The sequence below is a fragment of the Microplitis mediator genome, chromosome 7 (genome assembly GCF_029852145.1).
Source record: "Microplitis mediator isolate UGA2020A chromosome 7, iyMicMedi2.1, whole genome shotgun sequence".
Classification (NCBI taxonomy): Eukaryota; Metazoa; Arthropoda; class Insecta; order Hymenoptera; family Braconidae; genus Microplitis; species Microplitis mediator.
In genome coordinates this window covers 25,660,692-25,726,803 of record NC_079975.1, presented here as the reverse complement: position 1 = coordinate 25,726,803, position 66,112 = coordinate 25,660,692, and the positions used below count along the sequence as shown (strand labels likewise).

The 66,112-nt window shown below is 29.2% G+C and overlaps 8 protein-coding genes and 1 non-coding gene across 12 annotated transcripts in view; 5 read left to right on the top strand and 4 right to left on the bottom strand.

Moving 5' to 3' along the window:
* Positions 1–1,127, bottom strand: part of LOC130671862 (tubulin alpha-1 chain-like) — a 3,499-nt gene extending 2,372 nt beyond the window's left edge. Inside the window, exons 1-2 of the mRNA XM_057475970.1 lie at positions 944–1,127; positions 520–742 (exon numbers count right to left, since the gene is read on the bottom strand). Coding sequence (XP_057331953.1) covers positions 520–742; positions 944–946 — 226 coding nt within the window. The 5' untranslated portion in view covers positions 947–1,127. The remainder of the gene's footprint in view (positions 1–519; positions 743–943) is intronic.
* Positions 1,128–5,674: 4,547 nt separating this feature from the next.
* LOC130671370 (solute carrier family 49 member 4 homolog) lies at positions 5,675–10,217 on the bottom strand. The gene is made up of 8 exons (XM_057475223.1): positions 9,969–10,217; positions 9,602–9,904; positions 8,840–8,930; positions 8,391–8,752; positions 7,786–7,912; positions 7,231–7,333; positions 5,949–6,318; positions 5,675–5,879 (listed from the first exon to the last, which is right to left on the bottom strand). Exons 1-8 carry the CDS (start codon positions 10,090–10,092, stop codon positions 5,752–5,754), a joined length of 1,608 nt encoding a protein of 535 aa, XP_057331206.1. The 5' UTR covers positions 10,093–10,217; the 3' UTR covers positions 5,675–5,751.
* Trnar-ucu (transfer RNA arginine (anticodon UCU)) lies at positions 7,594–7,666 on the bottom strand. The gene has a single exon. It is a non-coding gene; the product is annotated as a tRNA-Arg (tRNA).
* A 6,094-nt stretch (positions 10,218–16,311) lies between the features above and the next one.
* Positions 16,312–27,434, top strand: LOC130671874 (homeobox protein rough-like). Its single transcript, XM_057475984.1, has 3 exons — positions 16,312–17,130; positions 23,427–23,661; positions 25,502–27,434. The coding sequence occupies exons 1-3, from the start codon at positions 16,629–16,631 to the stop codon at positions 25,731–25,733; spliced, it is 969 nt and encodes a 322-aa protein (XP_057331967.1). The 5' UTR covers positions 16,312–16,628; the 3' UTR covers positions 25,734–27,434.
* Positions 27,435–32,370: 4,936 nt separating this feature from the next.
* On the bottom strand, positions 32,371–37,936 carry LOC130671242 (heterogeneous nuclear ribonucleoprotein A1, A2/B1 homolog). 4 transcript variants are annotated; one of them, XM_057475014.1, is made up of 6 exons: positions 37,745–37,936; positions 35,487–36,011; positions 35,083–35,358; positions 34,832–34,991; positions 34,308–34,477; positions 32,371–32,697 (listed from the first exon to the last, which is right to left on the bottom strand). In XM_057475014.1, the coding sequence occupies exons 1-5, from the start codon at positions 37,763–37,765 to the stop codon at positions 34,359–34,361; spliced, it is 1,101 nt and encodes a 366-aa protein (XP_057330997.1). In that variant the 5' UTR covers positions 37,766–37,936; the 3' UTR covers positions 32,371–32,697; positions 34,308–34,358. The 4 variants fall into 4 exon arrangements, with proteins under 4 accessions (XP_057330997.1, XP_057330996.1, XP_057330994.1 ...); XM_057475013.1 differs by having other exon boundaries at positions 34,763–34,978; positions 35,082–35,358; positions 37,745–37,934; XM_057475011.1 differs by having other exon boundaries at positions 34,763–34,991; positions 37,745–37,934.
* A 1,833-nt stretch (positions 37,937–39,769) lies between these two features.
* Positions 39,770–41,125, top strand: LOC130671998 (protein tolkin-like). The gene is made up of 4 exons (XM_057476178.1): positions 39,770–39,884; positions 39,973–40,203; positions 40,331–40,549; positions 40,635–41,125. Exons 1-4 carry the CDS (start codon positions 39,770–39,772, stop codon positions 41,123–41,125), a joined length of 1,056 nt encoding a protein of 351 aa, XP_057332161.1.
* A 457-nt stretch (positions 41,126–41,582) lies between these two features.
* On the top strand, positions 41,583–44,906 carry LOC130671997 (tolloid-like protein 2). Its single transcript, XM_057476177.1, has 6 exons — positions 41,583–41,626; positions 42,959–43,231; positions 43,490–43,668; positions 43,757–43,984; positions 44,112–44,330; positions 44,452–44,906. Exons 1-6 carry the CDS (start codon positions 41,583–41,585, stop codon positions 44,904–44,906), a joined length of 1,398 nt encoding a protein of 465 aa, XP_057332160.1.
* Positions 44,907–45,228: 322 nt separating this feature from the next.
* On the top strand, positions 45,229–47,349 carry LOC130671996 (dorsal-ventral patterning protein tolloid-like). The gene is made up of 2 exons (XM_057476176.1): positions 45,229–46,436; positions 47,106–47,349. Exons 1-2 carry the CDS (start codon positions 46,081–46,083, stop codon positions 47,347–47,349), a joined length of 600 nt encoding a protein of 199 aa, XP_057332159.1. The 5' UTR covers positions 45,229–46,080.
* Positions 47,350–47,594: 245 nt separating this feature from the next.
* On the top strand, positions 47,595–48,700 carry LOC130671762 (protein tolkin-like). Its single transcript, XM_057475835.1, has 3 exons — positions 47,595–47,763; positions 47,891–48,109; positions 48,194–48,700. Exons 1-3 carry the CDS (start codon positions 47,613–47,615, stop codon positions 48,682–48,684), a joined length of 861 nt encoding a protein of 286 aa, XP_057331818.1. The 5' UTR covers positions 47,595–47,612; the 3' UTR covers positions 48,685–48,700.
* The last annotated feature ends 17,412 nt before the right edge of the window (positions 48,701–66,112 follow it).

Genomic DNA, 66,112 nt, shown 5'->3' with positions numbered 1-66,112 from the left:
AGTTTGTGGCAATTTACGTAACAGTAAAATACTCTACCGTAAAATGCCGTAATTTTGCAGTAAATCTGCACATTTACGGTCAAAGACCGCAAGATTGCCACAGATTTACGGTAATTTTCGGCAAATTATGGTAACTTCCTGCAGTTTGTGGCATTTTTACCGTAACAGTAAAATACTTTACTATAAAATGCCGTAATTTTGCAGTAGATCTGCACGTTTACGGTCAAATGCCGCAAATTTACGGTAATTTTCGGTAAATTATAGTAACTTACCGCAGTTTGTGGCATTTTGACTGTAATAGTGAGATATTTTATGGAAAAATGCCGTAATTTTTCAGTAAATCTGTACTTTAACGGTCAAATACCGCAATGTTTCCGAAAATTTACGGCATATTGACCGCAACTTACCGTAATTTGCCGTAAAATATCGTATATTTACTGTAATTTTTTCTGAACACCGTAAATTACGATAATTTATCTTAATTCGGATTCGCCCGGGTCATGAGTGCAGATAACTTACCGACAACAGTAGGCTCCAAATCTACAAATACAGCTCTCGGTACATGTTTACCGGCCCCGGTTTCACTGAAAAATGTATTGAAACTGTCGTCACCGCCGCCCAACATTTTGTCTGAGGGCATTTGCCCATCCGGCTGAATTCCATGTTCTAGACAATAGAGCTCCCAGCAGGCGTTGCCGATCTGAACTCCGGCTTGGCCAACGTGGACTGAGATACACTCACGCTATAAATAAATTTATATATTTAAATTTTCTCCATTTTAAAAATTACATTCATAATTAAAATTTACTCAATCAAATAATTTGTAAAAAAAATGTCTAAATAAAGAATAAAAAAAAATATATGACGCACAAGTTAAAAATAATTTGAACCCACGTGGCAACTCAGTCTATAAAATACCGTAATATAAAAATAATTCACTTACCATTTTAAAATAATTGATAAAAAAATTCACTTAAACTTCACAGTCGATTATTTTATATATTTATATAAATATATATAAATATAGGTATACAATAAATGCCTCGATAATTAATATTTATAATGAGTTGTGACGGATACTGAGGATTCAAACGTTCTGGTACGTTCTGGCGCACGGGCTTCGCTCCCAATCTTTTATAGACTCGGTAATCCCACTCCTGCTTTTACTTTTTCCCATCTCTCTCATCTCCATGCCAACTACTTAATTCTACATACGATTTATCTCAACAATTAAATTTAAATAAAAATAAATTTATTTAAATTACAAAACTTAAGACGATAATAATTTTCTACTTTCCATGTTTTTAATTTTAAAATTAAAAAATTTTAAATAATTTATTTACTCAAAATATTTTGAATTAACCAGTGAACGAATTTAGAATTCTCGTACCTAGAGGAATACCTTTCAGTTTAATAAAATGAAATAAACATAGTCCTTGTTTCCGCTGCGTCGAGACAGCATCTAAAAATAGTTAAAAAGGCGTGTATATATATACATATATAGATATATATACATATATATGAGTAATAAAAAATATTATGTACATTATACGTCCAACGAACCTTCTTTTCCTCGGCAATAATTTAAATAATTTGAATGATAATTCAAAAAAATAATTTTCCCGCGAAAAGTTATTATTTAAAAATTACGGATGTTTAGTTTAAATTGTCAGTAAAATAGTTATTGGCTGTAATAAAAATATATATTTTTTAACGTTCGAATGCACAAACAGTTATTCTGACACGGTTCATGAAGAGGCCGATAACCTGGAGTGCCCGTGAAATTAAACCAAATAATTATTGTTAGATAATAAAAATTTTCTTGGCTGGCAATTTTAAGATGGAGGGGGAGTTATTTAAATAATATAGATTATTATTGTTGCTATTTATTATATATCTAATTACGAGTTGTCATTGAATAAGTGACGTCAGGCTGTTGGTGAGTACCATTTACGGCGATGAGGTCAGACTGGCGGAGCATGTTTTTTTTTTTTTGTTTTTTATTTTTCTTTTAAAAGCTTTAAAACCCACGCCGGATAAATAAGACACGAGTACTGGTACATATATGTTGTTATTATGATGAGTTAATTTTTTTTTAGTCATATAGTTATAGATGTATGTAGTGTATGTAGAAGTATGTAGGGATCTTTGTCTGAAAGTACAGACGTCTAATTAACTTTAAAGACTCAGGACAACAAGACAATTATGCTTTTTGTCATGTATATTATATATATTAGACTGACTAAAAAAAATGGCTACTGTTTTTTACGACTCGGAAGATACAAAATAAAGGGCCTGTCGAAATTAGGGCCCGAAATTTTGAGAGGCCGCTAATCAGAATTTTTTATTCCACTTTTCTAATGATACTGAAGTGAACAGACGTCTAATAATTTTTGAAGTTTTTTAAAAATGATAAAATATGAGAAAAAAAATATGAGAAAAATTGCACCTATAGATCTTTCAATTTTCTACATGTGCATTTTTTTCGTTTTTTTTTTTTTGCAATTGATGTGTGGAAAAAAAATTCAAATTGTCTGCTGACTACAGGATCATTTTTTATAAGGAAATTTTTTTGGAAATAACGCGGCTGTGAATCGATATATCGAAAAAGTCGATAAATGTTTTTTGTTGGGAATTAAATGCTCTACAAAAAAGGTCTCTTATTATTTTTTGATAAATTCATTTTTTCGAAAGTTATTGGAGATCAAAGTTGAGTTCGTAGTAAATTTTAGAATTATTTGACTTTTCCGCGGAAATTATTTGAATTTTCGCGGAAAAATTATAAATCATTAAATTTCCAATTTATTTTAAAATATATGCGTGTAAATTTTTTTTGAATTTAAGTTGTTTTGATAAAAAAAAATTGGAATTATTTTATTTAATTATGGGAATTTTATATATTTATTTATTTATTTTTATATAGTATCGATTACTATATATGTTTGTTATACTTACACTGGATTTCAATGACACTTTTACAAGTGAAAGTTTCATTTTTTTTTTTTTTTTTTTTTTTTTTTTATATAAATAATTTTTATATAAAAGGAATAAAATTTTTTTGTAATCACTTGCAATAATTATTTTATTAATTGATTATAATTAATTCCTAGTGATATAAAATAAATAATCAAACCTCTAATATTTTTTTTTAAATGCGTAATTAAATGTAAAGTTAAGTAACAAAATTTTTAAAAAATTTATCATTCGGTTCTTTTTAGAATTAATTAAAAAAAATTAATTGTCACTAAAAAAATAATTTCAAGGTTTTATGACCCAGAATTTTACTACGAACGAGTTTTTGATGATAATTAATCTCAATCAATTAGAAAAATTAGTAATTAAATTGAAAAAAAAAATGTCGGGCTCATAAATATATAAACTTTCATGTATTCAAATTATAACTATTATATGTATGATATATATTTATATTTAAATTTAAATAACATATTCAATAACAATCACGTCATCGGTCTGAAATAAAACAATAATTTATTCGAGATTAAAAAAAAAATTTAATTTAATTTTCAGTATTTAGCAAATAAATATAATCGATTAGTGATATCAGTAAATAATTTATTTACTGAACTACTTAAATTAAATAACAAGTCCATTGATATAAATATTTATCGAGGGTATTACGTGTTCGTAGAAGATAAGTTAATGAATAATGATATTTATGAATGACAAAAATGATATTTATTATTTTATTTAAAGTTGACGAGACTGTACTGTGTGCTCATGTACGAATCGAGAGTTTTAAAAGTTTCTTCAGCAGATATAAGATATATAACATAAGAATAAGAAGTTAGCCTTATATGGTTGGAGAAACCGTGACGTTATTCAGAATATAAGGAGAGTAGGCCGATGCCGTACGGTTTACATGTAGTAATGCACTTAAAGTCCTCGCCCACAGGGAATCACGATTCAATGACGCCTGCAAGTGTTTAAATAAATATTTATTTTATAAATTTATATTAATAATTTAATGATACTGCAGTTACCGGACGTCTAGTAATTTTAGGATTTTTTTTCTACTTGTTAAATACAAAAAAAAAAAAAAATCTAAAAAATGCATGTGTAGGAAATTCAAAAATCTATAGGTGCAATTTTTTTGAATATTTTTTTTTTTATAATTTATCATTTAAAAAAAAAATCAAAAATTACTGGACAAGAAATTCAGTATAATAGTGAGCCGATGTCTAATAATTTTTGGATTTTTTTTTCCTTATTAATTACAAAAAATAAAAAATCTAAAAAAATGCACATGTAGGAAATTAAAAAATCTATAGGTGCAATTTTTTTGAATATTTTTTTTTATAATTCATCGTTTTAAACAAAATCCAAAAGTCATCAGAAAAGAAATTCAGTATCATAGTAAGCCGAGGTCTAATAATATTTGGTTTTTTTTTTCTACTTATTAATTACAAAAAAAAAAAAAAATCGAAAAAAATGCATGTGTAGAAAATTCAAAAATCTATAGGTGCCAATTTTTTGAATATTTTTTTTTTTATAATTTATCATTTAAAAAAAAATCAAAAATTACTGGACAAGAAATTCAGTATAATAGTTAGCCGATGTCTAATAATTTTTGGGTTTTTTTCTCTACTTATTAAATACAAAAAAAAAAAAAATCTGAAAAAATGCACATGTAGGAAATTAAAAAATCTATAGGTGCAATTTTTTTGAATAATTTTTTTTTATAATTTATCATTTTAAAAACAATCCAAAAATTATTAGACAAGAAATTCAGTATAATAGTAAGCCGACGTCTGATAATTTTTGAATTTTTTTTTTTACTTATTGATTACAAAAAAAAAAAAAATCTGAAAAATGCACATGTAGGAAATTCAAAAATCTATAGGTGCAATTTTTTAAAATATTTTTTTTTTTTTTATAATTTATCATTTTAAAAAGAATCCAAAAATCACTAAACTAGAAATTCAGTATCATAGCAAGCGGACGTCTAAAAATTTTTGTATTTCTTTCAAAACGATAAATTATAAAAAAAAAAATATTTAGAAAAATTGCACATATAGATTTTTTAATTTTCTACATGTGCATTTTTTAAAATTTAAGTTTTCTTTGTAATTGATTTTATTTTAAGATATTTTTTGAAGCTATGGATAAAAAAAAATATTACATTTTATAAAGTATTATACATGTTATATTATATATTATTATAAATCTTAGAAAGAAGTCTGAAGAAGTCTGTGGTCATGCTTCGGTTATTTCGGAGCTGGAGCATGACGAAAGACAGATAAAATTCTCAAGTATTATCATCGTGTACCATTGAGAGTCATGTTTTTGAAAATAAAACTATCAACCTCACATATAAATCCTACAATTTTTTATTTTGATCCATTGAATTTCAAAATTAATTTTCCCACTTTTGAAATCTATGAAATTTCGAACCCCGTACTATAATCAGATCTACCTTTCAATTTTTTATTACTGACATCCATATAAATTTCGACCTAAAGAGCGCGAAATATAAAATTTCAAATTTCATTTTTTTTTGCAAACTAAAATAATTAAGTGACTAAAAAATTTTTCAAATTTTTCAAAAAAAAAATTCCTTTTTTTTTTTTTTCTAAAAACTGCATTTTTATGTTCCATGAGCTAGAGCCATCAGGCGGTTGAACTCTAAATTAAAATGGCCGATTTACTCTGACGGTAACCAAAAATTCTTTTATTATTTTATAAAATAAATTTATAAATTTGAATAAAAAAAAATATATATATATATATAATTTATGAATTATTTTGTGGAATCATTTGACTTTCACGTTTAGTGCGATTGTATTCTTCTTTGACGCATATAATAAAAATGGCTGATATAGAAATATTTGCAAATACTAGACAAGTTGACCATCGTCCCCCTAAAAAAATACAAAATTTATTTATTATCAGAATTATCAATAATAGTAGAGGTGACTTATAATTTTTACCCATGCCAGGAATACAATAAGACAAATAAAATATCATCCCAACAATATTTGATAAAAAAATCATGTAACCGCCGACAATGGCTTCGGAAATGGGGAAAGAAATTTCGGATGCCAGCTCCAGGTACAGGGCGGAAGTTGACCAGTTAGTAGCAATGCCAAGTATTACAGCAGCATATAATTTGTGTTTATGAAAGACGAGTACTTTGCAATCGAGTAGAATTATCCATAGAAACATCATCGATGAAATAATAAGCAATATTGATATCGCGGTTTTTAAATGGCCTTGAACAATGTCCATTATTCTCGATGTTACTAGACATAATATACTACTTAGGACCACTGTCCAAAATGCTAGTTTATCTGATTCTTCCTAGAAAATTTAATTATTAATTTTTTTTATGAGTGTTAATGTAATGATCCGGAAGTTAGCAGACAATTAACAATTTTTGAATTTTTTTTTTTTCAATAAATCAATTGCAAAAAAATAAAATAAAAATATGCACATGTAGAAAATTAAAAAAGCTACAGGTGCAATTTTTTAAATATTTTGTATTTTTTTAAATTTGTTGTTTTTTTTAAATTCAAAAATTATTAGACGTCGGCTAACTTCAGTATCATTTAATGTAGCAGGCATCAGATAAATTTAAAACTATAAATAAATAGAGTAAATAATTAAAAAAAAATATTTATAAAAAATGCACTTATTAATTTTGAAATTTTTTAAATGCGCATTTTTTAAAAATTTTATTTTATTAATTATTTACTCCATTTATTAATAATTAAAAATATGTCTGATATCTGCTGCATTCACATTTATAATGTAGCAGACAGACAAATTTATTACAATTAATAAAAAGAGTAAATAATTAAAAAAAAAATATTTACAAAAAATGCACTTAGTAATTTGAAAATTTTCAAAATGCGCATTTTTTTTAAATTTAATTTTATTAATTATTTACTCTATTAATTAATAATTTTAAATTTATCTGTCTGCTACATTTACACTCATATTTTTTTTTCAAAATTTTAGAATATGAAATTTTATCGTCACAATTTTTAATATTTTATGAATGTTATTACAAATATATAAATTACTTATAATTAGGGTGGAAATATTAAAAAAAAAAAAAAAATTATAGTGGTCATGGATTGATTTTTGAAAAATTTTAAACAATTATATTTAAAAAATTTTAATTTTGGTTTAAAAAAAAAAATAACACATATTTTGGGGAGACCATTAACTGTAAATATGAAAAATATATATATTGATATATTTATTTACTTGTGTAATTGTTCCAAAGGCCATTGTTATCATCGCTAGCCAAGGACTGGTCATACCCTGAGTTAATGCCGCAGAGAGACAAAGAAACCACATGTTCTTGTTTCTAATTAACAAAAAATGCGTTAATTATTTAATAAATAACGGTAATTATAACAATTAACTAATTAGTGACCTCAAGTGTAAAAAATAAAAATTTTGCCAGCTGTTAAAATCGGGCATAGATAAATGTATAACTGAATATAGATTTTTAAAATATGAATATTCGATATTAATTCGGTTTTGCGAACAGCAGTCGATGAAAGTATTAAATTAGTATTAATAATAAATGAGGAGTTAATTTAATTGTAATTAAAAAAAAGTCATCATCCCTTGTGGGGATCGAACCCACGACCTTTGGATTAGAAGTCCAACGCGCTATCCTCTGCGCCAAAGGGACATATTTTTGCCGGGCCGAATAGCTATACTTAAGCTTGAGCGTCATTTCAGTAAATAAAATCATCAATGACGTCATTAAAAAAAAATAAAACAGGTGTTTTATGGATATTTATAAATTACCTCGTGATTTTAATCAATGACTCGGATAATCCGAGAGTTGATACTTGAATATTCGTGTTTGATATTTGGGACTGTTTTGGAAAACATGCTAATATTCCAATTAATACCATGCATTGAATAACAAATTCTGAAAAAAATTTTAATAATTTAAGCTGACAGAGCTAAACCTTAAGGAAATTTTCATCTGCGAAAAGTGAAAATACTTCTTACAGATTGAAAATAAGAGTTTTTAAAATCTTATTTTATCTTCTATGCTCTGAAAAAATTTTATTAAGTCCTAAGAAGTCAAATTTTGAAAGTTTTCTGGAAAAATTATTAAGTAAAATTTTTGCAGAAAATTCCATGGCAACAAAAAGTTTTTCAAAGTCAGTCAGAAAAATTCACTAAAATTAAGTCTTAGTAATTTTTGTAGAAGAGTTGGAAAATTTGACTTAGAACTTTTCCAAATTTTTAGTGTTGATCTGTAAGAGTTATTTTCATTTTTTGCAAAGGAAAATTTCCACAAAGAAAACGACTTTTATTTTTTATAATTATAGAGAATTTTCCGCTTCGCATTTGAGGTGTGCAATTTTTTTTTTTAATTTTAAAATATTTAACGGACTAACCGATTCTCATTAACGACATTATCTGGTCTTGCAAATTTATCTGATAGACAGATATACCAGATAATCTTGAGCTGTTATTATTATCATCAGTAAAATTGAGACTCGGTCCTGTAATTTGGACAGTACGGAGACTCGGAATCGAACTTCGGCTGGACAGAGGCGAATTATTATTTTTACTGAGCCCAACAAGGGCCGGTCCGAGGATATAGGAAAGAGCCATCCCGATTTGACTGGATGCTGAGGAAATTCCGGTGGCGGTCGTGCGTTCTCCTGTTGGAAACCAGACGGCGGAAACTAGAGCTGTGGCTGGTCCGATAATGACTCCGGACAGTCCGTTTATTATCGCTGCCATGTGTGCGGTCCTATTTTAAGGATAATAGAAGTTATTTTTAATAAATATATGAGTTATATATTTATTGTGGATTTTTTAATTTAAGTATCGCACCTACGTGGTGAAGATTGATGTGCGGGTGGATATGCAACGTAAGGAAGTTGCGACTGTTGACAAGACGGCGGCTATTTTTAATGGAGTTGACAAATCTATTTTTTTTTAATTAATAAATTGATTAATTTAAATTTTTTATATAGTTAAAATATTTTTCTTATATATGATAGCTTGTAAAAATATATATCGACTCGGTTTTACAAATCACTTTGTATTGATATAAATAATAATTGTGATTTGGTATAGGGTTCAATAGTAAGTTGATTGACAAAATGGTGAGTAAATTACTAATTACTAACAGTCGTTATTATTCTGATAAATTGTGGGTAATTATACGAGACAGTGGCAATTGGAAATATTTAACACTTCGAGCAATGAATATAAATATGAAGGTGATGTCAATAATTTAATCAGATGTTGTAGAGATTGTAATATATATTTAAATATTTCCCAAAGAGTTTATTTTTGGCGTAATCTCATGGTAATAATTATCAATGAATAATCGCCGTGTATATTAAGAGTTTATGGTATTAATTATCAAACTTATTATCCGGGGAGAAAAGTATCACTATTGGAACTCACACAATTAACTATTATTACATTTAAATCGGACTGTCGTGTTGTTTATATAAACAACTCTAGGGCGAAATAAGAAGGAGTAATTTAAATAAAATAAATAAATATTTATTAGTAAATTTTTTCGGCGGGTTCTTGGGCCCTCTGAGCTCCCCGATATTTAAAACGTTTAAAATAAGTAAATAGTCACCTGTTTCATTGAGCAGCCAACAACAAGGCAGACAACAAGTCAAATAAGTAATGCAGCCCCAATTGGAAATAAGCGCGAGTGAATTTTTGTTCCAATTAGGAAACGCCTGGATAACAGATTTACCAATTGGTCCCCATGTGTTCCAAACGCAACACTGCGTGCTATTTAGGGCACAAAAAAGACCCAGTGCAGCCCAACGTCGCTTCAATGATTTGCTGTCATTTTTAATTAACAATTGTCTTCCTTCACTAGACTCGCCCAGTTCTCTTTCTATTTGCACACTGTATCTTATGTTCGACATCCCTTTTTTATTTATATTTTATAATTAATTATTTATTCATCTACTCAACAACATTATCATACTTACGCGGTCGTAATTTACGCTCTTTATTATCCTCCTTTTTTTTATTTTTTTTTTTACCCTTTGATTTTGACATTTCTAAAGTTTCTATCGATTTCTTCGATTCACTATCGATTTCATTAACCCCCATTTATATTATTATCACAAATAAGTTTATTAATATTAATTATCAGTTTCTAAAATATTTATTATTATTTAAGTCAATTGAAATATAAATATAAACAAATTTTATTGATCAACTCATTTAATAAAATACAAATTCATTATATATGAAGATAGTCATTTATTTATTTTTTTTTTTTCATATATTTTACCATCGACATTTTATAATTATTGGTTAATATACACATATCTATATATATAAAAGTTCGATTCGATAATAACATTTTCTTATTCTTTTAGTATTAATAATAATTATAAATTATGAATGTTTCCAATTGTGTGTTGCAAATCATCATATTTATCAATAAGATTAATATATGTACCAACTAAATACAACATGTTTTTATTTAAATTCTTGGGCGGCACCGTCACCATGACATCGAATAGAGATATTCCAAATAAAATTTTTCTATCAGAATTTTCTACTTCATGACAAATTATTGGACTTCCAAAAAAACTCTATCGACAACAAATAATAAAACAAATATATAAATATATATTTGTAATAAAATACACTGTAAAAAATCCAGAGTGAATTCGGAGTGAAATTAAATCCGAATTCACTCCGCATTCACTCCGACACTCGGAGTTCCGGAGTTTAAAAAAAAATCACTCCTCATGCGGAGTGAATTGGGAGTTTTTTTTTAGCGGAAGGATCTCGGAGTGACGCGGATTTTATTTCACTCCCAATTCACTCCGGTCCGGAGTTTTAATACTTAAATAAATTTATATTAAACTGCTAAACAATGTGTGTGTGTGTGTGTGTGTGTGTGTGTGTGTGTGTGTGTGTGCGTTCATGTGTGTGTTTGAGTGTGTGCAGGTGTTTGTGTGCATGTGTGCAAATTCGTGCGTGTGTGCAAATGTGTGCTTGTGTGCAAATGTGTGGGTGCGTGTGTGTGCGAGTGCGCGTGTGTGCCTAAATATGTATGTGCGTATGTGTGTGCATATCAGCTGATCAATAATGTAATACGCGAATTTTTACTTCGATTTTATTGAGTGGAGTTATATTTTATTAATAATATTTACAAAACTCCGCTCCGGAGTGAATTTCACTCCGGAGGGATTAAATTAATAAAAAATTATCTACTCCGCGAAAACTCCCCAGCGGAGTGAATTTCACTCCGAGAGGAGTGAATAATTAAAAATTCATTCACTCCGGATTTAATCCGCATTCACTCCGCGAATTTTTTACAGTGTAATCAGTTAAATTTCACACAAAATATAAAACTACTTACTAAACTGACAGTGTCATTAGTATCATCTCTCCGTGAAAATATAATTCCGTCGCCATCATTAAACATTTTTTCCATTTCATAATTTTGAAAAGTTATCAAATTCCTCTCACAAATATTTATATCATATGAAAGTTTATTATATCCTACAAAAAATTTATTAATATTTTTTTGTACTGGAAAAAGGGGAGACCGGGGCACAACCCCCATAATTTGGGTTGAAATCAAAATTTGAATTTAGTGTCATTAATTCGCACAATTAAATTTTTGAAAAATTTCAAGTAAAAATGATAAAATGTATGAATAATTACTTTGTGGACATGGTTCATATTGCCAACGAGTTATAAAACATCTAGACTTATCGATACGAGGGTAATTTCCAGTCATTTGTATATTGGGTAAAATTTTGTACTCAGAAGAGTAAGGAATCGGTTTTTTAAGAATCAAAAGAGCGAAATCGGTCTTATAAAAGACATCACTTTTTACTGAGAACGGCAGAATTATATTTGTTACGTTTTTTATAATGCAATGGCGAATAGAACCAGTGCAATTGGCTCTGACAATCAGATCCTCAGCTTTTCTTCTAAACATTAATTGCAATTCAAATATATAAAATTTATTGCTTTGAAAAAAATCCAAAAATTATTAGCCAAAAAATTCAGTATCATAGCAAGCGGACGTCTAATAATTTTTTGATTTTTTTTTCTACTGATTAATTACAAAAAAAAAATCTAAAAAAATGCACATGTAGGAAATTAAAAAATCCATAAGTGCAATTTTTTAAAATATTTTTTTTTTATAATTTATCGTTTAAAAAAAAATTCAAAAATTACTGGTCAAGAAATTCAATATCATAGCAAGCGGACGTCTAATAATTTTTGGATTTTTTTTCTATTTATTATTTACAAAAAAAAAAAAATCTAAAAAAATGCACATGTAGGAAATTCAAAAATCTATAAGTGCAATTTTTTTAAATATTTTTTTTTTTTATATTTTATCGTTTTAAAAAAAATCCTAAAATTATTAAACAAGAAATTCAATATCATAGCAAGCGGACGTCTAAAAATTTTTGGATTTTTTTTCTACTTATTAATTACAAAAAAAAAAATCTAAAAAAATGCATGTGCAGAAAATCAAAAAATCTACAGGTGCAATTTTTTAAAATATTTTTTTTTTATAATTTATCGTTCTGAAAAAAATCCAAATTTAAAAAAAAATTTAAAAAGCGCTTGGTATTAAATAATTATATAAATTTTTACCCAGAGATACTGTACGCCGAAGTCAATATTATTTGCGGACTAATAACGAAACCATAACTCAGATCTGCAACAACAAGTCACTAATTATTAAATTAATTAAAAATTTTTTTTTCCACAGCTGAAATATTTATTTTATTAACGATTATTATTATTCTAGTTATATATCAAGAAATAAAGACTTTGTAAGGGTTATTTTTCAAATTCGAAAGATTTTTAAATTTTCCGATGATTTTATCCGCGCGTTTTTCTTCAAAATGGCGCCCACGATACTTCGGAAAATAGAAATTGTCAATTTTGAGGACCAAAATTTTATTTTATTCATAATTAATAAATTTATTTATCAAAAGGAATTTTGAAAATTTCTTTCACTAAAAAAAAAAATCTTACTTACGAAAATTTGAATTTTCTGTCATGTCTTTAATAACTACCGTCCATTCATACTTCAAATTCTGCGTATATTCATTACGATCATGATCATTGTTTTCTTTGAGACATTTCTGTGCATTTGAGTTACTAATTAACAGTGCAGTTAAAATCACCTTGAAAATCACCATTTTGTGTTTACTTGAGTACAAGTTCTATAATAAAATAAAAATGAACTAAAATTTTTTAATAAAAAATTTCTGCTTTGTTTCAACCCACCACTCAGTTAATATTAAATTTTTATTGCTCAATTTTTTTTTTGATAAAGACTAATTATAGACCGTATGAAATCAAAAAGGCGACAATTATTTCATTGAGGTATTGGTTATCATCAATAATTATATACTTACTTTTAATTGCTTAATATTAAAAAAATTAACTATAATTAAAACTATTAGATTAAATCTTTTGTTAAAAATTTCTTGATATTACGAAATAAAAAATTTAATTTTTATATTTTTTCAAAACTGATATTTTAAGAAAAAAATAAATAAATATTCAAATATATCAGAGGGGAGGGAAAATGCGGCCTCTATAATTTTTTTTAAATCGAATTTTTTCCAAGGCTTATAAAAAAAAAATATATATGGTATGGAATATTAATTAGTGTGAATAACAATAAAATAAATATTAAATAATTTGAAAATAAGTGTAGAGACAAAAAGGGTGGGAATGACATTTGATAAGCAAGCCAATGAAAATTTAGGAGCTAATCGATATAATTAGGGGTAGCCAATGAAAATTAACGCAAACGAGACATGCGCCTTATATAACATGTTTATAAACATACAGGTATATGTATATATGTATGTGGTCTTGTATAATTTCCCCCTTGCATCTCTGTCCATATTTCTTCATCCCCTTTGTCTTTCGTATCAATGGCGCTATTTTCCTTCCCTAATTTTCCTCATTATCATTCGTGTAATCCAGCTTAACTTCTTATAAATATACTACTCGGTTATATATTTTATACTGTTTATAAATCCTTCATATTTATTATTATTATTATTATTATTATTATTATTATTATTATTATTATTATTATTATTATTATTAGTTATTTTTTTTTTCATAAATTTAAGATCGGTCTAATCATCTAGTCCCTTACTGTTTTATTTAAAGAAAAAAATATGATCAGCATAAAGAAATATTGAGATTGCGCGGGGTGCAGTTGCGCGTTAGTAATTTTGAAAGATTAAAAATATTTATTTTTAAATAATCAGAGTATCAATACATATTATCATTATTTTTATTATACATCATATATATTTCAAATTTATATTTTACAAGAGATACAAAATTTTTTATAAAAGCGAATAAAAATACTTAATTAATTATATTTTAATAATTAATATACAGATTATAGTTTATTATTCATACATTGACTCACTTAAACATATATATTTATTACTATACTTTTGTATTTTTTTTCTCGTATCAATTTGTAAAATTACGACCCTTAGGGATCGAGTTTCGGCTTCTTTGCCAAAAAATATATTAATATAAAAATAATATGGTAAAATCATAGGGAGGTGGACAATAATTTAAAATTAGAATTTAATTTTGACCATACATTGGAAGTTTCGTCCCTTTATTGGGACTTCTTCAGCAACTTGATATAAATTCTATCGTCTACTAGATGTTTTTGAGCCATACGTCATTTTATTTAATGATATAAAAATAATTAGCATTTTTGATATTTTAATTACAATAAATAAATAACAATTTAATGAAATAAATATAAACTCCAATTCATGTGACACTCGATACATATACTCTCAACTATGGTTCATACTCAATGTATGGTCAAAATTAAATTATAATTTTGAATTATTGTCCACCTCCCTATGATTTTACAATTTTATTATAAGTTGATCTGGACAGGACTTTAAATTAATATAAATAAATAATTAAAACTCAAGTACACCAAAAAGAATTAGCAGTAATTTTAAAGTATATCAAAAATGTTAATAGAAATTTTATAGAAAATTTTATTACCTTCAAAAAAAGTCCTATGAGTCAAGTCGCTAAAGTCCATATTTTCCGAGTTATAATCATTTTAATAATTTGAAAAATAAAATGTCAATTAAAATTTTTTTTTTATATTATATTTCTCAAATTATTAAAATTACTATAACTCGGAAACTATGGACTTTAGCGATTTGATTCATAGGACTTTTTTTGAAGGGAATAAAATTTCCTATAAAATTTTTATTAACATTTTTGATGTACTTTCATTGGTTTATGTTCTGCAAGCCAATAAAGGTCAATTTTATAGGAAAAATGAGTTCCGCAACGGACACAAGTGAAACAGCTGGAATTACAGCTAAGTAACTCTGGGCACTTTTGAAGAACACCAAATGCCCTACAATTTGCGACCAAAACCGCCTTGATATCATGAAACGCAGCTGAGTATTAGAAAGTTACAAAAAAAAGTAATTTAATTTACGTGTATTTTATATGGGAAATCTTTGAAATCAAATGGCAAGTACTTAGCATTGGAATTAGGAGCTCATATTTAGTGAGAATTTTTTTTTTTTTTATGTAGATTGAGATTTTGCTTGAGGATTTAAAAAAAAAAAAACTTTTGCGGAAATGAATCACCTTAATACGGAGTAAATAGGTAATTTTTTTTTTACCAGCGTAATTTCGGATTTAATTTTCCTCCGATTCAAAATTTTAATACTAAAATAAACTCCCTTCGGAATTAATTTTACTCCGAAGGGATTAAATAAATAAACAGTCGCCCTCTTTACATTTACTCCGTTAATTCACATTCACTCCGCAAATTTTTCCGTGTAATTAAAAATTAAACTCACAAATTAACAATTACTTATAAATTTAAATTTGAAATCTCTGAATTTTTCCCGCCATTTTTTTATATCTCAACTTATAATTCCTTATTAATTGAACTACAAATAAATAATATCACATATCATATAAATTTGTTATTTTTATTGTAACCTTACACTATCAAAAGAAAAAAAAAATATATATATATATACATATATATAACAGGGATGAACGTTACCCCCTCTAGCAGCCCTCGTTTTTCGTGGTGGTTACGAGGTGAGTGAACGTGCGGCTGTCCAAGCTCATTCAGATGCACGTTCAACTTTATATCACTTCGGATCTCTATTAAATTAATCACCTGAAAAAATACACATCTACATATATATATATATATATATTATTTTAAATAAGTAAATAAACAATTCAGTTTAATTTTAATTTTCATTACAATGAAATTTTTTTGCCGAGTGTTTGATTGTAATTATTATCAATAAAATAAAAATAAATTTTTATTATAAATATGTTAATTTTTTAATGACTGATATGTGATATATTATGAGAAAATTAGACGAGTGCGAAATGTGGAATTTGATGACAAGTTAAACTATATAACGAAACATGAGAATTTTAAGTGAGTGAGTTAAATAAAATCAGTCGTTAAAAGTAAGTCTGTATGAACGTTACTAATTTTTTTTAAATTCAAAATGAATTTTAATTAGTGAAAAAAAAAAAAAATTTGTGATAATAGAATTTTTTTAATTAATTAATTATCGTAGTTAAGTAAAAAAAATTTTGAAATGTCAACGAAATCAAATCCGCGACCTTCGTCCCCGCGGCGATTTTTCGCGCGGATTTACGGTCATCTCGAGAGCAAAGACGAGAGTGTAAATAAGACGGAAGATTTGACAGCTGGATTTGATGACAAGACTGACAGTGATCAAGTAATTAGAGACTCGCGGTTACGCGTAAAAAGATTCGTGGAGATTAAAAATTGCGCGGAACCGGGCGAGGGGGATGATGGGGACGAGGGTGACGATGAGGAAGAAGAAGTCAAGCGGGAGTTGGTTATCAAAGACAAAGTTGTAGATAAAGTTGAGAGCAAGGAAATAATTGGGGGTGAGTTAATTGACAGCAATTTTTCACGGCCTTTTTTACCTCACGGTATTTTCGCCGGAAGTGCGACGCATCCACTTCATCACCTGGCACACGGTGGACATCCGGTTCCTTCTATGCCGTCGCATCTTCAGAATCTCGCGGGACATCCGGCAGACTCGCACTTCCATGGGTTCTCTGCTTTCCGTAAGTAAATTATTATTTTTAATCTTCATATAAATTTTTTTTTGATAAATTTGAAAATTTATTTTTGAAATCGGGATTATTTATTTTTGATACTTAGTATGGAAATTTTTATGCGCAAAAAAATATAAAAAATTTTCAGAGGATATTATAAGAGGTATTTTATATATATATATATATTTAGTATCTATATTTAAATTTAAAAAAATTTTTCACTGTCCGGGTATCAGTGTAACGACAATCTGCTTATCGTATCGAGTAACGTGTGAGTAGATACAGTAGTTGTATGAACGTCCTAGGTGGTCAGCCTGAGAATATATATAAGTAAAGCTTAAATATACAATGTGATATATCTCAGATTTACTTTAGAAATTGTATTTTTACTTTACCAAAAATCTTCTCTACTTATATCAATCATTTTTTTTTACTAATAATATTTTTCTTATATATGATAGCTTGTAAAAATATATATCGACTCGATTTTACAAATTAATTTGTATTGATATAAATAATAATTGTAATTTGGTATAGGGTTCAATAGTAAGTTGATTGACAAAATGGTGAGTAAATTACTAATTACTAACAGTCGTGATTATTCTGATAAATTGTGAGTAATTATACGAGACAGTGGCAATTGGAAATATTTAACACTTCGAGCAATGAATATAAATATGAAGGTGATGTCAATAATTTAATCAGATGTTGTAGAGATTTTAATATATATTTAAATATTTCCCAAAGAGTTTATTTTTGGCGTAATCTCATGGTAATAATTATCAATGAATAATCGCCGTGTATATTAAGAGTTTATGGTATTAATTATCAAACTTATTATCCGGGGAGAAAAGTATCACTATTGGAACTCACACAATTAACCATTATTACATTTAAATCGGACTGTCGTGCTGTTTATATAAACAACTCTAGGGCGAAATAAGAAGGAGTAATTTAAATAAAATAAATAAATATTTATTAGTAAATTTTTTCGGCGGGTTCTTGGGCCCTCTGAGCTCCCCGATATTTAAAACGTTTAAAATAAGTAAATAGTCACCTGTTTCATTGAGCAGCCAACAACAAGGCAGACAACAAGTCAAATAAGTAATGCAGCCCCAATTGGAAATAAGCGCGAGTGAATTTTTGTTCCAATTAGGAAACGCCTGGATAACAGATTTACCAATTGGTCCCCATGTGTTCCAAACGCAACACTGCGTGCTATTTAGGGCACAAAATAGACCCAGTGCAGCCCAACGTCGCTTCAATGATTTGCTGTCATTTTTAATTAACAATTGTCTTCCTTCACTAGACTCGCCCAGTTCTCTTTCTATTTGCACACTGTACCTTATGTTCGACATCCCTTTTTTATTTATATTTTATAATTAATTATTTATCCATCTACTCAACAACATTATCATACTCACGCGGACGTAATTTACGCTCTTTATTATCCTCCTTTTTTTTATTTTTCTTTTTACCCTTTGATTTTGACATTTCTAAAGTTTCTATCGATTTCTTCGATTCACTATCGATTTCATCAACCCCAGAGTGAATTCGGATTTAAATAAAATCACAAATAATTTTTGAAAATTACCAAAAGTCTCGAATTAACAAAATTTCAGATGAATAATCAATGATATAAATGACAACACGATATAATTAAATCGTAAATTTATATAACTCGACCCATCTATTATCTATTAACATCAGAGTACAGTAGTAGTCCATTGTCAACGAAATAAACGTTACGCACGCTCGCTTAGATACGCGAGTCGCGTCGGTTGCGGGGGTTTATCCCGCCTCGCCACCTCGCAGCGATATTGTGATGAGATTACCGAACGCAGTTGGCCGCGTCTCAATGTTGTTCAGCACAACACCCACCACCTCATCTCGTACTGCTCCTACTTCTACAGCTACTACTCCTATTCTACCTCCTTCCGTTTTCTCTTTACTTCCTCAACCCACTGAGTCGTTCATCCCCAGTCCGCTCTATTCACTTATTCTTCTTACCATCCACACTCACTATTTTCCATCCCTTCATGCCTCTGTTATTTTTAATTATTATAATTATGTTCATAACAATTATGATTTAATACAACGGATTTAAAAAAAAAAATATATATTCTGGGTATTTTATTTTTAATTATCATTGTTATAAAATCAGTGTCAAAGTGATACTGTAACACGATATTGTCAGTCCATTACAACGTATGCGATAATTAGGATGCGGGGCAAAATGATACCGGAAGTAAGTAAGCACGAGGCTTCACGATTAATCTCGTCGAGTGTAAACGGATACCGGATCCTAATTGTCACTCTTACATGTGAAAAGAAGCTATAAGTTATACTATATATTATAATATATATCAACATGATGATATTATATTCATATTTTTGTATATAGAATATATAGAATACATTGAACTTGCGACAGGATGTAATTAAAACTCTTTCACCCATCGTTTTTATCAAATTAAAATTATCTAGTATAAAAATAAAAATAAAATCAAAGATTTTTTCAAAAAAAATTTTTTTGCCAAAATACATTTCATATTTGAAGTCCTGATGGCATTCCGAGTAAAATGAGTACCCACAACGATATCTTTTGATTTCATGAAATAATTGTTCAAAAAAATTTTTAAATTGTCATTTTTTTCGGTTACGTAATTTTTTATTTAAATATACAAGTGTGAGTACTCATTTTACTCGTCACTGTCTCGACTACACGATTCAAAAAAAAATTTTCTGATTCTCAAAAAAAAAAAATAATTTTTTGAAAATTACAATTTTGACCTTTTTTCTAAATATATCGATGTGGGTACTCAAACGAGAGGAATTTTTGTGTCAAGTACTATGGTATAGATTTCGCATTTAGTTTCAATAAATTTTTTTTTTTTTTTTTAAACAAAACAAATCTCTTTAATTACAAAGCGTAAAAAAAATAAATAGAAAGAGTATTTATTATTTTGATTCGTCAGATGTTTCTATTATTATTTTCCCATCGGATCCAATTATCCTGAGGCGATCACTTAATCATCTGAGTTTTGTTTAGATCCACCCTCGTGCCCTTTAAAAATTCATCCAGGTGTTAGATGCTGGTGAGAACTCATTCGTATTGCACGTGTCGTTTTATATATATATATTCATATATATATTTATCATAATTCAACATTGTCCTGCAGCACCACCCACTCTATTAATTTAATTTCTCACAATATTTAAAAATAAAATTCAAATATACTGGGGTATGTTATCGCGGGAATATTTAATAAAGCGTAAAAAAATAAAAATAACAGTGACAAAGTAAAAATTTTTACAAGCTTGTAAACGGGAATAAAAATATACGGATGAAATAGTTTGATTTAACAGATTTTTTTAACACTTTACTCTCTTTTTCTCTCTTACTCCACTCTTTACAATTCGATGGATAGTCCTTCTGTTCGTTGGGTCGCTCGACTGTCCGTCGAATTTGATCGGATTACAGTTGGCGTAACAATAAACATGATATACATATATATATTTATATACATATATAGATTTTCAAATGCTTACTCGTTTTCACGCACCAGCCAACAAAGTTTCCATAGAATTTGCAAACCAAATAAAACGATAAACTGTTTTTATTATCATTATTATTGTTTCAATTATATTTCATTAATTGTAACAATACATTTGTATATTAATTGATTTAATATTTATGCTCATATATATATATGATTTGCAATTGAGGGGAAACGCCGCGATAAATGCCCCGAGTCGAAATTGTTTTTAACTTGAACTCTGTTTCAACCTAGTATAGGTTTTAGTCTCAACGTCAGGGTGAAATGGGTTTTAGAAGATAGAGAACTCCATTGAAATTAAACCCTAATTTCAGTCCAGTAGCGCCTACATACGTTCGTTTTCAGACGAGTTAGGTTAAGAAAGGTTTTAAATTTAAACTGAGACAGTCTTAAATTTCAAATTAAACCCTGGTTCATTTTTTTTTCGAACTTATTTAAGGCGTACTAGGATGAAACAGAGTTTTAAACTTCGAACTGAACCCTAGTTCACTCCCCTGATTAAACAACTGAATTCGAGCGAATTAAAAATTTTAATTCTGTTATATTCTGTCGAATTCTGCAAAACAGAATTCAACTGAATTGAAATTTGAATTTTAATTGAACAGAATAAAACCGATTTTAAAATTTCAAATTCATTTTAATTCAGTTTAATTCAGATTTAGAACCAAAAATTGGAGAATTAATCAGAATTAAACTGAATAGAATTATTTAAATTCGTTTTAATTTGGACAAATTCTGGTTTTCCTGCCGAATTAGACAGAGTTCATTTTTAAATTAGGTACCGAATTAACAGAATTTATCTGAATTAAATAGAATTAAAAATTTAATTCTGTTATATTCTGTCGAATTCTGCAAAACAGAATTCAACTGAATTGAAAATTTTAATTTGAATTAAACAGAATAAAACCGATTTAAAATTTCAAATTCGTTTTAATTCAGTTTAATTCAGATTCAGAACCAGAAATTGGAGAATTAATCAGAATTAAACTGAATAAAATTATTTAAATTCGTTTTAATTTGGACAAATTCTGGTTTTCCTGCCGAATTAGACAGAGTTCATTTTTAAATTAGGTACCGAATTATCAGAATTTATCTGAATTAAATAGAATTAAAAATTTAATTCTGTTATATTTTGTCGAATTCTGCAAAACAGAATTCAACTGAATTGAAAATTTGAATTTGAATTAAACAGAATAAAACCGATTTAAAAATTTCAAATTCGTTTTAATTCAGTTTAATTCAGATCTAGAACCAGAAATTGGAGAATTAATCAGAATTAAACTGAATAGAATTATTTAAATTCGTTTTAATTTGGACAAATTCTGGTTTTCCTGCCGAATTAGACAGAGTTCATTTTTAAATTAGGTACCGAATTAACAGAATTTATCTGAATTAAATAGAATTAAAAATTTAATTCTGTTATATTCTGTCGAATTCTGCAAAACAGAATTCAACTGAGTTGAAAATTTTAATTTGAATTAAACAGAATAAAACCGATTTAAAATTTCAAATTCGTTTTAATTCAGTTTAATTCAGATTCAGAACCAGAAATTGGAGAATTAATCAGAATTAAACTGAATAGAATTATTTAAATTCGTTTTAATTTGGACAAATTCTGGTTTTCCTGCCGAATTAGACAGAGTTCATTTTTAAATTAGGTACCGAATTAACAGAATTTATCTGAATTAAATAGAATTAAAAATTTAATTCTGTTATATTCTGTCGAATTCTGCAAAACAGAATTCAACTGAGTTGAAAATTTTAATTTGAATTAAACAGAATAAAACCGATTTAAAATTTCAAATTCGTTTTAATTCAGTTTAATTCAGATTCAGAACCAGAAATTGGAGAATTAATCAGAATTAAACTGAATAGAATTATTTAAATTCGTTTTAATTTGGACAAATTCTGGTTTTCCTGCCGAATTAGACAGAGTTCATTTTTAAATTAGGTACCGAATTATCAGAATTTATCTGAATTAAATAGAATTAAAAATTTAATTCTGTTATATTTTGTCGAATTCTGCAAAACAGAATTCAACTGAATTGAAAATTTGAATTTGAATTAAACAGAATAAAACCGATTTAAAAATTTCAAATTCGTTTTAATTCAGTTTAATTCAGATCTAGAACCAGAAATTGGAGAATTAATCAGAATTAAACTGAATAGAATTATTTAAATTCGTTTTAATTTGGACAAATTCTGGTTTTCCTGCCGAATTAGACAGAGTTCATTTTTAAATTAGGTACCGAATTATCAGAATTTATCTGAATTAAATAGAATTAAAAATTTAATTCTGTTATATTTTGTCGAATTCTGCAAAACAGAATTCAACTGAATTGAAAATTTGAATTTGAATTAAACAGAATAAAACCGATTTAAAAATTTCAAATTCGTTTTAATTCAGTTTAATTCAGATCTAGAACCAGAAATTGGAGAATTAATCAGAATTAAACTGAATAGAATTATTTAAATTCGTTTTAATTTGGACAAATTCTGGTTTTCCTGCCGAATTAGACAGAATTCATTTTTAAGTTACGTACCGAATTAACAGAATTTATCTGAATTAAAAATTTAATTCTGTTCAATTCGATCGAATTCAGTTGTTTAATCAGGGTCCTCCTTACCCGAATTTCAGGCGAGTTAGGTTGAAAAAGGTTTTAAAATCGAGGCGGGAAATATCCACATCAAAAGGTTCAGATAAAATAAAGTGATTAATTAAAAATACTTACGTTCTTTTTTCAGTCGCAAGAAGAAGAAGAAAAGAAGGAAGACCAAGAAGACAACGTACGACATTCAGTGGTGAACAAACAGCGAGATTAGAACTAGAATATCATCGCGGGGAATATATATCACGTAGCAGAAGATTTGAATTAGCATCGGCATTGAGACTTACGGAGACGCAGATTAAAATATGGTTTCAAAATCGTCGGGCGAAGGATAAAAGGATCGAAAAGGCACAACTGGATCAACAATATCGGTAATTAATATATATATTGATATATGTGTAGCCTTTCATCGTTTTCTACGCGGATTTTTTGAAAATTTGAAATTAACCGCCAAAAAAGTTTTCAAGCTGAATGGGAAATTATTTATAACTTTAAATTTTAAATAAATGGGTTGCGTGCAGTAGGAAAAAATCTGATGTCAAGTGTAGCAAATAGATGAAAAAAATTTGAAGAGGGTGTGCTAAAAAATATATGAGCACAATAGTATCGTTCACGCGTAAAATCCCACTTAAGGCTATTTAGCGGCGTATCGCACTCAAAAATCATTCATTCATTCTCTATTTAATATAGTGTTTGTCACTCTCTACTTGGGGAATCACGATCCGACGATCCCCAACCACTCTAGCCCTTCAATATTTATATAGTTGTTATATACATTGTGATATTGTATGTGTAAATATATAGAGAGGCGGAAGAAGACATAAAACAAGTATAACAAAACCTCAGGCACCTGATTCACTGGCTTCGATATTATTTCATACCCAAAAACCACTTCTTCAAAGTATTATAAACTCTTGATAAATGCGTCCCATATTATTGCACTCCATTGAATTTTAGGGAAGACTATTTAGCTCATATATTTTAGCAGACTATTACTTTGAAATTGAAATTGCGGGTCAAATTTTCAGAATATCGTAAAAATTTATGAGGACTTTTTTTTAGCTCATCGAATTCTCTACAAAAAAGGTCTCCGTCAATTTTTCCATAAAATCATTGTGAAGCCTGGAAATTTTAAAAATTCAATTGATTTTTAAACCAGAAATTCGATGATCGTCAAAAAAATTCTACAAACTTTAAAATCAAAATTACGCATCAAATTTCGAAAATATCAAAAAAATGCTCATGACCTTTTTTGTAGCGCTCAAAATTCTCTACAAAAAAGCTCCTCATCACTTTCTACCCAAAGTCAATATTTACCTAATTATCAATAAATTATAATTAATCAAAATTAGTGAATTATCGATACCAATACCCCTTCACTAATTAACCAATAACTCATTAAAAATTAACATTACGTAAAAATTGCTCATGACCTTTTTTGTAGCTCTCAAAATTCTCTACAAAAAAGCTCCTCATCACTTTCTACCCAAAGTCAATATTTACCTAATTATCAATAAATTATAATTAATCAAAATTTGTGAATTATCGATACCAATACCCCTTCACTAATTAACCAATAACTCATTAAAAATCAACATTACGTAAAAATTGCTCAGGACCTTTTTTGTACAGCATTAAATTTCCCACAACTTTTGTCCCAAAAATTTTTCCATAGGACCTACAGCTGACACCATATAAATAATTTTCCATAACAATAAACGTTTTAACTCAACCGAATATTCATTTTTGATAAAAAAAATTATTTTAGATTAATTAAAGTGATTAATTATCATCGAAGATTAATTATCGAAACTATGATCGATAGATTAGAAAAAAATGACAAGATAATGATTGGATTACACGCTACTGGGGTCTGTTTCTACACGAGAAATCGACATGTGTTACATGTTACTACTTCTCTAATGGCTCTACAATATTTAATTCTTTATATTTTCATTCTCTGCTTCGTATTTTCACTCACTAAACCTATCAAGGGCTCTCAATAAAATATATAAGGGTCCTTAATAGACTCATCCCATATTTCCGTCCCCCACTATAAAAACAACTAAAAATCTAAATCATTATCATTATTATCATCATCCAAGAGATTTTTATTTTTCCACACGCGATATATTCATATATTTTTTGTCTACTCATATTTATAATTATAACTACCCATTAATTAAATAAATTATTATTTTTTTTTTATAGAAACTTTGCGGTGTCAAATGCGCTCGCTAATTTCCCAGTCTACAGCAATTTCTGCGGATTGTGTTTTTACAAGGATCCAAACAGGGAGTTGACACCCCACGCCTGTATTTCGTCACCTTATCGTCCTGATATTATGATAAAAAGTTTACAGGATAAAAATCGAGCGAGTAGCAGCAGTAGTTCTAGCAGCGAAAGCTCGGAAATTCCACCGATTGCTATTTCTCCGATTTAAAGACTTATTAATTTAATTATTATTATTATTAATTAATAAATTTATCAAGTGATTACTTAATTGTTTTTTAGTCTTATGTAGTTTATTTTTAAATTGTAATTTACTATTTTTTTTTCTTCATTACTTTTGGGGTTAATGAACTGAAATTAATTGACAATTGTTCAATTATCTCATGCCGTAATTATTTAATTACCTGATTTTTTTAAATTACCAAAAATATCTGTTAGTAAAATTAATTTTTACCATACTTATGGCGAAAGTTTAATTCCCGCCCTGGGAGGGAAGAAAGTCGTCTTTTTATTCATGAGAAAAATCAGCACATGCGCCATTTTCCCCATAATCGGCGGGAAAAATTTAAACCTTCAAGTGCAGGTCTAGTAAATTACAGGCCGAGGGAGAAAAGTAGGGCATTCTGATCCATGTGTGTAAATTTTTACTGTAGCCGAAGTAATTGCGTAGGAAAGTTTAAATTTTTACTCATTGGCGGGAAAAATTTAAATTCAAACTTCAAATTTTAGATGCAAATAAAAATATTCTAGAACTTTATATGCTAATTTTTATTATTTATCACTCGTAGGAAAAGTTACGACTTCTTTCTTCTCTAAGCAAGACAGGAATTTAAACTTTCGGTGCAGGGATAGTGAAAATTAGTAAATTACAGACCAAAGGAGAAAAGTAGGGCATTTTGACACACGTGTGTAAATTTTTACTGTAGCCGAAGTATTTGCGTATGAAAGTTTAAATTTTTGCTCATTGGCGGGAAAAATTCAAATTCAAATTTTAAATTTTAGATGCAAATAAAAGTATTCTAGAACTTCAAATGTTAATTTCTATTATTTATCTTTCGTAGGAAGTAGCGACTTTTTTCTTCTCTAAACAGGACAGGAATTTAAATTTCCGGCGCAGGGATAGTAAAAATTAGTAAATTACAGACCAAGGAAGGAAAGTAGGACATTCTGACCCATGTGCGTAAATTTGAACCCGAGTCGCAGGACTTGTATATGCAAGTTTTAATTTTTTGCTCATTGGCGGGAAAAATTTGAATTCAAACCTCAAATTTTAGATGCAAATAAGAGTGTTCTAGAACTTGATAGTATGCTAATTTTTATTACAGTCCAGTCGCGTTATAAGTTCGCCGACTTATATTTCCTCTATGACTGAAAATAATCGTGTACACATTCACGCGCTTGCAAAGTAGGGGAAGTGTAAGTTACTGCGTTCAACTGCTGAGCGGAAGTGGGGGTACAGAAATTCTTAGAATTATATTTCCCTACACCCCTGTAGGCGGACTTATAACGCGATTCAATTGTGTTCATCTTTCGTAAGAAGTTACGTCTTTTTTTTCTCTAAACAGGACATGAATTTAAACTTTCCGCGCAGGTATGGTAAAAAACCAATTCTTGTTATATGACAGTAGTCGAGCGGCAGACTCACTTGCATTGTATTCTGATAGTCCCGGGTTCGAGCCCTGTCTTGAGTAAAAATGATTTTTTTTAAATTTAAAAATTACATAAAATAAATCATTTCGTTTATATATATATTTATATATACTTTTACTCCAAATATTTAAATTAATTAATTTAAAATAATTAAAATATTTTAATGAGAAAAAAAAATAGTAAAATACATTTTTTTATTTTTATTTTACTGAATATAAATATTTTAAATTAACCAAAGACTTGTAATTTATTTAAAAAAAAAAAACATGACAAGAATAATTAAATAAATTTATTTTTATTGTATGTAACTAAAAAAAAACGTAATAACATATGAAAGGTTTATAATAATAAAATACACATATGACTGAAAAAATTTTTTTATTATCACCCTTTACAATATTAATTAATTAATATAATTAAAATAAAATATATATTTACAACCTTTTATTATAAATTACCGCAACCTTGTAAAAAAATTAAATTAAAAAAAAAATTGCACCAAAAAAAAACACTTACCTCATTGAAAAAATGTACGATTGGCCATTTGAGGACAGACACGTGGACATTCTTTCCGACCAGGCCAAATGGTTAACCAGAAATTAATGAAAACGAAAGACAACAATTAATACAATAAAAAAAAAAACCTAAATCATAAAAATTAAATTAAAAAATAAAAAAAAATGTCCTGTTAAATTTTTTGTCTAAACTGATAATTAGTCAGCTCAGGATTTAAATTGAATCGTAGACATTTTTGACTGTTAACTTCCTCAAATAAATTTAATAAAAAATATATAATAATAATAATTAAATAACAATAAAATTACGGTCCTAATTAGTAAAATTAACGGTCAGTAAAAAAGATCTGATAAATAATTGACAGTAAACTAAATCATGCAGTATTGCAACACGCTGATATATTTGTCATATTTTTATCAGTCTTGTATATTTATTTCAAAAAAATATAATAAATTATTGAGATGTGGACGTGGTTTAAATTTAAAAATTTCAACTTTTATATATTTGGTTTATAAAAAATAGTAGAATCAATCTAATTATTTCCTACCTGTGATTTATGCTACAGAGGTAAGCGATCAACCCTAGCAAGGAGTTATTTCTTCAGGCTAGAGATCCTTTCAATTGATCCGCTACAGCTATCCTGCCTGCCGGTTTTTTTTTCTTCTGAACCTCAATAATCTTCCTCACTAGTATTTTTCTTATATATTTAAATATATATATCTTCCTCACTAATAATAATGTTATATTTATGATAAAGTGAAATTTATCAGTGTAAGCTATCAAATGGACGCTGGTGTGACGAATTTATTTGTCTGACAGATAAATTTTCTTCTCAGGAACTAATTCGATAATATATTTTTACATATATTTTTAATTCACTAATGAAGTAACGGATTTTTTTTAAGAAGTTTTTAGTGTCAGGTTTAATTTTTGATTTTTTTGGAAAATCAAATCGCGATTTACTGGATTAGTTTCAAATTTTTCCCATTTTAGGGAAAAAAAAAATTGTTATGTAAATTTTTGAAATTAATCTGACAGTAAATTCTTCTTAAAAGTAACAGGATTAAAACTATCAAGTGATAATATATATGTTTGATCGATAATCGATAGCAAGCTGATAATTAAAAATAAAATAAACTAGTCCGGGGTTTTGTTATGAAATATCAAGAAAGTAAATACGATAAAAAAAAAAGATCTTATCAGAAATTTATCACCTGTCTACCTGTTACTTTTGTTATCAGTATAGATATATTGAGTAAGAGAATCAATACTCGATTTAAATTTTTTGAGTTGAATTAAAATGCTGCATAAATTATTAAATATTTCAAGTTTTTTATTGTCAAGTATCGGAAAATTGAATCTTTGAAAAGCTGACACCAAAAAATTTCTCTACTGCGGTTAATTAATTTTTCAATGATACTTCGCATTAATTTCCACTGAACATGTGGAATAAAAATTATTGATCCAGTTAAAATTTTTTAATTCAAAAAATAAATGTACGGAGAAAATTTTATAATAAATATTTCTTTACTAATTATTAAAAAATTACTTCTAATTAGAGTAGATCGCAACTTAATCGACTAAATACTCAAATTTTTTTTCATGTCAAAAGTAGACACTGCTATTAAAATTTACAATTTAATTAAAAGATACTTCGGGATCACTTTTAATTACAGAGTAATTTTTATTAAAAAATTTTCTCGTTCTTGAAAAAAAATTAAAAGCAAAACTTGACTACAGTATCAATTTTTTCATTACTGTTCAGAATTTAATAAAATAATTTATGAAGGAAAAGATAAATTTGAATTTTTTAAACATCTTCAGAAAATAACTCAAATTTTTCGTATTTCGTAAAAATTATCTAAAATAAAAAAATTTTTCAATTCTCTGAAGCTCTAAAAAAGGCAGGGTTACAATTCCACTGGTTTACAACTTAACTCAGCCTCAACTCTACTCAGTATTGCACGACTCTTAATGCAAAATATAAAAATGTATTTTACGATCGAAAAATTCTGTTTGCCTCTTCGCTATTTTTTTTACTCAGGTTTAACTCTACTCAATTATATTTTTACTCATTTTCAGCTAGACTCAGCTACAAATCTACTCGCGTATTCTAGCCTATCGATAAAATAGCAATTTTTTTGTGAGTAGAGTTGTAGCTGAGTCTACCCTGATAGCCAAGTTGGCAATAAACTGGCGTCAAACTAACAGCCGCAACTAGACACCAAGTTGGTACTTCCAAAGTTGATAGACACTTTCTGAGAAAGCTGGTGGCCAAAAGTTGGCCGAAAGTTGCCTTCAATTTTCTCAGAAACCTGCTTTCGAATTGCGGCTCTTCCTTGGCGCCAATTTTCTCAGAAAATTGGCGGTAACTTGTAGCCAAAAATTGCAAAAGCTAGTTGTCGACAACTTGTCGTCAAGTTGCTCGCAAACTAATGAATACCAACTTTTTGACGAGCAGCTCGTGCTATCAGGGTAATTGAAGCTGAGTAAAATTAAACCGAGTAAAAAAAACTGTCAGTAGAGTCAAGACTGGGCCGTACTAAACGAATTTTCAAATTTTACTTTTCTTTTAATTTATTAATCAATTGTTACTACAGAAATTTTTATAGTTTCCAAAAAAATATGAAAGACAAACTTTTTCGGAAAGTTTTCATCATTCGAGTGACGTAATTATTCAAAACGTAATTAGAAAAGTAAAATTCGAAAATTCATTTAGTACTGCCGACTCTTAATGCTGAGTAAAGTTATGAGTGAGTAGAGTTGTAGCTAGTTCCCTTGAGTAGAAATGTTGTGAGTAGAATAGTAAAACACTGTCCTAAAAAATATAATTTTATATTTTTCTTATCATCTTGTACTCATTCACTGACTCAGTAAATTTTTAATTTTAATTCTAAACCCGACTTCCTTAAAAAAAAAAAAAAAAAAAAAAAATACAGGAAATTCTATACTTCTGATAAAGTTTTGAAGAACTAGGTATTGAATCTCTTACCTTATAAATATAATAATAACCTACGACAAACTACAAGTATAAATAAATATATACGAAAGTAAACTTATCCTAATCTCCATGGCACCTAAAAAACATTCAATCTATTTAAATAAATAACGTTTTGTCTAGTAAATAATAATAATATCTTGGAAAAAAAAGGTTCTGGTTATTTTTTATTATTAATCAAATAATCTATCTTATGACAATTACAGCTTAAAATTAATTCAATCATTTTTTAGTCCTACATAATAACACCTAGACATTGAAAATTTTAATTATCAAATTTTCTTACTTATCAAACTTTTATTATCAATTATCATTTATCATTTATTATTAATTATTTATTATTAATTGTCAAAGTAATCTAACGCGCGCGTTAACTCGCTCATTACTTTTATTTTAATTCTTTATAAATATATTACTTTAATCCTCTCCCTCGAAAATGTCTTTTGTTATCAAACTGCTGTCTTTAAAAATATTCACTAACTTATTACTTGCACAATAGTAATTATAATAATTAATATATAAATAATATATCTTTTGCAAACCCTAAATATTACAATTTAACTCCTTAATTATTAAAAAAAAAAGACAACCCGCGTAAAAAAATTTTTGAAAAAATCTCGAGTTTTTTAAACTTCAAAACTTTTGAAATTTTGAAATAAGCGAATTAAATAAAAATTTAATAAAACTAAAAAAATGCACATTTGCAGAATTTAAAAATCCATATGTGCATTTTTTTTATTTTCATATTTTTAATTTCTAAGTTCGTTTATTTTTAATTCAAAATTTTACTGTCGGCTGCAGTCGCACTCATTCAAAATTCTGAAGTTTGCCGACGTCTAATAATTTTTGGATTTCAAAACTGATAAAAAAAAATTGCACATGTAGTTTTTTAAATTTTCTACATGTGCATTTTTTTATTTTTTTTTTTTTTCTTATAAATTAGTAGAAAAAAAAATTCAAAAATTATTAGACGTCCGAGAACTTCATCAATAAAAATCGTAAAAAAAAGTCATTACGTTTCCAAGTGTAGAAAATTCATGACTTTTCCAAAAATTTTTTTTACACGGGAACATTCAGATGAAATTTGACTGAAAGACTCAAGTGAGAATTAAAAAATCCGGTAATTATTTAATGATCCTGAAGATAGCAGACAATTTAAAATTTTCGGATTTTTTTTTTCAACAAGAAATTACAAAAAAATAAAAAGTAAAAAAATGCACATGTAGAAAATTTAAAAAACTACAGGTGCAATTTTTTGAAATATTTTTTTTTTATGTTTTATCGTCCAAAAAAAAAAAATCCAAAAATTATTAGAAGTCTGCCAACTTCAGTATCATAATTATTTAAGATAAAAATGTAGAAAAAAAGTAATCGGTGCATAAGATAATTAAATAAACTGAGTAATTAATTAATTAATTAATCAATTAATTAAGAAACGTTATCTGACAGTATTGATTACAGATTACCTGTACCAACTATAACTTTTAATTATTTGTAATGTTATATCGGTGCTACATAATACACTGACGAGACTAATGAGTCTCCAGATAATAAATAATTACTTGATAATAATTAATATATCAATGCGATGAAATAAAAAATATATAAAATAGAATCCCTCAATGCGAGCTGAATAAATTACAATAATGGGTGACGCATCTCTTGCACAAATGTTATGTTTGTCTTTTTAAGTAATAAATTATTTTCATCCTGTATTCGATCCTGATTGTCCTGCCTTGGGCCTCATGCCTGTCTGATCTGACTATACGCCTTTTAGCCCTGCCTCCACAGTAACTAACACAGTAGTATAGTACACAAGATTTTCTATGTACTTGACGGACTAGAAGACAACAAGTAGTATTGGGGTTCACCTGAGGTTCAAAATTCACAAGATCACGTTAGTTACGTTTTTTTATCTACATTATACCTTCCGTCGACTCAACTTTATTTAAATCGAATGCTCTTTTATAAAATACGTTTTTTTACTCTTAATTTCACTGCAAGCTAACATCTAAAATGAAAATAGTTTTGGTTCTAATTACTGATTTTATTCTACCTGATTTTTAAATACTCTAATTTATTTATTATTTATTATTAATAATAATAAACTGATAAATTATAGATAGAATTTTTTATATTTATCAAGGAAACTGATACCTTAAGAATTAATTTATATTATTTAGATAAATTTAAATTATATTTTATTTTATACAGTCGACTACCCGTCATAAATTTCCCCCTTTCCCTCAATCGGCAGTCACTGAATTTAAACAGCTTCCCCTCTTACTACTCTGAAGAGTTTCGTACCAGACAGCCCGTTATAAGCCTCCGTTAAAATTGTCGAAATTATAAACTAACAATAGGAACAAAATATCAAAATTAATGATGAAAATTTACTATCTATGTTTCGCGGATAATAATTTAATCAACATTAAGTAAAATATAATTTATTGTTCATAATTGTAATCATTAATTACATTCAAAGCTTCTGTTACAATTTAAAAGTTTTATTGGGCATTATGTTCATCAATAAAATAATTATTATTGTTACTGTAATTAATACCGTTATCATTATAATTTTTTTCATTATAATTATTATTAGTGTAAAAAGATAAGTATTTATTTTAGCGATACAAGCGATAGAAAAATCGGGACAGTGGCGAATGTAACAAAGCGTAAATATGACGTTTAAAATCATATTAAATAAAACAGGCTTATAACGGGCAGTCGAGGACAAAACTAAACGCACGGTAGCGAGAGACTGAAATTTCAAGAAAAATTTTCCCTACGTCCCCTAGACCAGGCTTATGACGTGTACCTGAAGATCGGAACGTTTTTCGCGGAACGAAAATAAAAAAACAAAATGAAAAGTAAAAAATCTACTGGATCTAGATTTCTGAAATTTTTCGCATGGGTGCTAGAATGTCAGCCGAAAATTGCAGGCCACCCCAACCTCCGGAACTACCCCTTGTCACCCTTAAGCAGTCAAATTACATAAATTTTTTTCATTTTCGATGCGCGATAACACGGAAAAATCACAGATCTTAGTGCAAAAACAGAGCCTTCGTATATAAAACTTCAAGTATCATAATTTGAAACCGTAATAATATATATATATATATTCAAGTATTATTGAAAAATAATGTAAATAATGACAGGGAGTCGACTGTACATAAATTATATAGTTGTTATCATACTATTGTTTAGATGATAGAATTTTAAACTGAGTTGCTGGTGTCGCAATAAAAATTCAAAATTTATCAATAATTAAATCCTAATAATTTTTTATCATCCCTGCGATTTTAATGATACGTAAAATAATATTTTATGTAAAAAAAAAATAATTTTATTCAACAGAAATATTTTTAATAATTAATTCAAATGAAAATTCTAATCATTGGACTTATAATTATAATTATGTTGTAAATTATAATGTATTTATTTTTATTATCAATTATTGATAAACTTTTTGAACTCGTTCTGTTATTTAAAACTTTTACTAATTTTATCAATCGTTTTTGTTAATAAAAAAAAAATTATGACACGTAAAAATTACTGTGACAAGGTATCAGTTTCCTTAAAAAAAAAAAAAAAGTATATAAAATAAATAAAGAGACTCACCTTCGAGGGAGAGAGTTTGCGTCATTAAGATGCGATGTTATATCAGACATATTAGTAACGTCTTCCGCCGCCCATATTACCACCACCCATATTTCCGCCGCCGTAGCCTTGGTTGCCTCCGCCGTAGCCGCCACCACCGCCACCGCCAACGGAGTTACCTCCCATTGGTCCTAAAATAATAAAACAAAAATTAAAATCCCCGAGCCCGTGATTAAAAATTTAAGCTAATTTTTAAAAAATAATCAACAATTTGTTGTGAACAAAGGGGGCTCCTTCTCATGGTTAAATTAGTAAATTCTGACGGGGGTTAGTGTTAAATATCTGCATCAAGTTATCGAGTGAACAATTAATGCAGGTATTAATTTACGCAGACGACTATTGAGCCAAATAATGAACTTGTTGATTTGAAATAAAATTTTGAAGTTTTTTTGAAAAGGGAAGGAGTAAAGAGCGACCTTGTCCACCGAAGGGTGGCATCCACCTCGCGTCTCCAGATTGTCTTCCACTAGGGCCCATACTAGTACCGTAGGGTGCTGGTCGTCCGCCGGAATTGAAATTACTCCTAACAGGGCCACCACCGTATCCTTGTTGGTAACCACTTCCGAAGTTGTCGTTACTCCAATTACCGCCGCTGTTGTATCCGCCTTGGCCACCTTGTCCACCCCAGTTACCTTTACCACCGCCAACAAAGTGAAAAATAAATCAATAAAAAACAATCTGATCGATTTATATGAATTTCTTTAATTAAAAAATGAAGTAGCTTTGATTTAATACCTTGATTTTGGCTCTCCCAGGGTCCGTTGCCACCCCAGTTGTTTTGGTTACCGCCCCCGTAACCCCCTTGGCCACCTCCGTTGTTCCAGTCACCACCGCCGCCGCCACCACCACCACCGGATCCACGGCCACCCCAGTTTCCGCTTCCTTGGTTGCCTGATCGAGGCCCGCGGCCGCCGGATTGTCCTCCGCGGCTGCTGCCACCGCCACCACCACCTCCGCCACCACTACCACCACTTCCTCCGGTTGCAGAGGCCATTTCTGCTCGACTCAGAGCCTAAAAAAATTTATTGTTTAAGAGCAAGAAAATTTTTGGTTTCAATTTAAATGCAAAAAATTTTTTTTTCTGTACATGAACTTCGCACGTCTCTGCGCAAAAACAAATAAATAAAAACTATAAATTACCTTTTTAACATCGACATGTTTACCGCGGATCTGATGATTCCGTTGCAAACAAATTTTATCAACAGGGTCGTAGTCGTCGAACTCAACGAATCCAAACCCGCGTTTCTTACCAGTCTCTTTGTCAGTGACAATACTAATGGAATTTATACTTCCGTAACTCTGGAAATACTGTCTAAGATCTTCTTCCTCGTGGTCGTCTTTAAGACCGCCGACAAAGAGTTTCTTGACGGTGGCGCCGGCCTCGGGTCGCCCGATCTCCTGCCTCGGGACCGCGCGTTTTGGCTCGACGACGCGGCCGTCAACTCGATGAGGTCTTGCATTCTGTGCATCGTCGACCATGTGCGCGCGTGAGTAAGTTATGAATCCAAAGCCTCGTGAACGTTTGGTCTTGGGGTCTTTCATCACGACGACGTCGACTATTTCGCCCCATTGCTCGAAATGTTTCTTCAGAGAATCGTCTGTTGTTCTGTAGTCCAGACCTCCAATGAATAATTTACGGACATGCTCGGGTTCATTTTTTCCATCCTACAATAATTTAATATTTTTAATTTATAATTTATTGTGATACTCGAGTAGACGTCCAATAAACTTTGGATTTTTTTACAACCGATAAATTATTAGAAAAAAAATATTCAAAAAAATTGCACCTGTAGTTTTTTTAATTTTCTACACGTGCATTTTTTTATTTTTTCGTAATTTGATTTAGACAATTAAATTTTAAGATACTGAAGTTGGCAGACAATTATGATCTGGAAGTTTCAAGACGATTAACAATTTTAGAATTTTTTTTTCGACAGCAGAATTTCAAAAATTCAAAAACTAAAAAAATGCACATGTAGAGAATTAAAAAAACTATAAGTGGAATTTTTTAAATGTTTTTTTTTTATAATCTATCGATTTTTAAAACATCCAAAAATTATTAGACGTCAGAAAACTTCAGGATCATAGACAATTAATTTTCAAATTTTTTTTTTCTGACAGCAGAATTTCTAAAATTCAAAAACTAAAAAAATGCACATGTAGAGAATTTCAAAAATTATAAGTGGAATTTTTCAAAATATTTTTTTTTTTTTTAATCTATCGATTTTTAAAACATCAAAAAATTATTAGACGTCAGAAAACTTCAGGATTATAGACAATTAATTTTCAAATTTTTTTTTCTGACAGCAGAATTTCTAAAATTAAAAAATTAAAAAAATGCACATGTAGAGAATTCAAAAAACTATAAGTGGAATTTTTTTAAATACTTTTTTTTTATAATCTATCGATTTTTAAAACATCAAAAAATTATTAGACGTCAGAAAACTTCAGGATCATGGACAATTGATTTTCAAATTTTTTTTACAACAGCAGAATTTCTAAAATTCAAAAATTAAAAAAATTCACATGTAGAGAATTAAAAAAACTAAAAGTGGAATTTTTCAAAATATTTTTTTTTTTTATAATCTATCGATTTTTAAAACATCAAAAAATTATTAGACGTCAGAAAACTTCAGGATCATAGACAATTAATTTTCAAATATTTTTTTACGACAGCAGAATTTCAAAAATTCAAAAACTAAAAAAATGGACATTTAGAAAATTAAAAAAACTACAAGTGCATTTTTTTAAAATATTTTTTTTTCTTCAATTTATTGTTTTTAAAAAAATCCAAAAATTATTAAAGTTTTTTTACCGAAAAAAAGTTCAATTATTTTAAATTAATTTTACGATTAATTATAAAAATATATGAAAGTATAAAAAAAAAAGCGAATTCAAAATGGCCCGGCTTGGGTTTAAAAAAAATTCCAATAAAATTTAAAATTTAATTAATAATTGTCTGGATAAAATACTTCTATTTAAATTTCGAATAGTATATAAATTTCATATTTATATATAAATGTATATGTATATATCTTGTAAAATATATGAAATTAAAAATATTTATTCATAATAAAAATATTTAGAGTCAAGAGCAAGGACGCGGTTTCATGAAATAAACGCCGCCATGTTGTTTTTTTTTAAGCTTCCGCTGTACTAAAAATAATTGTGATTAAATAATCAGTCACTAAAAATTACTCATCTACTAATTATTCCCTATAATTACTTGTAATTAGCGAAAAAAAAAAAATTTAATTCGTAAAAAAATGCAACTGAGTATGAAATTTTTGAATTACAGAATTTAAAATGTATGAAAAAATAACTGTGAGAAAAGAGGCGCCGGAATGAGTTTATTTGATAAAATAATTAATTTTATAATGAACAATAATTTTACTGACCTCGTGCTCCATCTTGACCATTTTGGACGGGTGATAAATAAATTATCACTGATAACAAATATGTGGTGTTTATAAAATTACTATAAACTGAGTATCCACTGCGACGCACTAGCAAGAGAGGAAAACTTTAATGGCTTCCGACTGACGAAGCCGATCGATTTTTAGAGCGTCCGTTTATTTAGTCGTGTAGACCCCGAATTTCAATTTGGATGCTGGTTTGCCGGCTTATTTCAAATGGTGGGGAGACATACCGGATGCGCATGCGCGATCAAAATTTATGTTTGGCGGGACGATGACGGCGGCCATTGATAAAATTCAAATAATGTAGATGTCGATAAATTTTAATTACAGAGATCTTGATGATGTAGATCCTATTTTAGTAGCAATCACTTGGGATCTACAAAAGAGGCATAAAAACTCAAAAAAAAAAAAATTTAATTAAAACCGAAACTGGACTATATAGAGGAGGGAGGGGAAAGAGGGGGGGGGGGGGTACTTAAGAAAAATGATACTGAAGTTAGCCGACGTCTTATAATTTTTGGACTTTTTTTTAGACGGTAAATTATAAAAAAAAAAAATGTATCAAAAAAATTGCACTTTTAGTCTTTGAAATTTTCTACATGTGCATATTTTTAACTTTTTTTTTTCTTCAAATTTAATTGTTAAAAAAAAAACCTAAAAATTTTCGTCTGCTAACTTCAGGATCATTGAGGAAATATCAAGTTTTCGAGGACTCCAATACGCAAAATGGGATATCACCTAAAAAAGGTAAAAAAAAAAAAAAATTTTGGATTTTAAATGAATTTGGTTAAGTTAAATTTTTTTGTAAGTAATTTACATGAAGAAAAATTATATTTTACATAATTATTGGATACAAAAGAAGAAAAAATAATTTTTAATAGTTTTTACCATAAAACGAAAATCATTAATATTTTTAAACTGACAATGGATTTTTGAATCAAATCCTTATTACCACCACATCCACTTGACAAAGATTAAAAATCGAAATCATACGATTAAATCATAACACTTATTTAATTTATAGCAGTAAATAACAGTTTTGATTTTTTTTTAAATAATATAAATCGCGATTCATAAAAACTCACTATGAAAAACATTTGGATAGAAAATTAAATCTTCATGAGCATTAAAATTATAATTGATCTAAATTGATAAAACGAAATAGAGAACTAAAGTTCCTGAGGCTATAAAAATCAATTAAATTTATAAAATTCTATCAATTAGTGTCGAAATAAAGTACAGCTATAATTAGTGAAATATTTTTATGCTGTTTCAGTAGTTATTTCTGCCTCTAAGTAGTCTATTCTTTCAATTAACTGAAGTAGAAGAAAAAAAAATGGAATATATTTCATACATTTTTCTACTTAAAATTTGTTTTTCAATTATATTTCCGCTAGACTCGTACGTAATATCTGGCAGTATAGGTGAGCTTGAAGTACTTGATGATATAAGCGAATTTGGAAAAAACCAAACCACAAATAAAGAACGTAGATCTCTTGCAATAAACAGAAAGAATAGACTTTGGGATGGAGGTATTATTCCATATGAAATCGATAAAGTTTTCACTGGAGCACAGTATCAATTGATAAAGCAAGCTATGCAACTCTGGGAGAGATCGACGTGTCTTCAATTTGTGCCAAGAATCAAAGGCGTGCATAAATATTATACACTTATCACTAAAGAAAAATGCGGGTAAAGTAAACATCCATTATTTCTCAAATAGAAAAAATATCGACTTGAATAATAAATTATAAACATAATCAAGAATTAAAACACCGTCACTTATGTAAAAAGCTATGCGCTTTTATCAGAATTCTAAGAATTATTTATTAGACTCATCTCATCGCTAATTTCTTGCACTATAATCTTTATACTAATTACACAACTACTGCCATAAAAGTAATTAAGTTGATTATAGTAAAAATAAATTATTTGTGTAGATGTTGTTCGGTTGTAGGCAAATACCTTAAAAAAAAACAATATATTAGTTTGAACGATGAATGTATGGATCGTTATACTCTTCTTCATGAGCTGGGACATACAATTGGACTATATCATGAGCACATGCGTTTAGATCGTGATGAATATGTGGAAATTTTTAGAGCTAATATTATGTCAGGTACATGTATTCGCAAGTTAATTTCAAGCTACAAGTAAAAATTACCTATATACCATTGCATCGATAATTATTTTATAAAAATCAACAGGTGACGAACTTAATTTCGAGAAAATACCAATAAACCAATCAACCACTCTGGGACAACCATATGATTATAGTTCTATAATGCACTATCAGGAAACTGTTTCAGCGAAATATTTTTTTTTGGAAACAATGAAACCGTTGAAAAAAGTTGACGGTGAATGGCCGGTACTCGGTAGAGGTGATGATCTGAGCCGAGGTGATGTTGTGACAACAAATCTTCTGTATCGTTGTCCCGGTTTGTATGACTTATTATCATTGTGTCGTCTGATCATTCATTTTCATCTTTTCAATTCAGCCCATTTATTCAGACTCGATTATTCATTTATTAATATTTTTTATTATTTCTCGTGATGAATTTCCAGAGTGCGGTGGAACTTTTTCGAATCCTAAAGGAACTTTCAGTCCACCAGTTGAAATAATGTATTCAAAACCGAATCTTACACGCTGCGAATGGACAATTAGAGCACCTGAAGGTCACAGAATAAAACTTTTAATCACAGTACTGAGTATTCCTGAAAGCTCTGGCTGTCTAACGGATTATCTGGAAATTCGGAATAACCGGGAAAGTGATGATGTCATAGGTGCGTTATACTTCAAAGTTATGAAGTATAGTATTATGTTAAGCTTACTTGCAATTATTTATGATCAAATGTTAATTTTTTACAGCTCGTTATTGCAAAAAAATTGAAACTACTATTACAGCTAATACGAATTATTTAAAAATTGTATTAATTTACACTCAGAACACTGAAAGTCCCGTTGATTTCATAATAGAATATGAGGCCCTTTGCGGTAAAAATTTTTATGTTGGAACTAATGAAACATTTTACTTGGAGTCGCCAAACTATCCGGGACCATATGTAGCAAATAAAGAGTGCTATTGGTATATTACTGCTCCGGAGGATTACAGTATATCACTAGAGTTTTATCATTTCGATATTGAAGAAACTCCAGATTGTAATAAATATGATTACTTGGAGGTACGTGAAGGTGATAATTATAGAGCACCGCTTATTGGAACTTATTGCGGGAAACACGACAATTTGACGATATCTTCGATAGGACGATTTATGTTTCTCAGATTTATTCCTGATGAATCACTAAATAGAAACGGTTTCTCTGCTGCTATTACAGCGCGAAAAATAAATATGCATTAACAAAAATATTATTGGTTGTTACCAATCATTTTTACTTTTATCGTGAATTTTTAATGTTTCTTAAATATTATTAATTGTTCCTTAATAAATCACAATAATTATGAAAATATTTTATTGATTTCGAAAATCCTATAAGCTAATAGTCTCTTCTTTGTGGTTCTTTCATAATGTGGTACATTGTACTCACGTCTATATACACCGAAAGAAAAAACACTCTACAGAAATAAGAAGGTCTTGATTAAACGAACAATTTGATTAAAAACTGGAACTTTACGGTTATTTTTTGGCGAAAGAAATGACATCTGTATGGTAGTAGCTATTTAGTTTAAAAATAGTCAGTAGTTGACATTAGTTGTAGCAACAGAGTGGTGGAAAAGTTTCGGATTCTATTGATTGAAGATATAATATAGAAACTGGCATAACCAACGGAAGATAAGTTCATGGAATGGACACTTAAATGACAACTGTCAATAAAATTGAATTTCGTAAAACAGTAGAATGGTAAGTTTGAACAATTTTAGTTTATAGAGTACTCGTCAAAGCTAAGGCCAAGGTGGTAGACTGAAATATTTTTTCAAATAAACTTCCCCGTTAAATCAACGGTTCTGAATTTATAATGGTTTAAACACCCGAGTCGAAATTTAAATCATAGTTTGAACGTAGTAGACGTTGAAAACGTAAATTCTACCTTTGAAGACGTAAATAGCCGTAAAAACGTATTAAAGACGTAGTTGACGTACGAAAACGTGTTAAGGACGTAGATGACGTACAAAAACGTAAATAAGAGCTTTGTAGGAAAAAACTTTGATGACAGCTGCTTTCTCTGGCTTCTTTGGTTCTTACAGACTACCTAAAAGAAGTAAAAATAAAATAAAAATTTCAGCTTTTATACCGAAGAAATCAACAACCATCTTTTTTTTTTTATTTATATTTAAAAAGCCTTCTCTCAATTTTAGACAGTTTTCTTTATCATTCCCGAGATTATTTCATTTTCTGAACATTTTTATTTACATTTTAATGCTATTATAAAAATAAAAAAATTTACTCTAACTCATAATTCTTATTGCTGCCTCCCAAGCTGCTAGGTAGTCTGTGAGACCCAAAGATGCCCGAGAAAGCAGCTGTCAATTGAGTTTTTTTTTATAAGGCTCTTATTTACGTTTTCAACGTCTACTACGTTCAATCTACGATTTAAATTTCGACTCGAGCAGTTAAATTATTAATTAAGACACGGTAGAGTCACTCGACACAGCTTAACTCACGGCTATACCTGGTTTGGTTTGTAATTGGCCCAGTTGAGGACTTAATGTTGTGCCACTGGAGTCCTTGGTGACTTATAATCTCTATTTATTTTAAGAATCCTCATTACCACCACTTCCACTTGACAAAGATCAAAAATCAAAATCTTACGATTAAATCATAACACTCATTCCATTTATAGCAGTAAATAACAGTTATGATTTTTAATTTAATAACATAAATCTCGACTCATAAAAACTCACTGTGAAAAACATTTAGATATAAAATTTAATCTTTATGAGCATTAAATTATTATTAATCTAAAATGATAAAATCAAATACGAAACCGAAATTCCTGAGGCTATAAAAATCAATTAAGTTTATAAAATTCTACTTTAGTGTCGAAATAAAGTACAGTTGTAATTAGTAAATTATTTTCATGCTGTTTCAGTAGTTATTTCTGCCTCTAAGTAGTCTATTCTTTTAATTAACTGAAGTAGAAGAAAAAAGAATGGAATATATTTCATACATTTTTCTACTTAAAATTTGTTTTTCAATTATATTTCGGCTAGATTCGTACGTAATATCTGACAGTAAAGGTGAGCTTGAAGTAATTGATGAAATAAGCGAATTTGGAAAAAACCAAACGACAAACAAAGACCGTAGATCTCATGCGGTAAAAACAAAGGATAGACTTTGGGATGGAGGTATTATTCCGTATGAAATTGATAAAGTTTTCACTCTTGCACAGTATCAATTGATAAGGCAAGCTATGCAACTCTGGGAGAGATCAACGTGTATTCAATTTGTGCCAAGAATCGAAGGCGTGCATAAAGATTATACACTTATCACTAAAGAATACTGCGGGTAAAGTAAAAATCTATTATTTCTCAAATAGAATAAATATTGACTTGAATAATAAATTATAAAATTATATACATAATCGAGAATTAAAACACCGTCAGTTATGTGAAAATCTATGCGCTTTTACCAGAATTCTAAGAATTATTTTTGAGACTCATCTCATCGCTAATTTCTTGCACTATAATCTTTATATACTAATTACACAACTACTGCCATATAAGTAATTTAGTTGATTATAGTAAAAATAAATTATTTGTGTAGATGTTGTTCGGTTGTAGGCAAAAACTCTGACGAAGAGCAATTTATTAGTTTGCACGATGAATGTATGGATCGTTATACTCTTCTTCATGAGCTGGGACATACAATTGGACTATATCATGAGCACACGCGTTCGGATCGTGATGAATATGTGAACATTTTTAGAGCTAATATTATGTCAGGTACATGTATTCGCAAATTATTTCCAAGCTACAAGTTTAGATTTCCTATATACCATTGCATCGATAATTATTTTATAAAAATCAACAGGTGTCGAATCTCAGTTCGAGAAAATATCAGAAAACGACTCAACCACTCTGGGACAACCATATGATTATCGTTCTATAATGCATTATCCGGAAACAGCTGCAGCGAAAGATTCTTCTTCGGACACAATAAATCCGTCGAGAATAATTAACGGTGAATGGCCGGTACTTGGTGGAGATGATCTGAGCCGAGGTGATGTTGTGACAACAAATCTTCTTTATCGTTGTCCCGGTTTGTATGACTTATTATCTTTGTATCGTCTGATCAATCATTTTTATCTTTCCAATGCAGTCCATTCATTGAGACTCGATTATTCATTTATTAGTATTTTTTTTTATTTTTCGTGATGGATTTCCAGAGTGCGGTGGAACTTTTTCGAATCCTAAAGGAACTTTCAGTCCACCAATTGAACTAATGTATTCACAACCGAATCTTACACGCTGCGAATGGACAATTAGAGCACCTGAAGGTCACAGAATAAAACTTTTAATCACAGTACTGAGTATTCCTGAAAGCTCTGGCTGTTCAACGGATTATCTGGAAATTCGCTATAACCGGGAAAGTAATGATGTCATAGGTGCGTTATACTTCAAAGTTATAAAGTATAGTATTATGTTAAGCTTACTTGCAATTATTTATGATCAAATGTTAATTTTTTACAGCTCGTTATTGCAAAAAAATTGAAACTACTATTACAGCTAATACGAATATTTTAAAAATTGTATTGGTTTACACTCAGTACAATGAAAGTCCCGTTGATTTCATAATCGAATATGAGGCGATGTGCGGTAAAAATTTTTATGTTGGAACTAATGAAACATTTTACTTGCAGTCACCAAATTATCCGGGACCATATGTAGCAAATAAAGAGTGCTATTGGTATATTACTGCCCCCGAGCATTACAGTATATCACTAGATTTTCATCACTTCGATATTGAAGAATCAACTGATTGTAATAAGTATGATTACTTGGAGGTACGTGACGGTGATAATTATAGAGCACCGCTTATTGGAACTTATTGCGGGAAACACGATAATTTGACGATATCTTCGATAGGACGATTTATGTTTCTTAGATTTATTCCTGATGAATCACTAAATAGAAACGGTTTTTCTACTGCTATTACAGCACGAAAAATGAAAATGCATTAATAACAATATTATTGGTTGTTATTATTTTTACTTTTATCGCGAATTTTTAATGTTTCTTCACTATTATTAATTGTTTTTTAGTAAATCACACTAATGTTGAAAATATTTTATTGATTTCGAAAATCCTATAAGCTAATAGTTTCTTCTTTGTGGTTTTTTCATAATGTGGTACATTGTACTCATGACTACATACACCGAAAGAAATAACACTTCACAGAAACAAGAAGGTCTTGATTGAACGAACAATTTGACTAAAAACTTGTATTAGCCTTTTTTTTTTTTTGGCGAAAGAAATGACATCTGTATGGTAGTATCTATTTAGTTTAAAAATAGTTAGTAGTTGAAATTAGTTGTAGCAACAGAGTGTTGGAAGAGTTTCCGATTCTATTGACTGAAGATATAATATAGAAACTGACATAACCAACGGAAGGACAGTTCATGGAATGGACACTTAAATGACAATTGTTAATAAAATTGAATTTTATAAAACAGTAGAATGGTAAGTTTGAACAATTTTAGTTTATAGCGACTACTCGTGAAAGCCAATGCCAAGGTGGTAGACTGAAATATTTTTTCAAATAAACTTCCCCGTTAAATTAACGGTTCTGAATTTATGATGGTTTGAACCGTTAAATTATTAATTAAGACACGGTAGAGTCACTCGACACAGCTTAACTCACGGCTATACCTGGTTTGATATGTAATTGGCCCAGTTGAGGACTTAATGTTGTGCCACTGGAGTTCTTGGCGAGTTATAATTTTTATTAATTTTAAGAATCCTCATTACCACCACTTCCACTCGACAAAGATCAAAAATCAAAATCTTACGATTAAATCATAACACTTATTTAATTTATAGCAGTAAATAACAGTTATGATTTTTTATTTAATAACATATATCGCGATTCATAAAAACTCACTGTGAAAAACATTTGGATAGAAAATTTAATCTTTATGAGCATCATTAAAATTACAATTAATCAAAATAGATAAAACAAAATAGGGAACTAAAGTTCCTGAGGCTATAAAAATCAATTAAGTTTATAAAATTCTATCAATTAGTGTCGAAATAAAGAACAGCTATGATTAGTAAGTTATTTTTATGCTGTTTCAGTAGTTATTTCTGCCTCTAAGTAGTTTATTCTTTCAATTAACTGAAGTAGAAGAAAAAAGAATGGAATATATTTCATACATTTTTCTACTCAAAATTTGTTTTTCAATTATATTTCGGCTAGATTCGTACGTACTACCTGGCAGTATAGGTCAGCTTGAAGTATTTGATCATATAAGCGAATTTGGAAAAAACCAAACGACAAACAAACAACGTAGATCTCATGCGGTAAACAAAAAGGATAGACTTTGGGATGGAGGTATTATTCCGTATGAAATCGATAAAGTTTTCACTCTTGCACAGTATCAATTGATAAAGCAAGCTATGCAGCTCTGGGAGAGATCGACGTGTATTCAATTTGTGCCAAGAATCAAAGGCGTGCATAAAGATTATACAATTATCACTAAAGAATACTGCGGGTAAAGTAAAAATCTATTATTTCTCAAATAGAATAAATATTGACTTGAATAATAAATTATAAAATTATATACATAATCGAGAATTAAAACACCGTCAGTTATGTGAAAATCTATGCGCTTTTATCAAAATTCCATGATTTTTTTTTAGACTCTTCTCATCGCTCGTTTCTTGCACTACACTGTAAAAAATCACCGGGGTAAGTCCAAGCGGTGTAGGTGTTAAAATTATCGTTGTTAAATTTACCCCCGAAAGCGGTGTGAAAATAACGCTGCCACCGGTGTAGATATTCTTTACCGGTGTCATAATATTTTACTTTGTGATTATTTTTACTTACTCAATCACTATACTTGTTAATAAATGATATCTTTTATTAATTTTCATAAAGAACTGACATTTTTTGTGTTTTATATTCTTTAAAGTTAATACTCCAAGCGGACGCTATTTACCCCGCTTTTACACCGGTTACCCCCGATTTAACACCGGTATTTTCAACACCGGTGTATTACTCCTCCGACACCGGTGTAATTTCATTTTTACACCGGGCGGAGTTAAAATGAGTCCATTTTTAACACCGCTCTTTTTACAGTGTATAATTTTTATACTTATAACACAACTACTGCCATAAAAGTAATTTAGTTGATTATAATAAAAATAAATTATTTGTGTAGATGTTGTTCGGTTGTAGGCAAAAACTCTGACGAAAAGCAGTTTATTAGTTTGCACGATAATTGTATGGATCGTTATACTCTTCTTCATGAGCTGGGACATACAATTGGACTATATCATGAGCACATGCGTTCGGATCGTGATGAATATGTGAACATTTTTAGAGCTAATATTGCGTCAGGTACATATCGCGTTACTGATGCCATAAGGGCGTATCCCGAAAAAAATACCCTTGAAAAGGCATAAGGACGTATAAAAAATTTTTTCCGGGAATCGACGTAGTTATGCCTGAAACGGGTAGAAATGCAAAAAAAAATTTTGGTACGCCCTTATGGCATTTGTAACGCGATATATTCGCAAGTTATTTCCAAGCTACAAGTTTAGATTTCCTATATACCATTGCATCGATAATTATTTTATAAAAATCAACAGGTGTCGAATCTCAGTTCGAGAAAATGTCAGAAAACGACTCAACCACTCTGGGACAACCATATGATTATCTTTCTATAATGCACTATCCGGAAACAGCTGCAGCGAAAGATTCTTCTTCGGACACAATAAATCCGTCGAGAATAATTAACGGTGAATGGCCGGTACTTACTGGAGGTAATCTGAGCCGAGGTGATGTTGTGACAACAAATCTTCTGTATCGTTGTCCCGGTTTGTATGACTTATTATCATTGTGTCGTCTGATCATTCATTTTCATCTTTTCAATTCAGTCCATTCATTGAGACTCGATTATTCATTTATTAGTATTTTTTATTATTTCTCGTGATGAATTTCCAGAGTGCGGTGGAACTTTTTCGAATCCTAAAGGAACTTTCAGTCCACCAATTGAACTAATGTATTCACAACCGAATCTTACACGCTGCGAATGGACAATTAGAGCACCTGAAGGTCACAGAATAAAACTTTCAATCACATTATTGAGTATTCCTGAAAACTCTGGCTGTTTAACGGATTATCTGGAAATTCGAAATAACCGGGAAAGTGATGATGTCATAGGTGCGTTATACTTCAAAGTTATAAAGTATAGTATTATGTGAAGCTTACTTACAATTATTTATGATCAAATGTTAATTTTTTCAGCTCGTTATTGCGGAAAAATTGAAACTACTATTACAGCTAATACGAATATTTTAAAAATTGTATTAGTTTACACTCAGTACAATGAAAGTCCCGTTGATTTCATAATAGAATATGAGGCCCTTTGCGGTAAAAATTTTTATGTTGGAACTAATGAAACATTTTACTTGCAGTCGCCAAATTATCCGGGACCATATGTAGCAAATAAAGAGTGCTATTGGTATATTACTGCCCCCGAGCATTACAGTATATCACTAAAGTTTCATCACTTCGATATTGAAAAATCAACAGATTGTAACAGACTTGATTACTTGGAGGTTCGTGACGGTGATAATTATAAAGCACCGCTTATTGGAACTTATTGCGGGAAACACGATAATTTGAGAATATCTTCGATAGGACGATTTATGTTTCTCAGATTTATTCCTGATGAATCACTAAATAGAAACGGTTTCTCTGCTGCTATTACTGTGCGACGAATTAAAAAGCATTAATAAAGATATTATCGATTGCTACTATTCATTTTCACTTTGATCGTGAATTGATAATGTTTCTTAAATATTATTAATTGTTTTTTAATAAATCACAATAATTTTGAAAATTTTTTATTGATTTCGAAAATCCTATAAGCTAATAGTCTTTTCTTTGTGGTTTTTTCATAATGTGATACATTGTACTCACGTCTATATACATTCAAAGAAGAAACACTCTACAGAAATAAGAAGGTCCTGATTGAACGAACAATTTTACTAAAAACTTGTACTTTACGGTTATTTTTTGGCGAAAGAAATGACATCTGTATGGTAGTAGCTATTTAGTTTTAAAAAAGTTAGTGGTTGGAATCAGTTGTAGCAACAGTGTGTTGGGAGAGTTTCCGATTCTATTGACTGAAGATATAATATAGAAACTGACATAACCAACGGAAGGACAGTTCATGGAATGGACACTTAAATGACAATTGTCAATAAAATTGAATTTTGTAAAACAGTAGAATGGTCAGTTTGAACAATTTTAGCTTATAGCGAGTACTGGTGAAAGCCGAGGCCAAGGTGGTAGACTGAATTATTTCTTCAAATAAATTTCCCCGTTAAATCAACGGTTCTGAATTTATCACGGCTTAAACAATTAAATTGTTAATAACGATCATTTGTACTTTTTTTGCACAAAATGGCCTAGATTTTAGTGATCCATGCCCCAAAATACGTAAGAGACCGTTGCAACAACCCAGGGAGCTCCAAAGTAATATGGACTTTTCTTTTCAGTCGAGAAGTTATGGAGGGAGGGGAAGTATTCAAAGCAAGTAGCAATAGTAGTTCGGCGCTTGCCGCGAGACCGCGCTTAATAAAAACAGTGTCCCTGGCAAGAAACTTATTTCAGAGGTATTATAAGCCATAACTGAGTTCAATTTGATTGTAGTAATCGTTCAGCTCGAACAGATTATTACTTCTTATGGCTGAGAGCCACGTAACTATTTAATCGTTTATATTTCAATACAAAATATATTACATTTACGACTTTGCATTACGGTTTTTTTTAGTTTTTCAATAAGTCATTTCAATACTAATTATTGAAAGTTTAACATGATAAATAAAGCAAAATCAATTTTCAAATATTTCAGTGTTTAGTGTATTTTTATTAAACCAACTTTAAAAATTTCATCTCTTCTCGAGATCTTGTACGACCGACGGACGTATGTTGTCTTTGAGAAACCAATCTCTCTAGAAGATTCGGTATTGTCACTGTTATTTTCATGTAATCGGTATACATTTATTACTACGCTTCGAAACGTTTTCCACTTTGACTATGTCCCGAAAATTCTTTTCAGAATATTCTTGAGCTTTATAAAAAAAAAATAACGAATTTTTTATTTAAACTCAAAACGAATTGTCATCGGAAGATTGCAAATCGTGCGTGAATAAATCATTTTTTTTATTTGAAAACGTTCTCAGGGTTGTTCGTGTACCCATAAAACAAATGAAGAAGTCCCAAGGTCCCACAGCCGATGAATAAATAGCTGAAATCCGTACATAAAATTTATCCACCTTATGGTCTTGGGTCTTGCTGACTGGAGTGAAATTGCCAACATTGTGAAAAAAATTGTAACATGAAACATCTTCAAGAAAAACCTCGAAAATGCGACTTAACCACATTTCTAATAAAGACTGTTAGCTTTCATTCGGATATTGATAATTAGACTAGGAAAATTAAACTCCATCAAATAAAAGATTGGTTTCGTCATTAACATTATATACATATTCAATTATATTATTCTTAATATGGTAACAAGACCGATAGTTATACACCCTCTACTAACGTGACAGTAATTATTTCTTTAGATAAATTTTTCCTTTGACCATTTTTGTCGATATTATATCAACAATTAGTTACTTGAAATTAAATTTATAATAATTCTTAAACTTCTTATCATCACCATACTCTCTAAATATGAATTAGTGATTTTTCACTAATTTTAAGTGAATATTCACTAATTGTCAATGTTACAATCGTACCACGCAGAATTAGTTAATATTCACTAAATGAATGTGTGAATATTAGAATTCACTGATTTGATAAGTGAATATGAGAATCCACTAAATTGAAAAGTGAATATGGGAATCCACTGATTTCATCGGTGAAAAGAAATATTATATTGCGAAAAAAATATAAGACACTTGTAATTAGATCCGAAATGTGATTAATGTATTAGAATCATTACTGAGAGGAAGGATACATGATTTTGATTGATGAAAAAATCCCGATGACTGCTGGACTCGAACCTGCATCCTTCCGATTCAAAGTCTTTGATGCTATCCACTGCGCTGGCCTACGCATGTGATCGCGTGAGTGTAAATAGTATATTCGTTATGATACCAAACAATAACTGATGAAGAAATAAAAAATCCGTGATGTTATGATTGACGTACTCTTCATATAAATACATTATTGTTCTGTACTTCTATTTTTTTTTATTTTGAAAGTTTTTTATTAAAATTTTTAAAAATAGTACCATAATTATTAATTATATTTATATCTAGTAAAATATTTAATTATTTGCTAGTTAAAGTTTCTAGTGAAATTGTGAAATTCATAAATTAAGAAGTGAATAACAGTTTCACTTGTAGAAATTATGAAAATATCGCTAATTCAGTAGTGAAAATCACTAATTTGCTAGTGAAAATTATAGTACTAAATTTATTAGCGAGAATTCACTAATTTGTTATTTGAATACACTGATTATTAAGTGAATACTGCTTCACTAACGTAATTAATGAAATTTCCACTAATTCATGTTTAGAGAGTATTTACTTTACAAAGATATTGAAAATCGAAATCATTCAATTCAATATCAATATTTATTTAATTTATAGTAATAAATAGCATCAATATTCGTAGTATATATCCATAGTTTTTTCATTCCCATTCAGTTTTAATTGCTGAGGAAATTTTTTTTTTTTGCTTATTTTTATAAGAATAGAACACAATTGTCCATCCACGCAATTCACGCACACATACTTATAACAGTCATGACCAACCAGTTTACAATGATATTTCCTTAGCATCACGAGGTTTACGCTCTACTAGACATGTAGGCCTCCGACCGCGTACAGACCTAACTCCTTTACGATTAAGATCGTATTATGTAATCAAATAATAATGTGCCCTGGACTTAAGCATATATACCAGTAACTTGCTCAGTACTTCATATATATACGTCATGCACAAATGTTATTGCGTTGTCGAAAAATAAAATAAAAACAAATATATTACGAATAAAAAAAAATTATTCGCCAATTCCCAGATAAAATTGCTTTTACCAGAGTAACAATAAAAAGTAAAAGAATGTTAATCCATAAATATCCGTGAATAAAAAATAATAATTTAATGAATCATTTCAAAAGGACTAACTCACGTTTTATTATGAAAGTATACGTGGGTGCTCCTTTATGATACTAAATATATGTTAATCTTTTGCCAGGGTGATATCATAGTAAAAAAAAGTTATTATGTTTCTTATTATACATTTTGTCTCTAAGTATTCATTAGAAATATAAGTAATCTAGTATTTGTATGAAAAAAAAAAAAACAAGGCCATTAATATACGCGAGTATTTGTTTTTAATAGAAGATAAAAATAGTTATTAGTTTTGTTTTAGTTCACTCGTTATTTTTTTATGTCTTTTAAAGATCAGTAAAAAATTAAAAACGAAAAAAATTATTTATTTTTAAATCCACGTTTGAAGTATATTCTTAGGCAGTATTAAGAGTCATAAAAAAATGTATGTAATAGATTAAAATAAAAAATTAATAAAATGAAACAAATAACAAAAACTTACAATTACAAAATTAATTCATTACTTCATGCCTCGAATTATTTAATATAAATTATTAGAAAAAAAAAACTAATTTTCCATGTGATTGCGTTGATATCCCTGATTAAAAAAGTGAATTGAAAAGTATTGAAAATTATTTCAATTCTTTTCAATCCCTCGGCGGTTTTGGAAAGTATTGAATGGAATTGAAATTTCGATTGTTTGAATACTTTCCAATTCCAAAGTGGAATTCGAAAGTATTGAAAAGAATTGAGAATTGAGAAGGATTCAGAAAGATTCAAAAATTTCAATTCATTTCAATCTTTTTCAATCCTACACTTGATCCGAAATGTGAAATTATTTAGGTATTGAGAAGGATTCGGAAAGATTCAAAAATTTCAATTCATTTCAATCTTTTTCAATCCCACACTTGATCCGAAATGTCGGATTATTTTGGTATTGAGAAGGATTCGGAAAGATTCAAAAATTTCAATTCATTTCAATCTTTTTCAATCCCACACTTGATCCGAAATGTCGGATTATTTAGGTATTGAGAAGGATTCGGAAAGATTCAAAATATCAATTCATTTGAATCTTTTTCAATTCCTCGGAAGTTCAGAAATTCTTTTATTATTTTGGGATTGAAAAGTATTCATTTTATGTCAAAATGAAAACCTTGGGGTATAGAAAGAATTCGAAAGGATTCATTTCTCATCTTTTTCAATACTTTTCAATTCACTTTTTTAATCAGGGATATGCATTACCAATTCGCGCATTATATATTATGTATTTTTTATTTATATAAATTTATATACCATATTAGAGTAAGTTTCATGTCTTAAAAGACAGCTACAGAAAATTAGCTTCGCATTAGAAATAAATTATCGACGTTTGTCTATCGGCAACACGAAACAACGCATTAGTAATAATTATTATTTATTAAATAATAATATAATTTTCATCACGTCATTATTGATTGATTTAATAATGACATATATGTTTATATATAAATGTATTGTTAATTTTACGTCCATACGATTATATAAATTAATAAAATTAATTCGTATTCAATTACGTACGCTATATATATTCCATAGAATGAAATATAATTTTATAGTTACCAAGGTCTGAAAAGTAAGTGTAGTAATAATAAATATATATATACATATATATATATATATATATATATATATAAAGAGTTCTCGGGACTATAGAATATAATAATCAAAAAATAATATTCTATTACAACTTAATAGAATCCTGTGTATTAATTTTTTTTTAAAAATTACACAAGATTACGAATTACGGTACAACTTTGACTCATAACATTGTTTTACACACTTATTATTATTATAAAAAGTACTTATTGTTAGTGTACATACTGTGTGCACTTGATGACTACTTGTAATCGGTGTTACAAGATCATGTAGTCTTGTAGTCTTGAAGCCTTAAGAGAATGTTATAATTGATGTGTTGTGTCACCTGGATGATTAAATTGTAATTAATTACTTTCAAGATCATGATTAATGTCGTTTAATATTTATATAATTATTACTATTTTTTAAAATTATTATTATCTATTAGATTTTTTTTTTCTATTGCGCACTTTAAGCACGAAGCATCTGCTACCCCCACTTTCCTTATAAAAAGTCATATTTTTAACTCTAAGCTGCAGAGTAATAGTTCATTAGTCGCTAATTTTCGGTTCGTCAATTTTCGGTTAATATCGGCTTCGATTAAATGTCTTTTATTTTGCTCGCGACAACTTACATGTTACGCACACAAACGTATGCTTGGAAAGAAAGACGATTTTTTTATCTCTCTATTACTTGATAATTATTTTAAAATTAAAAAAAATTTTGTTTTATCATTGAGGCGCTAATCAAATAATATTTATAACTTTTTTTTTTTTTATAGAACTTTAGTAGTTGTTTCTAATTCGAAGTGATTTATTCTTTTGAAAAATTTGAAAAGAACAAAAAAAGATGGAATATATTTCTTACATTTTTGTACTTGAAATTTTTCTTGTAATCATATCTGTGATAGATTCGTATGTAATATCTGACGGTACACCTGAGTATGATGAACTTGACGAAACAATAGAATTTGAAAAAAATCAATCGACAAATAAAAAGCGCAGATCTCTCGCTACGAACATTATCGATGAACTTTGGGATGGAGGCATTATTCCATATGAAATTGACAATGTTTATACTGGACCACAACGCAAATTAATAAGACAAGCTATGCAACACTGGGAGCAAACTACGTGTCTCAAATTTGTACCAAAAATTGAAGAATGTGAAAGTTACTTATACATCACGAAAGCACATTGCGGGTAAAAGAAACACTTATCATTTTTTGGGTAGAAAATGAAGTAGGGGAGGGTGGGGCAGAGCGCCCCCCCTAAGCCAATTATTATTTTTTGTGGCTTTCAACCATAAGATCACTTTACTTTTGTCCTATTTCGAACAAATTTATGGACATTTTGCCAAAATTCTGAAAATTTTTTTTTTTTTTTGTTGGGCAGAGCGGCCTCCCTTCAAAAAGTGATAAAAAAAATTTTTTTTTTCGTTTTTTTTTTTTTAAATTGTTTTCATCATTAAGAATGTATTTGTTTCTCTTGACAACTATTTTTGGTTTTATATTACTCGAAAAAAATTTTTTAAAGCGTAAAAAATTGTTCACTCTCGATTACCTCAATTACTAATTGTTATTTAATTAAAAAAAAAATCAATTCTATAATTTTACTTTATTTCAAAAATTTATCAACTAAAAAAAAAAATTTAATTTTTATAAATTTTTAATGACCAAATTTGCCTCTTACATAAAGAAACGGCCGAAAAATATGAAAAAATAATTTTTTCGGAAGTTTCGGCTGGTCCATTTTGCCCCAGGTGTTATGCGTAGGGCTAGAAATGTGGAATTAAACTAATTTTTTTTTAATTTGATGATAAAAATATGAAAAAATCACTTTTTCGAAATTTTGGGCTTGTCCATTTTGCCCCAAATGTCATGCGTAGGAATAAAAATGCGCAAACATATCGGATTTATAGTAATTAGTCGAAAAAAAAAAAATTTTTTTTTTGATCAAAATTTCAGGGGGGCCGCTCTGCCCCACCCTCCCCTATATATTTGGCTGAATAAGAAATTTTGAAATAATAGATTAGTTGCGAGACCCGTAGGCGAAAGCTGCCAGTAGACGGGTCTCAATTGAAGAGCGTTGTTGTTACTTTTTATAAAAATTTTGTAATTCACTAGATATTTGGTGATTTTCAGTTGATTACTACTGAGTGTATGTAATATTATTAGGTCCAAATGTGTATAGATAATACTTAAGAAGTGGCTGCAAAGATAAGCACAACCCGTACAAAAATGGATTGATCACTCATTGATCACTGACTGATCAACAACTCATCGTTAATTGATCATTCGAAAATCGCATAAAAATCGTCCAGTGTTTAAATGAAAATCACAATTTTTATGATATCTCCGAGTGATCTATAGGTTGTCGCTGATTGATCACTGGGTGATCTCTCACTGATCTCTGATTGATCACTATCAGATTATTCTCCTCAGAGTGATCAGTTATTGATCTTTAAGTGATCCCTCATTGATCTATGGTTGATTACTGACTGATCAATTATTGGTCAATTAACGATGAGCTGTTGATCAATCCGTGATCACTGATTGATCAGTCAGTGATTAATGAGTGATCAATCCATTTTTGTACGGGAAGTGATTCAATATCCTAAGTAATCATTTTTGTTAATCTTTGCTGCCTTTTGTCCAAATCCGAGGGGATGTTTTTGAGACGCGTTTCCTAATTTCGACTACTGAATTATTTAATTACTATAGCAATAATATTTAGTCGATTATTGTAAAAATTAATTGTTCACATTAGATGTTGTTCATTCGTTGGCAACAAAAGATTTGGTGCGCAACTAATCAGTTTGGTTGACAGCTGTATGAAATTTGGTATCATTGTTCATGAATTGGGACATGCAATTGGATTTCACCACGAGCATACACGACCAGATCGTGACGATTATGTCAAAATTGTTTATGAAAACATTATGGACAGTAAATATGAATTAGTAGTTATTACGTTTTTTTGATTACTTTTGAACTTAAATTTTTATTCTCAATACGATTGAATAAATAATTCGGTTTCAAAAATTAATAGGTGAAGTATATAATTTTGATAAAGAATCCATAAATGAAACTACTACTCTCGGACAGGCTTATGATTATAGTTCTGTCATGCACTATGCGGAAAACGGTTCAGCAAAAAGACCTGATTTACGGACAATAGAACCGCTGAAGAAAATTGGCGGTGAATGGCCAAAAATTGGATCGAAAAACAGACTCAGCCGAGGTGATATTGAGACAGCAAATCTTCTGTACAATTGTTCCAGTTTGTATCACTTTTTATTACATTAGTAATAAAAACTATTCATTTGTTAACAATTTTCATTGTTCCTCTTAAATGTTCAGAGTGCGGTAGAACTTTTTTGGAGCCTAGAGGTATTTTCAGTCCGCCAAAGTTGAATTCAAAACGTTGCGAATGGACAATTAGAGCACCTGAAGCTCACAGAATAAAAGTTTCAATCACATTAGTGGGTATTCCTGAAAGCTCTGGCTGTTTAACGGATTATCTGGAAATTCGAAATAACTGGGAAAGTAATGATGTCATAGGTGTGTTATTTTTGATAGTTTTTTTGAGTATAGAATTATTTTAAGCTCAGTACCCGAGTCGAAAAGTTTCAGCATTAATTCAGACTGAATAAACTGATAACCAACAGTAGGAAAAAATAAAAAGTGGCTATTTAAAATACATTAAAAAATGAGTCTGAACTCAGACTGAAAGGTCGTCATATTTCACTTTTCAGGACCATCAGGCTGAAATTCAGCTTGAAAATAAAATCAATTAGTCAGGCTATTCAGTTTGACAAAAGCGTCAAATCAGGCTCTTCAGGTTAAAAATATGTTTAATTGGAGCAGTGTGATCAGCTTCAAATAAGTTCAGAATTTAGGTTCTTTAGGTCGAAATGGTGCTCTATTGGCAGGGAGCGCGACGAAAACGACATCTGATGGCTACAAAAAATCATGCTCGAGAATTATAAAAGATATATAAAATCAGTGTAAAAAATAAAAATTCGTTATAAAATCAAAATATAAAAATTTATAATGATATAAATAAAAAAGTGTAATTGTATTTTTGATAGAGAAAATTAAATTGAATATATTTCGATAAAAAAATTAAGTATAAAAAATTTTAATAAACAATAAACACTATTATTTTAGAATAGAATAAGGTTAACCGATAAAATCAAAACAAATAATATATGACAACTACAATGATAATGGTTTAAAAAATAGTAGAATAGTCAATTGAGTTTTTTAACAAAATTGAAGAAAATAATTTTATTTTAATTCATGATAATTTGCTTGTAAATCGTAACTAAAAAAACATAATGTTTTTTTAACCTTCCGTTATAAGCGCTTTCTCTAGTGTCTCACTCATATTCACGCCAACTCTATTAGCTTAAGTAGTGTTGTACAGGGAATCACCGTATAGCGCGAGTAACGAAGGGTTAAAAAATAATTTTTAGCCAATGATAAAAATCATTATCCAAACCAGATTTGAATCAATAAATTATAAAATATTGTTTTAACCTTAAACGATGAGCAAAGGCAAACATTAACGACACAATAACTATTATGAACTATTTTTAAACTTAATTTTCATGTGTTTATATTCAAAGAGAGCATGATTTAACGAAATTGTATCCACAGCGAGCGCTGCGATCATTTCAGTTGTCCCCACCATATACTAGGCTCCCTGCCAATAATGACAGTGTGGCAGTTTCAATTCAAGTCTAAATTTTGTTAAATAGCAGTTTATTCAGTTCGAAAATAAGCTTAAAAGTTAAGCTAGTTTTGAACTGAATAACCGACAGGTTATTCAGCTTGAATTCAGTGTCTTTTCAATTATATAGTAGGCTGTTCAGTTTTAAAACAGCCTGAAAATTTCACGTCAGTTTGAAGCTTAAGCTTATTCAGGTTGAATCCAGCTTTAACTTAATTCCACTAGCAGGCTGATCAGTTTGAAATAATGTCAACTGACAGGCTGAACAGTTTAATTTAAGGCTCAATTAAGCGTAGTCAGTTTCAAGTAAGGTTCAGTTCAGCGCAGTCAGCTTCATTTAAGGTTTAGTTAAGCCTAATCAGTTTGAAATAATGCTGAAACTTTTCGACTCGGGTAGTAGTTATTTATCATCAAATGTTGTTCTTACAGCTCGTTATTGCGGCAAAATTGAAACTACTCTTGTAGCTAATAGTAATATTCTGGAACTCATATTTGTTAACACTCAGTACAAAAAAAATTACGTGGACTTTGTAATGAAATATGAGGTCATGTGCGGTAAAAATATTTCTATTGCAAGTAACGAAACACTTAATTTGGAATCGCCAAATTATCCGGAACCATATGGGCCAAATAATCAGTGCTACTGGTATATTAATGCACCTGACAATCATTTCATATCATTGAAGTTTTATCATTTCGATGTTGAAGACAGTCCAAATTGTAAAAATGATTACTTGGAAGTACGAGACGGCGAAAATAGTCAAGCACGTCTTCTTGAAATTTATTGCGGAGTATACGATAATTTGATATTATTTTCATCAGGGCGGCACATGTTCGTAAAATTTATCTCCAATGAATCGATAAATGCAGACGGGTTTTCTGCTGCTATTACTGCTCTCAAAAATGATGTCAATAAGTAGTACAGTTGAATTCCGATGTCTGTCAATGGAGGAGCCGAAATTCGTAGTGGGGGTCAAGATTGAGGGGAAAATTAGACTAAATAGAATCAGACTTATAGTAATTCGATTGTACTTTTTTGGCTGCTGTTCATTATTTTCATTTTTTATGATATTAAAAAAATATATTATTTTTATTATATTGCATACATTTTCTTTTTATTGATCCTAATTTTTATATGTATGTGTGACACTATTTCTTTTTCTACAATAAAGCTGAAGTAAAAATTGTAAAAGGCTAAATATTGTGTTAATGGTCATGGCAGCTTAAACTTAATGCCGAGTCCCGGTTTCGAATGCTAGACTTAATTTTTACGGTCAAAACCTTTCAATGCTTCTTTTTCAACAAACTTTTTACTACGTCCATTCTGCAAATAATAATGTTCGAAAATTTCGTTGGCAATATTATAATTCTTAAGTTCGTTTCTAAGTTTAATTAGAGAAAGTTGTTATAGTTTTTACTCATTCGAAAGAGAATTTCTGTACTTCTGAACTGTTTGTTGTTTGCTTCGGCGGAATAGTAACTTTTGGTTCCGTACCTAATGAACTTTGAAAATTTGAACTTTGAATAATTTACTATTTCTTTCATCAAAAATAAATTTTTTTAAATATAATTATTTTTTTACCAATAAAATTTGATTCACCCGAGTCGAAATTTAAATCGTAGATTGAACGTACAAGACGTTGAAAACGTAAATTCAACCTTTGAAGACGTAAATAGTCGTGAAACGTATTTTAGACGTAGTTGACGTACGAAAACATAAATAAGACTTGCGTAATCATAAATCGTAGATACAATCTTTCAAAACTCGCAATAAAACAATTAAACTATGTCGGGAACATTTCATTGCCAAAAGACATGTCTAGCAGCTGGATGACAAGAAATAAAAATTCTTAGCAGCTGTAGAAATATTTTGGGCCTTGCAGAAGATAACTACTGATGCCCAGTTTCTCGAGCTTTTTTGGGTCTTACGGACTACCTAGAAGCTTGTAGACAGAAATGTTCCGATATAGTTTAATTGTTTTATTGCCAGTCTTGAAAGGTTTTATCTACAATTTACGATTACGCAAGTCTTATTTACGTATTCGTACGTCAACTACGTCTAAAATACGTTTTACGACTATTTACGTTTTCAACGTCTTGTACGTTCAATCTACGATTTAAATTTGGACTCGGGCATTTATAAGTTCATTATCATCATTAATATTTATAAGAATATTAATAGGTTCTTTCATTCATAAAAGTTCAAATTTACCAAAGTTCAAATTGCGAGAGTTCAATTTTTAAAGTTCATTACGTCGGTCTCTAACTTTTATTTCAAAAGTAAAAAACAACTTTATCGGACTTTTTTTTTCGTGTAACTAACGACGAAATGGTAGTTAAGATAAGATGAAGTGTTATTGATAGCAAGAATGATCGGTGCCACAGAACAATTAGCGACAATAAAACGTTAAAAAATAACCGGCATCAAATTATTAACAGTAATTACGTGAAATATGATTGCGCGTTAAATTCTATTTTAATTTCTTTACAATACTTCCAACGAAGCGTGTTATCCACTTTTGGTTAACCGGCTAAAAATGAAGTACTTTTCGTTTATTTGTGCAATTGAAACTTTTTTTTTATTTATATTTGGTGTAGATTTGCATGTGATAACTGACAATTCGTTTATCCAAAATGAAGAACTATTTGAAGACGTATTTAGCGATTCAACAAAAACCGAATTAACTCAGGTAGTAAAGAGATCACTTGTTATTGCAAATCAAAGTCATATTTGGGATCAAGGTATTGTTCCTTACGAAATTGATGATGTTTATACTGGATTAGAACGAAAAATTATAAGACAAGCTATGCAACATTGGGAACAATTCACTTGTATAAAATTTACTCATAGAATCGAACGGTCGCATAAAGATTATGTATTCATCACTAAAACAGATTGCGGGTAACTTGAATATGTACTTGATTTTGAGGATGGCTAAAAAATAATGAAATTGGTTTTTTTTTGTTCCCACTTTCGAAATAGATAGCATATGGTTAGAAAAAATTATTTATTGAGTTTGCACTAAAAAACTTGAGTTTAAGAGGTCGCTGAAGAATGTTTTTTACCATATGCTACATGGAAAGATTGGAACCCGACTGGTTACTGTTCTGCACCGTACTGAGTCGGGTACAGAAAAGGAACCAGTCGGGTTCCAATCTTTACGTGTAACTTTTTTGAGGATAAGATCATGAATAGGGCCAGGATTTGTGCGTTAATTTAAGAATAATTAATAAATCGTGGTGTGAAATTTTTGATATTACGGGGAAAATATTGGTCTTATTAAAAAATTTTTCAAACAAAAGTTGTAGGAAATTTAATTTTCTAAAAAAAATGTCTCTTATTATTTTTTCTTAGGACTAATAAGAAAGCCGTAATTTAAAATGAAGATTTTCATAATTCCCCAAATTTTGAATCATTCATTATGAATCTTAATTTTTGAATTGCAGTGAAAATATTGGTCTTATTAAAAAATTTTTTAAATAAAAGTTGCAGGAAATTTAATTTTCTAAAAAAAATGTCTCTTATAATTTTTTCTTAGGACTAATAAGAAAGCCGTAATTTAAAAATGAAGATTTTCATAATTCCCCAAATTTTGAATCATTCATTATGAATCTTAATTTTTAAATTACAGTGAAAATATTGATTGTATAAAAAAATCATATGAGACATTTTTTTTAGAAAATTAAATTTCCTACAACTTTTGTTCGAAAACTTTTTTGATAAGGCCAATATTTTCCCCGTAATGTCAAAAATTTGAACTACTCATTTCAAAAATAAGGCAAAAATCTTGTCCCTAATCATAAATAAAAAATGAAAATTCTTTTTTGGCCTTCCTGTACTGTACATTTAAGAATTAAGGACCGTTAGTATTTTTATCCCATATGGGAATCCAGCCTAGATTCCTACGTAGGCACCCACATGATGCTTCCGAATCGAAGCCCATTTAGTTTCCTACAGAAATCCTGCATAGATCCTGATACAGATTCTCACATGGGTTCCTATGGGAATCTACATCATACCAAATTTATATGGGAATCTAATATGGATTCCCATGTGGATTTTTTGATAGGTTATATAATATATATACAGATAAATAATTAATGAAATAGATGTTGTTCATCAGTCGGTAAGCAAGGAAACGGTATGCAGATAATTAGTTTACAAAACAATTGCATACGTTTTGATATTATTGTCCATGAATTGGGACATGCAGTTGGATTCTATCATGAACACCAACGTCCAGATCGTGATGACTATATTGAAGTATTGTATGATAATATCAATGAAGGTAAATTGAATTATATTCAACAACTATCATGGCATTGTTTCGTTAAACTAATATTTAATGTTATTAAACCAAAAGATAATTTATATAACTTCGAGAAATCACAGAGAGATAAAACCATTACTTTTGGACAAGCTTATGATTTTGATTCTATAATGCATTACGAGAATACAATTTTTGCAAAAAACAACTCTCTGAGTACAATAAAAACGGTGCCGCTAATGGACGGACGTTGGCCAATACTCGGTCAAAAATTGGGTCTTAGCCAAGGCGATATTAGAACGACACAACGTCTATACAATTGTCACAGTTTGTAACATTTCTTATTTTAATTCTTGTCGAATAATTATAGTGAACACAAATGATCTCGATTAGATTAATAATTCGATATCACTGATTATTAATTACGTCGACAATACTAATGATGCGAACCACTATCAGACATAAGTGTTCATTAGTATTTTTCTATAAGGGAGCAGCAATGTGATTTAAAAATAGACATACATGGAAAAACAAGAACTGTTGTTGCTACAGGACCCGCACTGGTTACAGCTCCCTGATTAAACAACTGAATTCGACCGAATTGAAAATTTCAATTCTGTTATATTCTGTTAAATTCGGTAAGACCGAATTTAAAAGAATTAAAGTTTTAATTCTGCCCAATTCTGTCGAATTCTGCCAAACAGAATTCAACTGAATTGAAAATTTCAATTCTGTTATATTCTGTTGAATTCGATAAGACCGAATTTAAAAGAATTAAAATTTTAATTCTGCCTAATTCTGACGAATTCTGCCAAACAGAATTCAACTGAATTGAAAATTTCAATTCTGTTGTATTCTGTTAAATTCGGTAAGACTGAATTTAAAAGAATTAAAATTTCAATTCTGCCCAATTCTGTCAAATTCTGCAAAACAGAATTCAACTGAATTGAAAATTTCAATTCTGTTATATTCTGTTAAATTCGGTAAGACTGAATTTAAATGAATTAAAGTTTTAATTCTGCCCAATTCTGTCGAATTCTGCCAAACAGAATTCAACTGAATTGAAAATTTCAATTCTGTTGTATTCTGTTAAATTCGATAAGACCGAATTTAAAAGAATTAAAATTTTAATTCTGCCTAATTCTGTCAAATTCTGCAAAACAGAATTCAACTGAATTGAAAATTTCAATTCTGTTATATTCTGTTAAATTCGGTAAGACTGAATTCAAAAGAATTAAAATTTTTATTCGGCCCAATTCTGTTGAATTCTGCAAAACAGAATTCAAAAATTGAAAAGTACAATTCTGTTATACATTCTGTTAAATTCGGTAAGACAGAATTGAAAAGAATTCAAGGATTATTTTCGAATTAAACAGAATAAAACTGATTTAAAATTATTAAATTTGTTTTAATTCGGTTTAATTCGGAGTCAGAACCAGAAATTCGACGATTATTTTCGAATTAAACAGAATAAAACTGATTTAAAAATTCGGAATTCGTTTTAATTCAGTTTAGTTCGGAGTCAGATTTAGAAAATCGAGGATTATTTTCGAATTAAACCGATTATAATTATTTGAATTCGTTTTAATTCGGACAAATTCTGGTTTTCCTTTCGAATTAGACAAAATTAATTTTCAAGTTAGATACCGAATTAACAGAATTTATCTGAATTAAATAGAATTAAAAATTTAATGCTGTTTAATTCCATCGAATTCAGTTGTTTAATCAGGGCTAAGATCAGTCCTATGGCAGCAACAGTTCTTTTTTCCGAATACTTTGATAATCGCTTGCCTATATAGTCTCGTTTATGGATTTCTAAATGATTTCTGTTACAATTCATGGGTGTTTAGGATGCGGTGAAACTTTTGTGAAGCCTAATGTTATTATTAGACCTCCAGTTTATCCAAATAACTCAAAGCTAAGGGATGAATCTTGCGAGTGGACAATAAAGCTAGCCGAGGGTCAAAAAATAAAACTGTCGATAAAATTGTTTGGTCTTAACGATAATAATCATTGTTCGGCAAATCGTTTGGAGATCCGAACTAGCCACCGGAGAAATACCGACATCATAGGTGCGCTATTTTAATTATTTGATAAATATGTTTTTAATGAATTTTGAAATCCTTATTTATAATTAAAAATTTAATCCCTTCCAGCTCAATATTGTCAAAATATTGATACCGTTATTATTGCTGATAGTAATATTGTAGTAATTCATTTAAGACAAATGCACTACAATCAAAATAACGTAGATTTTATAATAGAATATTGGACAGTGTCCACTCATGATATTTTTATTAAAAGTAATGAAACATTGTACTTGGAATCACCAAATTATCCGGGGTTATATGGACCAAATGAGGCGTACTTTTGGGAAATTACTGCACCTGATCATCATTTTATATCAATAAAGTTTTATCATTTCGATATTGAAAACAGTCGTGGTTGTAAAAATGATTACTTTCAATCTGAAGAAAATGATAATCATAATCCGCCGGTTACTGAAAATCACTGCGGACAACATGATAATTTGATGATATTTTCAAAAGGACAATCTATGCTCGTCAAATTTGTTTCCAATGAATTAATAAACGCAGACGGATTCTCTGCTGTTATAAAAGCATTGCCAATTAATGACAATAAATAATATTTTTTCTTTGTTATTTACGATGTACTGTTGTTCCTTCATTTAGAAAATCTATAAAATTATAGTTAAGGTACACTGTGAAGAATCGGGAGCGAATATGGTTTTTATTTCAAACCGCGTCCGGAATTTCAGGGGTAAAATAAATTCCCCTTTGCAGTGAATTTCACTCCGAGAGATTAAATGAGTAAAAAATCATTTGCTTCGCATTCATTCTGGTCCACGATTTAATCTAGTTTTGTCCTTGCAAATTTTCAGAACTAAAATTTTTTAAAGATCAAGAATTAATCTAGTTTTGTCTGCCAGTAACGCAACTGTTTCTTAAAACAACAGATCAAAAACAGCTTAAAATTTTTATAAAAGATCAAAAACAGATCAAATAGTTCGATTAGACTAAAATCAGATCAAATTTTCCGACCCGAGATCTTCAAAAATTTAATTTGATCTTTTTCTTAATAGGGGAGGGTGGGGCAGAGCGGCCCCCCTAAGTCAATTATTATTTTTTGTGGCTTTCAACCATAAGATCACTTTACTTTTGTCCTATTTCGAACAAATTTATGGACATTTTGCCAAAATTCTGAAAAATTTTTTTTTTTTTTGTGGGGCAGAGCGGCCCCCCTTCAAAAAGTGATAAAAAAAATTTTTTTTTTCGTTTTTTTTTTTTTAAATTGTTTTCATCATTAAGAATGTATTTCTTTCTCTTGACAACTATTTTTGGTTTTATATTACTCGAAAAAAATTTTTTAAAGCGTAAAAAATCGTTCACTCTCGATTACCTTAATTACTAATTGTTATTTAATAAAAAAAAAAATCAATTCTATAATTTTAC

Bases quoted from the DNA above. Each gene is read 5' to 3' on its own strand.
- LOC130671370 (XM_057475223.1), bottom strand. From the start codon at position 10,092: ATGGGGGTTAATGAAATCGATAGTGAATCGAAGAAATCGATAGAAACT. The intron at 9,905-9,968 runs GTAAGTATGATA...TAAATAAAAAAG, and splicing joins AGAGCGTAAATTACGACCGC to GGATGTCGAACATAAGATAC. The intron at 7,913-8,390 runs GTTAGTCCGTTA...AATTTTTTTCAG, and splicing joins AATGTCGTTAATGAGAATCG to AATTTGTTATTCAATGCATG.
- LOC130671874 (XM_057475984.1), top strand. From the start codon at position 16,629: ATGTCAACGAAATCAAATCCGCGACCTTCGTCCCCGCGGCGATTTTTC. The intron at 17,131-23,426 runs GTAAGTAAATTA...TTCTTTTTTCAG, and splicing joins CCATGGGTTCTCTGCTTTCC to TCGCAAGAAGAAGAAGAAAA. The intron at 23,662-25,501 runs GTAATTAATATA...TTTTTTTTATAG, and splicing joins CAACTGGATCAACAATATCG to AAACTTTGCGGTGTCAAATG.
- LOC130671242 (XM_057475011.1), bottom strand. From the start codon at position 37,765: ATGGTCAAGATGGAGCACGAG. The intron at 36,012-37,744 runs GTCAGTAAAATT...AAATTATTGTAG, and splicing joins TGGTCAAGATGGAGCACGAG to GATGGAAAAAATGAACCCGA. The intron at 34,478-34,762 runs GTCGCTCTTTAC...TTATTATTTTAG, and splicing joins GCCACCCTTCGGTGGACAAG to GACCAATGGGAGGTAACTCC.
- LOC130671998 (XM_057476178.1), top strand. From the start codon at position 39,770: ATGGATCGTTATACTCTTCTTCATGAGCTGGGACATACAATTGGACTA. The intron at 39,885-39,972 runs GTACATGTATTC...AAAAATCAACAG, and splicing joins TAGAGCTAATATTATGTCAG to GTGACGAACTTAATTTCGAG. The intron at 40,550-40,634 runs GTGCGTTATACT...AATTTTTTACAG, and splicing joins GGAAAGTGATGATGTCATAG to CTCGTTATTGCAAAAAAATT.
- LOC130671997 (XM_057476177.1), top strand. From the start codon at position 41,583: ATGACAACTGTCAATAAAATTGAATTTCGTAAAACAGTAGAATG. The intron at 41,627-42,958 runs GTAAGTTTGAAC...AATATCTGACAG, and splicing joins TTTCGTAAAACAGTAGAATG to TAAAGGTGAGCTTGAAGTAA. The intron at 43,669-43,756 runs GTACATGTATTC...AAAAATCAACAG, and splicing joins TAGAGCTAATATTATGTCAG to GTGTCGAATCTCAGTTCGAG.
- LOC130671996 (XM_057476176.1), top strand. From the start codon at position 46,081: ATGGAATATATTTCATACATTTTTCTACTCAAAATTTGTTTTTCAATT. The intron at 46,437-47,105 runs GTAAAGTAAAAA...TTATTTGTGTAG, and splicing joins ATCACTAAAGAATACTGCGG to ATGTTGTTCGGTTGTAGGCA.
- LOC130671762 (XM_057475835.1), top strand. From the start codon at position 47,613: ATGCACTATCCGGAAACAGCTGCAGCGAAAGATTCTTCTTCGGACACA. The intron at 47,764-47,890 runs GTTTGTATGACT...ATGAATTTCCAG, and splicing joins TCTTCTGTATCGTTGTCCCG to AGTGCGGTGGAACTTTTTCG. The intron at 48,110-48,193 runs GTGCGTTATACT...TAATTTTTTCAG, and splicing joins GGAAAGTGATGATGTCATAG to CTCGTTATTGCGGAAAAATT.